The sequence below is a fragment of the Amborella trichopoda genome, chromosome 5, assembly GCF_054954075.1.
Source record: "Amborella trichopoda isolate Santa Cruz 75 chromosome 5, AtrichopodaSantaCruz75HAP2 v2.0, whole genome shotgun sequence".
In the NCBI taxonomy this organism is placed as follows: domain Eukaryota; kingdom Viridiplantae; phylum Streptophyta; class Magnoliopsida; order Amborellales; family Amborellaceae; genus Amborella; species Amborella trichopoda.
The window spans coordinates 45,007,535-45,079,623 of NC_142340.1; the positions used below are offsets into that span (position 1 = coordinate 45,007,535).

Below are 72,089 nucleotides of genomic sequence, written 5' to 3' on the forward strand. Positions count from 1 at the left end.
TGGGAACCACGAAGAAAAGGGGAAAGTATAGGGGGAGAAATGGAAGAAAGCTTTATACCTGAAAAGTGAGGTTCTTCCTGAGTAAAGCATCAGCTTGAGTGAAAAAAGTTGCAGGGCCATGAGAATCCCTGCTCCTTCCATTGCCCCCATTCATCTTCCAAACCAAAACCGTAAAAATCACAGGTCAAATCAAACCTCTCTGGTGACAGGCCAAAAACGGCCGGTGAATTTCAACGGTTCGCTTCCACTCCTGTCTAACATATATATATATATATATATATATATATACAGTTAAAAGATTATATGCTCACGCGGGTTTGTGCTTTCGCGGGCCTACACAGAAGTTATATATGCACTGATTTTTTAATAAAATATTAAAATTTTGAAATGGGGTTAGCTTGGGCAGCTATCATCCACCCCACTTTTTTTTATTATACCCCAATGTTTTAAGGAAAAGTGTATAGCAAGACTATTTACAATTAATTTTGATCATTGGATGTGAAATTAGGTAGCTATATTTATTTCATTGACCAAGCTCAAAATTCAAAAGAAATTTTTTTAAACTTTGTGACGCACCCAAGCTGTCAAATTTCATATTGGATGGTGGTAAATAATTGTGATTTTATTATACCAAAGGTAAATAGTCTTATTGTATATAATCTTACGTGTTAAACTCGACATTTTCTGATCCAAATCACTGATCTAGATGGAAATCAGTCAAAACCGAATCACTTTTGGGATGGTATGGATATGTACCTAGCTCTCCCATAAACTATCAATTATATATATATATATATATATATATATATATATATATATATATATATATATATATATATATATATATATATATTATTTTTTATTTTTTTTCCTTTTTTTTCTTTTTTTCAAGCTTATCGAATATTTTTTTAGATCCCTGAAATCATCACCCCTAGTCTAAGAAGGTGAGGACATTAAATTTTCCCTCAATTAGAAGTTAGAACCAAACCGTTTTTGAGATGGTATGGATTTGTACCTAGTTCCCTCATAAACTATCTATTTTATATTTGTTTCCCCTTTTTCTGAGCTTATCAAATATATTTTTAGGACCCTTAAATCCTCATGCCACGTCTAAGAAGGGTGAGGACATTCAATTTTCCCTTAGTCTATCCCAAGCTTGGGTAAAAGAAATAGGTTTTGTTAGGTAGGCAACTAGCGCAAACGTTTGATACATCTCATCATGAATTATAAAACTATGTAAAGCGACTTTTGGTCTTACAGAATGTATGACCCTTAATAAAATAGAATGGAATATCAAAATTCATATAGCCAACCCAAATAATTGAGATAAGGTTTGGATGATGATGATGAAATCTCCACCCCATAAATCCTGATTTTGATTTTAATTTTAATTTTATTTAATATTAACCGATTTGGACATGTTTAGACTTTGATAAGGATCACCGATTCAACAATCTGACACAGGTTTATGGCCGAAAAGTCCGCCCCACCAATCTGGATTTTAAAACATTGCTACCACCCAACACATGGGTGGAAACACTACTATAGAGTGATACTGAGTTGATCTTTTTTTTTCTTTTTTCTTTTTTTCTTTTAAACTAAGATGAGTGGATTATGTTGGGGTAAGCCAAATTGAACCCCTTTTTTTCAAAATAATAATAATATGAAAATACCCTTTTAATTTGAATTGTCAAAGGGCTAAATGACAATAATTTTCTTAATTCATCAAAAAGAAAAAATAATGCTCTTATTGAAGAAGTAACTAAGTTGACATTGACCTTATTCTTTTTAATTATTTTCTTACTTCTTTGAAAGAGTAGGTTAGCATATTGGGTATACAATTAGTTTTTTACTTAGTCTAGTCTAGTAAGCTCTTGCCTAAGCCTACTTAACTATGTGATTGTGTTGAATTTGTTAATCTATAAACCATGGATTTTTCTTTTAAAAAAATAAAGTGTTTATTTTTCTACTCAGTGTTAATGTGTTTCTTTCCCATTGATTTTCACAATTGATGTACATATTATGAGTCAATATCTTCTATACAGTAATGAAATTCTATTGACTAGCAAGAGGAGTTTGATTCTCCATCATTTTTTAGAAGTTTTTTTTTCTTTTTTCTTTGATATTATTTTAAAATTTATATTGTATTATTTTCTTAATGTTCATTTTTAAGGGTTTTTTAGTTTTTCTATTTTTTCTTGACTGGAACTATTTTAACATTACTATTCTATCTATCCTTAATTTTTTCCTCCTCCTTCTTAATTGTTTTTTTGAAGTGTGGCTCCCTTCTATCTTATTTGCACTTGTCTTAATTTATTTGATTTTCATTTTACCTAGTTTATGGCCAAAACTGAATTTTTGTCCAAAAAAAATATCAGTACACTAAGATTTCAAAACCACCAAAAAATAAAATAAAATTGAAGCTTTCATCAAATAGGGGCAAATAGATATACATCTTCACATGATGCAATCTACACTTGGTCATTGAATCTAATCAATGATTCACTCACAACAATCCGATTTGAAATTTGATTGACAAGAGTGATTGTGACATCCTTGTATTAAAAATAAATAGTTTTTTTGTATATTTTTTTTAATATAAACCCTTTTTATAAAGCTCATCGTAGATATTTTGGGTGACCAATGGAATGTTATCCACATATGCTTATTTAGTTTAAGGTGAAACTAATAATTTATCCATATAGCGTTCCTTGTAACATCTAGTTTCCTTGCATTGGAAGAAACTAGGGGAGACTAAAAAATTAATATTTTATTAATAATTGACTCACAATTTTTAGATAAATGTATGTAGAAAATTTTGTTGGTCAACATGGTTTTTCCTTGCTGTTTCCATGATTTGAATATGCATAGGATCCAAATATACAAATTCTTTTCAATCAGTTGGTTTCATAGAAGAATCTTCACAACAAGATGCAGCAAGCTTGGAAAAGTGTTAGAGCATTTTTCTCTTATCTAATTTGGAACACAAGGCAAGAAAGGAATCGGGAAAATAGAAATTCTAGTCAAACTGGGATATTTATGGAAAAGTTCTAAAACCACCGTAGGGCGAAAATGAATAGTATTTCGCTCTGCAATGGCTATTGTAAAGCCGTTGTGGTTTTGCCTGAAAAGTTACAATGACTCTCCTAGAGCCATTGTGGTTTCCCGTATTTTTCGTGTGAAAAATTGATCGTACCTAAGCGATCTATTTATCCATGCCGTCCAAAAAAAGTGGATAGTGCAGAGCCTCTGGCGAAAACATTGTTCATTTTCGCCCATAGGCTTTGTGTAGTGGTTTTTTTTATGTAAATATCCTCTATATTTTGTGGAATTTGAAAATTATTCTAAATATTTTATATTTTACGCCCATGTTCTGCTTCTTAGAGCATGTATCTTATTTTAATCTCATTTTTGTAAATCCATATGTGCTAAAATTTTTAAATTTCATACTTTTCACTATAATGCACTTCAAATAACTTAAATTTTAAGAGGAATGACGAAGATTTATGGATACATGGTTTGAGGTGGAGAAATTGGAAAGCAAATTGTTTGTGAAAATTCCACAATGGAGGCAAGTGTGAAGAAATCAAGAAATATCCATGGTTTGAGGTAGAGAAATATGAAGGCAAAATATTTGTGAAAATTCCACAATTGAGGCAAGTATGAAGAAATTAAAAAATCATTCAATGAAGGTTATTAAGGTAATTATAATGATTTTGCTATCAAGGTGGAAATTGTTGGGTTTGGTGATAGCTAAATCACCATATCCATATTTTTTTCTAAAGATTAAGGTATTATAGGAAATAGAATATAGATCTTCTTGATAAACAAGAAATTGACAATTTACAAGAGAGTGAAGAAGGACATAATACCCATCATTTGGGGTCACCCATTTGGGGGTTATAGGAATGGATCTTCAATATAGAGATGGGTCTCCAAGCGAGAGAGATATGGCCTCCGAAAGAGAGGCGGTATTCTCATGAGTTATGAGTTGGTTAACTTCGACTTTTAGAAAGAGAAAATCTCTATGTTGCTCTCGAGGTTATTTTTCTGGTAGCGGCATTGTGGTGGGAAATAGGTTGATCGATGGTATTTGTCAGTTGAGAGAGCGAGTTTAGAAAGAAAGATCGATGATGATTTTTTTACCGATGTTTAGATATATGTATTATCTCTTGTAACTCAAAACTGTAATTTTCATTGTGATAATGTATTTCTAGTTGCCAAGGCCGTGGATGTAGCCCTATGGGATGAACCATGTAAATCGTGTGTTATTGTGGTGTGTTTTTTATGTTTGTTTTATTTCTCACACTCGATTTATAGTTGTATTCATCTACTTCGCATTTGGCCAATTGAGTACACGATATGGGTGGGATCTCGGTATTTGAGATTCCTAGTTCCGCAAGTAAGGATTCACGAGAACCCCACAAAACTAACCAAAATATCCCTAAATTTTGTAAAGATATTTTGTCATTTTTTATTTATTTTAGTATTTTCAACCAAATTGTGATTCTAAAAGATTTAAATACACAAAATATAATTGCAGTGAGGACAGGAAAGAAAGGGTACTAAAAAGTTAACAGGAATGGGCAAGAAACAAATACTAAAACAGAGAGAAACTTACTATAAAGTTTATACATGAGAGAAGTCAAAGTAGATCTAAGAAAGGAATAAAAATAAAGTTTGCAGAACATGGAAGTGGAGTGGGGTTGGCTGCAAATTTCTCACAAGCAATGGTCATGTACAATTGTGTGCTAAGCTTAGAAAGAGAGATAAAATTGTAGAGAGGGGAGAGAAAAGTAGTAGTCATTGAGGTAATAGGCAGAGGATTTTGACCATTTTTTAAATGAATGGACAAATGACACCTTGCAATATGTAAAAATATAGAGAAATCAAGCAAATCCGCGTTACAATATTTGCATAACCAGTGAGAAAGTAAGTTCTTGGGTCATCGATTGATCTATATATGAAGGTCTGGAGGGGAAATTGTTGATTCGGATTGGATTTGGTCTAGATTGACCCAGTTCTTTGTTGGAACTAAAATTCGGTTTGGTTTTTATAGACTCATCCAATTTTGTTCGGGACTCGAGAGAGTCTATTATGGAACCGGGCAATTCGGATTGTCCGGATCACTTGGTTCCCATGCATTTATATTTTATTAATTTTTTATTTTTATGAACCGATTCTCATACTGGAGAATGTCGGATATGTCGATCTAAATCGACGATTCACCCATCTAAACTGAATTTCCAAAAGGTCGGTTCACTCGATATGGACCAAACTAAGAGAGAAATGTGTCAAAGGATATTTAGTTATAGCCCAGCCTTTGACAAAAGGAAAATGATAAACATTACATCAGCTGACCTATAGAACAGTATGAGCTTGATGGTTCAAATTGAGTGTTTTGTGAGGGTTTTTAAATTCCTATGCGTAGGATTGTGAATCACTGATTTGGATCGAATCCATAGTTGGAGATCCAGTTCCCTCTCCCTTGAATCTCCCGGTTTTATTTTGCATTATTCATGAACCAATTCTCCACTGGTTTGATCGATTCAGATTGTAAATGCGAATCAATACAGTGGGCGATCCGAACCTAATTCCGGGTTTTTGACACTATTTGTGCATATTCAACTTTTTTCTTCTAATTTTTATCTGAACGGGTCATTATGTGTTTCAAAATTTGAGGTATATTAGATCCTTAACTTTTTTTAAAAAAACAAGTTTCTAACTTGCAACAATAGCCATTTATTGATATTTCCTATCACTGTTTTAAAATCTAGATCATCGATCAGAATGAGAATCAGTCGGGACCAAATCCATTTCGGGATGGTATGGATCTTAGCCAGGTTTCCCCCTAAAATCTCCATATATATACTTTTTTTTTTTCTTGAAGCTTATCCAATATTTTTTTAGGTCGCTTCTAAATCTCCACCCCATAAACATGTATTCTAAATTTTATCTTATTTTATTTATTTTTAATATTTTCTCGATCATCGAATCATACTGATCCAAACCTAATCCAGACCAATGATCCAACGATCTGACACAGATTGTGGGTAAATGATCCCTTCCTCTAATCTGGGTTTTGAAACACTAGTTCCAAGCCATGGTATTCTATTGGCCAGTCGTACTCACCAGACTTTAATTATTTTCTCAAAGGAAAGATAATACTCAAACATGTGAGCCAAAACTTCTTAAGTTTCCTAGAAACTCATTTTGCGTGATCCTCAGCATCTCTAGAGTTGAATTCAATTCCAAAAGCAGGAACCAACAGAACTTCACTTCAAAATATTCAAACATTAAATTCTTTGCGTCGAGGTATAACTTCTACGAAAGAGAGAGAAATCACACAGTAGAATGATTCTCGGTAGAGAGAGAGATCACAATAGAAGGAGTCTAAGTTCTTTCTAAAAAAGTACAATGATTCTTAGTAGAGAGAGAGAGAGGGAAATTCACTGCGACATCGGTAATTCAAAAGAAAGATTCCTCTCAAAATAAGAATTGTTTTCGTATATTTTTTTATACTTTTTTGTCTGATAATCTTTTAGTATAAATTTAATAAAACAAACTAATTCTTTTTTAGAATTTTTTTTTTTTTAAATTGTTTTGTTTCATATTTCGCACTTAAGTTGAACTTATTGAGAATGTATAGTGTATTTTAGTTTTACTTTTTATATATATTGTATCTTTGGTACCGCACTCCACAACATCACATACCGATAAACAAAATGAAAAAATAATTTGATAACAAACAATACCAAAATAGCTTTTACAAAATTTAGGGGTATTTTAGTAATTTTGTTGACCTCAATTTATTTTATTTTATAAGCATAGGTGATGGTGAAGCTTTGTATAAAAAACTGAAAAGATTTGTTGCTCCTACTGGATCATACTATGCGGTTTACTCCCTCAAGGTAAAACTCAAGCTAGGGATTTTTCTTTGGACCCAAAGTTTTGGGGACGTTACGTCTAGAACCTAATAACCAACCTCATAGGCAAAAAAAGAAAAAAGAATATCTATGGGGCTCAAAAAAATTAACGTCCAAAGATTGAACAAAAATCATCCAATTTTTTAAGGCCAGATCTTGGTGTTCAAGAACTTAGAATCCAATTCTTTTCTATAAAATAATCATTTGATAATACTTAGATCCTAAAATATGGGATAAAAAAAAAAACCTCCCAAGCTATTACTCTGTGATAGGGAGTTGTTATACAGTATGTTCCTGCAGAAACATGCTATATGCCTTCAAAAAATAAAACAAAAATATATTATACACTTATTTAAACATAAAATTTAAAGCTATAACTATTTTTAAATTTCAAAAATAAAATAAAAATAGAGGACTTGACCCGTGTAAAAACAAGAAAAACACTCAAAAGTCTATGGGCCATAGGAGAGAGAGAAGGGGAGTGAGAAAGAGAGAGTAAAAGGACATTAAAATAATTAGTTAGAGAAGGAGGGGAAAGGACAGTCAAGAAATAAGTTAGAGAGAGAGAGAGAAATTAGTGCATTGAAAGGTCCAACTTTATTGCAATGCTTGCTTTCATATCAAGTAAACACTTTCGCTACCAGTTCGTTTTGTTTGAGTCATTGAGTTTTGAAACTCCTAGACTATATATTACATCTTCCGAGCACTTAACTTTAGTATTTGTAGTACAAGGTAGTCATAATTAATCTTGGTCATTAAATGTAAAATTGAGAAGTTGTATTTATTCCATTGATCAAATTCAAAATTCAGAAGAAATTTTTTAAAATTTTATAATACATCCCAACAATCAAATTTCACATCATATGGTTATAAGTAATCCGAGGTGATATTGGTTTAATGGATATTGTGCTCTAGAGTGAGCACCTTGTACACTTACACTTTTGGGCAAAAGAGCATCTCACAAGGATTTTTTTAGCTGAAAGTTTCAGTTCCACTGGACTAGTAATTTTGAGAAATGATGTTTAGATTTTAAGTTCTTGGACATTTTGATATGATAGTTTAAAAATCGGATAGTCTCAATTTAATATTTGAATGCGATTTTTCAATATATATATATATATATATATATATATATATATATATATATATATATATATAATATTTGAATATCATTTTAGATTTTTAAAATTTTAATTTTGTTTTATAGTGGGTTGAAGAGGTTACATATCTTACATATCCAAAACCAGGATCCTGGAGATACAAAATTGTATTTTAAGAGAATGTGAAAAAGTAGTTGCCAAAATGATTATCCAAGTGTATTTTATATGGGAATGCGGGTGGCATGTCCGGTGGGAGTATATTGTACAGCAACGCCCTCAGGAGTAACTTGGGAGGACTTTTTTTTATCTGAAAGTTTGGGATCCATCTAAGTATCAGGAGATGATCATTTCAAACAACAAAATTTCATAGTTTAAGTTCTTGGATCTATAGATCCTGCCCTCTGAAAATTGGATGGTTCTCTTTCAATGTTGGGATGTTAATATTAAGATTGGGCGGTTCTTTTTCAATGTTGGGATGTTAATATTTTTAAGGAACATAGGTTCTAGAGGCTACATCCTCAAAATATGGGGGTCCAAAAGATGTTTCTAACATGAGTTTAATTTGAGGTAGCAAATCCACAGTATACTCTCTCGAGAGTAACAAATCTTTCCGCTATTTAAAATGTTGTTGATACAGTTTGTTCGATCTGGATTGAAAATCGCTAAGTTTTGAAAGAATGTCCATCATGCGTCGTGCAAGGCGTGATTTGAAAGCATGAATTTGGCTTGACCTACAGAATAAAATGGATTTTGGAAATTTCTTTAAATACTTCCTTTGAAGTATTTAAAAAAGCAAAAAGTCCATACCAATTATTTAGAACCTGGCTATTTATGATTGAGAAAAGTTTATATAAGGCCTTGTGATTGAATACTTTTTTAATCTTTTTAGTAGACTTTGACCGAGGAATGATAGGATAACCATAGGTGGCTCAAATCTCAACTGCAAAATGTATTTTGGGTGATGGGAACTTTAAAAACGATCATATCAAGAGAGGATCCAGAAACTTGGATTTTATGTTTTAAAAAGAGTATACCTCTCGGAGAAATTTATGGAAAAATTATAAAAAAATCCCTTAAAATACACTATGGATGCAACGTACCCCATCCAAACTTGTTGTCTCACTTTTACCCTCCAAACTTGTTGTCTCACTTTTTCCGGAACGGATATTTTACATGCAAATACCCCCCATTAAAAAAGGTTTTTTTTTTTTGGACAGAAATTCCCTTCCCGTACAAAATGCCCCCTTTTTTGACGAAAATGCGCTCCGACAGTCTCAAAGGGCACTCTGGCAATACATGCCTGGAGCCACAATGCTCGACAGTTACATAGGGCGCTCCAGCATTGAAGACACAGCACTCCGACAGTACACATTCTGGAGACAATGCGCTCCGGCAGTCTCAAAGGGTACTCCGGCAATACATGCTTTGGAGCCATAGCGCAACGGTAGTTGCATAGGGCACTTCGGCATTCGAGAGATATCACTCTGGCACTCGAGACACATGCGCTCCAGTAGTACATGTTCTGGAGACGATAGTGCTCCAACATTTGTAAAACGTACTCCGACAGTGCTTGTTCTGGAGACGAGGCGCTCCGCGGTCTTGTTTTGGAGTCACAGCGCTCCGGCAGTATCCGAAGGCGCTCCGGCAGTATATGCTCTAGATAGTAGACTCCGGCAGTTGCATTGCGCTCCGGCAATGTGCTACTTGGGTCCAATAGTCAGCACCAATTGATTTTTTTGTATGGGAAGGGCATTTCCATAAAAAAAAAGAACTTTTTTTGTTGGGGGGTATTTGTATAGAAAGTATACTTTTGGGAAAAAAGTGAAAAAAAAGGTTTGGATGGGGTTTTTGTAACTTTCCCTAAATTTATGGGGGAATGATATATATATATATATATATATATATATATATATATATATATAGCCACTAGTTTATATGAACATATAAGCCCAAATGCCCAGATTAAATTTAGGCCGATCTGACGGTCACGACCTCATTTCGTATTTGAATTTTAATTTTTTTCTATAAATTCAAATAACATGAAATTTTAAGCATGTATTATTCAAAAATAGAAAAATCTAATAAAAATATAAAAAATAATAATTTGAAAAAAATAAATTGACCAAATTACCCTTGAGATTTTTTGGGTATATGTGTGTGTGATAGAGATATATATAGAGAGAGGGAAAATCTATATTAAAAGATAATATTAGTTTTGAGTTCTCCTAATATGATTAAGCCATCATCATTTGGATGGTGGGGGTAGCCATAGCTTTGAAGTGATCTTGTAAGAGGACTTGCATACGTCTTAACCCAAAGAGAAAGGAAACTCAAATTTACCTCTTTCGGGTTTCCTAGGCACTCAAAAGTGCCATCCAAGTCGATCACAAAGAACATCTGCCTCTTCCATAGAATGTGCTGCAGTCAAAAGATCAAGCTTTAGAGTGCTTGTGCGCGTGCGCCACAGAGAGAGAGAGAGAGAGAGAGCACTGAAAACCATTAAAAGTCAAGTAAGAAAAGCATGGAGTGAAAAGAGTTCAAATTTGTCTTCTTCAGATGGAACCAGATCGGTAAATTTCACTTCCTCCTCTAGAAAGATTGCTCGATATCGATCGAGATTTCTATGTGGTTAAAATATGGTATCATAAAGGGAACCAAAGCAATATTACTCGTAAGAATGATTGCCCGATCTTGCTTTGCGCTTTTAATGACGCTCCATAAGCTGTTTCTTGAAGTAGGGTCTAGTCCTGTGCTAGGTTCATCCAAATATACAACCTAGTAATCATAAACTTAAATTTCAGTTCTTATTGTTACAAAGAAAAAATAAGCTTGAATATTTTGCCAAATAAACAAAAGGCGCATGAACACACAAACACACAAAAACAAATGGGCTTGTAAAAGAAAGGAGAAAATTGTGGTGGAGACTACAGGAAAGATGGAAATATGAGATATGGAAATAATAAAAACAAGAGCTCAATTGGCCACATAAAAGTTTTACCCAAAAATTTCCCACATAAAATTCTTCTTTAGTACACCTTTAATGAAGATTCAAATATTTGTGTAAAAGTATTAGTAAGATTTAGGCCCAAATCTCTTCACCAAATTAAGTGGTATTTATACATGACATTGTATGACATGCCAGGGGCCATGTCATGGCATGTCATGTGACATGTCAGCCAAGGGGGAGACACATACCTGTGGATTTCCAATTAGAGAACTGGCATCGCTCAGCCTCCTCTTCATACCCGCACTGTAATTCCCAGCTCTTTTGTCCCCAAAACCTCCATTGTAGAGATTAAGGCTCTTCAAAGATTCGTCTACCGCCTGTAACATGAAAATCTCAGAATTATACGGCACATACATATCGATACATACATAGAATAACAAGCGCTCCCTACCAGTGAGTGTTTCCCATAGCAAGCTGGATTACACAGCACAGAAAATTCTCAACAGATATAGTACTCTGAACTGTTAAGCAACATGAAACACAAAGAAAAGACAACCCACCAAAAAAAGAAAAAAATTAAAGGATCTTGATTTGTCGCATAAGGATGAGCAGCGCTTACTCATGTTGTGGACACATGCCCATGCTAGTATATATTTTACGATATCTGTCCATATCTCCAACGCTTCAATGTATGCATGGCCCGAAGTGGGTGATATGAGCCCAATCATCTGCAGTGTAGCATTTACAAGATTACATAAAAAATAACTAAACAAATTAAGAAATTATCCTAGGCCTCATTTTAGGAACTATTTTTTTAAAAAAATTAATTATTAATTTGATCAAATAAAATAATAATGCAAAAACCATTCCTATTTTTTGTGGCACAAGGCGAGTGAAACAATGAGCACATGACATTCAATATATGAGAAAAACAGTGTAGTCTAGGAACTGTGGACAAAACAATGCAATAAAGTCCAAGGAAAGAACTATGCAATTGTTGTATTATCACTTTGTTTTCTAACATTGATATGGATTGGTGACCATTGTTAGAAAAACCGGGCGATCTAACCGATAACCCCTTGGTTAGATCGGAACTGGCCCCTTGCTGGTTCCAGCTTCGGACGGTTTTGGTGATCAGCCGGCATTTTAAAAATAAAAATTCAAAAAAAAATATATAAAATCCCAAAAATAAAAAATTTGATTTGTAATACATTTTTTAATATTTTTTACATTATCGTAAATATTAAAATTTGTTTTGGTCATTAATACTCACTTTTAAAATCCATTTTTTTCATTAATTTTCAAATTCATTTGAATATGTTTTATTTTAATCATTATTTATGTGCTTTTCATATTGTAGTAGATTTCTTTTTGCATATTTTTTATTTTTTTTAATAATTTTTTGGCCACCCGGGACTTGCCCGATTATAACGGTTGAATCGGCTAGTTTACTGGTTAGGCTGGTTAAACCGCTTCTGGCCCCATATACGGTTAACCATTCCAGTTCGATTTTGCGAACACTACTATAGACCATCATGTCATCTCTAACCATTGAAATCATGTATGGTGACTGAGAGATTGGGGACCTACCTGCCCACCAAAACAGCATGATCCCTGTTGTGGACATACTCTCTCTTCATTCCCATCTATAATTTCAATGGATAGTGATGGTACAACAGTCTCTGATCTCTTTATAGTACACAGGACTGTAATATACTTTCCCTCTTGATTATTGCTACAAATATTGCTATATAAATACCAATCTTATATTTCCCTGGATGAATTGATGCCCTGGTAGTGATTCTACTGATCATAGTTTAAACAAAGAGTCATCAAATTTAACCTTTAAGGTCTAACCTGTAGCAGTCTTGACTTCTGAAAATATGGTTGCCACTAAAAAGGCAAGCGAAATCTGTAAATTTACATAAATGAAATAAAACACAAATTGCACACTGTAGTTGTTCAATGTGAAGAACTTCAATCCTGTAACAGCAAAGTAGTCCACATGAAAATATTCCATTTATATAACTTCACGGAATGAAGGATCCAGGAGAGTATATTACCTATAACAGAGCCGAACATCACAAAACATAATACATATGCCAATGAAATGATAAGAAAATAAGAATAGGAAATAATCCAATAAGGGCCATCACCAAGGCCATGCATTTTCATCATGATCCGCAAGTTCTGTTGCTTCTCATAAACTAAATAGGTCAATATCACCTGTACGAACAGAAAATGAACAAAAAATTGTGTTAAAAAACAAAAAATAACCGCTAAAATATATGACATGTCAACAGACTGAAGCCTAGATTATCTTATGTCAAACTTGTCTCCAGCCAGGTAAACAGGTGAGGGTATTAAAATGTTTGAACCATATTTACACAAACGATTTAAGCAGAAAAATATTTCAAAGGTGTAATGCCTAATGGCAGTAATATTTTAGGTCCATGACAATTTGTGTTTATTGGTAATAGAATAAAGAATCTTACTGTTAGATTTCAATGTAGGTCTAAGAAGGGTGATGAACTTAAAGTTTCCCTTAACCTGTTCCATGCCTAGGTAAAGGGTTGCGTTGTGTTAGGTAGACAGTCAATGTAAAATTTTGCCAAAACTCATCATTAGCAGACCCCAATTAATTGAGAAAAAGTTATGATGATGATGACTGTTAGATTTCAATGTTCTCATGATGATGGCCTGAAGACACTTGGTGGGAAATGTGGTAATTTATTAGTACCTAGCACAAATTCGAACGACATTTTAAATTTTATAAAGTTCTTAAATTATTTAAGGGATGATACTAACAATAAGTTAAATGCTATCTAATTTAAATTAAACTTTTTAAAATCATCGTTTTAAGAATCCAAACATTTCACCATGAAAATGAATTTTAAGAGCCTACAAAGGTGTAAATGTATATTTAGAGAGTTATTGCCAGCAAAGGTCTAGGCCCCAAGGTGATTATATTCAGTAGGCATAATTGGAGTACTTCGGGTCATATAATAACATAAATAAATAAGAAGAAAAAAAATAAAATTATACAGTTAGTTATCAGCAATTATTTATCATATTTTTTAACACTTGTTCAAACAAAACCTTAGATATCTTGGTCATTTGGAAATGCAGGTTTGAGTATCATTATTGCAGAAAATTTTATAATTTGGTTCTTCTATCCATTCAGCTATATGTTATATGTGTATAGAGTAATTGAGTTCAGGAATTAAAAATGACAACGTACACCCATTATAAATGCCTATTTTTCCTTCATATACTTTATAGAAATACCCAGAGGATATGAATGGAAGTAATAAAAAAAGATATGGTGACTTATAGTTTGACTGAGGTTAAGACCCTTGATAGAGCAGAATGGTGGAAAATGATTCGTATAGCCAATCCCAAATAGTTGGGATAAGGCTCGGATGATGATGATGATACTTTATTGAAATAAAAGACATACAGTCTCTCAATCAATTAAGAGAATGCTGGACATCCAATTCACTTACTGGAAGAAGTAACACAACAATCCATGTGAAGAAAAGTGGACCAAGTACAGAAGAGAAATCCAGTGTAATTTTTGTTCCAGGTTTTGGCATTTCTTTAACAAAATCGATCAGCACTCTCACCCGTGCACCTATAAGAAACTGGAGGTATGCATTTGATGCCTACAAATGCAAGAAAATTTAGCAAATCATTAATTGGTTATGATAAGATATAGAAAACATTACGGAGATAACAAGGATGAGGAGTTAAAGAAACTCAAACAAAATATGTAGAAGTATCTCGAAGCCATGTAGCTAATCCCATGCTAGTTTGAAAAAAGGAACGTCCACTGGATATGGTCAGCCTTATTGTTTCTCAATGCAATATAATTCCAATAGAAAATGGAGGTGAAGAATCTGTTACTCCAAAAGAACTGCTCAAAGCCTCCAACTATTCTGAAAATGGGTATCATTACAGTACAGTTCAATATGGTTTTCTACAGTCAAATACTGATCAGTAAATCAATATAATTATGCAACACATTAATATATATTACGAACCCTCATTGGTCTAAAGTGAATATAAAGTGTTTTTATTCTAAAACTACGAAGAAGAGTTAATCCCTTGAAATATCTTTAGAAATTGTATCGCATATATCTGATTCCTAATAGTTATCATGCACCAAGTAATATGTTAGCTTACTTCTTGTGCCCATTTCAACATGTAAAATGTGAAGAAATTGGAAGTATTTACGTCAATGTTATAAATTGGCTGAAAATTCACAATGGCATCAATAAGATATGACAATGGAAAATTTTCTTTGCAAGTGATCCTGTACTCCAGAATGAGACCAATGCAAAAGAACAAACATATTTTGGATAAACATGCGGCATACCATCCCAGAAACAGGGCATAAGTAATAAAGTGTCTACATATAGAGTAGTTACCAAAGATGCCCACCATGTTTAATAAGTGTGGCAGACGTATCAAGGGAAGAGGACCCCTAAGACCATTAGACTTGGTAGCGTTGTACCATATATTTACATTGAACTTAATCTCATCGGAGTCCAAAAAATCATAGGCTGCATGAGAAATGTTATCGCCATCAACCTAAATGAAAAAATATGTACACAAATAGAGGATAACTGTAAGACATAAATGACAATATTGCAAGAAAAGAAAGCATATTTGACCACAAGGAATTTCATTTATCTGTTTTTCTGAATTCCCTTTCTTATATCCTTTGAACAACTCTTTGTTCACATCAGATGAGCTATTACGCCATAGATGTAAGATCTGCACAGATTGGACAACTGCACATAATTTCAAATAAAATAAACTAAAAGAGGATTAAGAAAACAAAGTGGTGACAAAAAAAGAGAGAGATTTATCCTTAGTGATAAGTTGGATTTCAGAAAGAAAAGCCCACTTACCTAGTTTATGTGTAATAGCAACTATCTTGATGGGAATTGAAAGGTTGAAGTTTGGGACACATTTGGGTTGAACAATATATATGGGATGGTCAGAGAGGAATGCAGGTTCGATAAAATTGGTGTACTTAGCCTTAGTATCTGTTGCCTAAAAAGGTTCGGAATCATAACTATTGTTAACTGAGGCACATTAACTTGAAATCTCAAGAATAATAAAACAAATCAGTGTCAATGCTCACAGGGAGGACTTCAGAAAGCATAGTCCACAGATCTAATTTCTTCACAGGAAAAGTATCCATGACCAAGTTCGCAGCCACTCCTGCCAAATATTCTCAAGTATTGAACCAAATGAAAAGAGAGATGCAAATTATAACCATAGAAAGTTAAACTAAGCCATGAACATCTTTACTTCCCCTAGCTATAAATATAGCATGATTACTAAGTGATAGGACTGCCAAAACATAACTTCTGGGTATAGTCCTGCATCTTTACATTACACCAACTACTTTCATCAATGAGCAACTTATGACCATTTCTTTTACAGTATAATTAAGTAACAAACAAGTTTTTTATGAATCCAAAAGACTTTGGTTTTGTTTTCCCATAGTGCATTGGACTTAGTGTACTTTCTAAACCAATTAGAGACCATATTCGTATCAAAAGACAAAAAAGAAAAGGATCATACTGGTTGCTAACAGCCTCTTCTCTCCTGTAAAAAGTATAGTCACAGGGCAAGTCCCTGTATCCTTGCACTTGCAATCAGGAAAATCGGAGAAGGAATTGAGATCAGTTCTTGAAGCTCGATAATTTGGATTTGGAACTTGTAAGAGAGCTGGCCATTTTTGTGGGGTGGCTATTGGACAAAACGGAACTTGTTTGAAGGTTGAATATCGCAATCCACATACATTTTCACATGACCCATCTCCTCTTATGTCAATACATTTGCAACCACATTTGTATATAGGCTTGTCCAGTTCATTGTTAACAATTGCTTGGAGTGTGATCATAATCAAGCAAAGAAAAGATGGAAAAGCAACGAGTCCGAAGTTTGTTTTCCTGTTTCGTTTCTGCAAACAGTTGAATACATAAGAGTAGCATTAGATGTATGGATGAGATATGACATTTACTCTAAGGGAACTGATATAAGAAAGCACATTTACATGATGAGATTTGTAAAAGTAAGCATACTCAGTGCATTCATTTTCGTGGCATTAGTTATGGAAATTGCCAAAAAATTTCATGTGACCAACTTCTTCCTACTCTATGAACCTAAAATCCCAAACAGTAGAAGAAAGTCACTCCTTCAAACTCATTCAATACTTGGAACTCAAGTACCATAGTAATTCCTGATTCCCCATTAACTCTCAACTATAACCCTAGAAAATATAAATCAAAACTGACAAAAACTTGCTTCATAGAGCCAATGGCACAGAAATTTCAAACCCTGGTTTGAAGCCACTAGTTTATTTCATCATTTTAACTATTCATTTTCCATTAGTAACCGACACAGTTCTTATTTGAAAATACATTTTGAAATTATAAACTATTACGAATTCTCAACATATTTCTTTCTGAATCTATCCATTCTTCATTGTGCCTCAACCTCATTATCTATCTTAATAAGCAAAATGGAATCCCCTGATTATAGAGTACCCATGAATATGCAAAGTAGAGACTAATCATGATATAAAACTGAGAGAAACCAGTTAGAATTTATCTGTTCAATACATGAAAAATAGAAAATGAAAAAAAGCAAAGAGAAAATCATGGAATTTTCTTATCCTTTTCAGGGAGAAACTTAAATTTAACTCAAAAAAATCATACTATGGGCTGATCTTTGAATAGGGTCAGAACTTGAATTTGATAGATTGCCTACTTCTGTAGGTGGTTCGGATCGCTTAATTTAATAAGGTAGGCCCTGCCCACCTTAAAGGCATAGGAAGAGCTACCACCCAACAGTGCTCCCTCAGATGGATCTCCAAAATTTTCTGATCCTTTTCAAGGAGAGACTTAAATTTATCTCAAAATAATCATACTATGTTTTTCCACTGTCAAATGAACGAAATCAAATGCATCGAGTTCGATTTTTTTTTATGAAATTTTGCCAATTTCTCTAACAGTCATGTACTTTTTTCTGGAACAAACAAATGGCTAAACTAAAGCTACTGGAACTGACGGCCACACAATGATTTCAATCTATTCAATAATAAATCCTTCAATTGAGGAAATGACTTTGATCCAATTAAATCTAAGCCAGCAAGAGAGCGAGAGAAAGAGGGGATGGGGGGGGTGGATTCAATATTAACTCTGATTCATAATGCAGAGAGAGAGGATTCCAAACTAAAAATCCCATCAATAAACTGTGAAGAGATAGAGAGCGAAAATGCTTTCCAAAATGAAAACGAACTGAAGCAAAAATGAAAAATGAAACTGAAAAAAATGAAAACGAATTAAAAAAGAAAACACAGATAAAAACGAATTTTACATCAAAATGCACAAAACTTTGAAAAAAATGAATTTAAAAAGAAAAAACACAAAATAACTGCAAAAACACGAATTGGATCACAAAATGAAAACGAATTTAGAAAGAAAACCACAAAGGAACTGGAAAACCACGAAGTTCATATTAAAATATGGAAAAACTTTGTAAACCTGAAACGTGATGTTCTTCCGGAGTAAAGCATCAGCCTGAGTAAAGAAAGTTGCAGGGCCATGAGATGACCCCTGCTCCTTCTTTCATGCATTCTATCCATCTTTCCAAATAAAAACAAAACCGTAAATTCACCCAATAAACAAAACCATGGCTCCTCAGGAGCTAATGTTCAAACCTCCAACCCTTGAAAGCGTATGGTTTTCTCCCGCCAAAATCGAAAGACCTTTTGCCTTTTTATAAACTATTCAACGGTCACTGAAAGCTTTAAAATGTTTTTAGTAACTCGCGCGGGAGCACGTACATATAAAGTCATGAGAAGACTATACTATAGGACTTTTTTTTTTTTTTTTTTTCTTTTTTATAATTTAACGGTGAGAATGGAGGGTACCTACCCAACCGAGCACTACTCGCATTCCCAACGTAACGACCACTGTGGGAATAGAGGGCGGGATGTCATGTTGACGTATCCAGTGCCCTAATCAACGGCAACCCACCCCCATTCCCAATCATAGTGGGAATGGAGGGTGAAATAAGACCGATTATTTTTGGCATAGGAGGATTATAAACTTAGTTGTCAAACCTAAAATTAGGTCGCAGGGGTGTGTCATTTCTTAGTGCACAGTTTGAGAAGAATTTTCTCATAGTTGAACCCAAAATCAGTTTATAAGGGTAGACCATTTCTTATTATATCACTCAAACTAACAAGAATTATTTTCGAGTTCAAGCCGAGTTAATGATATTACTCCAACAACCTAATTTCACATCTCATATAAGTAGCAATAATTGTGACCATTTTGTACAAAAAAAAAAAAAATACAGTCTCATCATACTTCCCCTTTATTATACATGAGATTGCATACAACAAAACCACTACCTTTTCTACATAAAGGTCACAAAATACCCCAAGTCATCCAATGTAAAATCTGATAGATGGGGCATTTCATGTCTCAAATTCAGAAAAAGAATTCAGATTTTTAGGACAGCAAATTGTGTATTTTCAAAATTTTAAATTTAATGGCTAGAGGCAATATCTATTTTTTTTTTTTTAAGCCAAAAGTAAACGGTCAATTGACACAACATGGCACTCCTAGCATACTGCCAAATTAAAATATTTATCACTTGCTCATTGGGTAAATAAAAAATAATAACTGCTTGACTTGGTTAGGCTAGTTGTTTATCCCACCATGCACATTGTATGATGCAAGAGAAGATGTGACCTTTTAATGTGACTTTGATTGCAAGCATGAGATATGCTTATTTGACTTTATTTTGTTGAACTTTATGTGGGTTCATGGCACCAAGGTCCAATAACCCATAAAAAATCACAGTTGAATCTGGGAGCTGCCATTATTGGAATGCTAAAAAGGGATGGGAAGGCAATATGGAATGTATGTTTTAAGTAAAAAAAACGTAAGGTTGCAACGCAAAAATGTAGAAAAAAAGAAGAAGAAGAAGGCATACTTCAAAAATCTATCAAAAAATGGTTTTTTTACGGTGAAAACCCTTCAATTGATCATCTCAACCTCGAGATATATGTATGTAGGAAAAAAAAGAGATTTTAATATACCATTTTTTTAATTTTAAATTTCATAATTAGATGTGAACTAGTTTTTCAGGCCATCATTGAAATTTCCGACACTAAAATTACATCTTTTGATGAGCTTTTGGTGGTGTACCTTAATTGGATTGTTTAAGGTTGAGACCTTATACAAACCATACCCGGTAAGTAAACAGGAAAAATATAAAAAAAGACCATTTATTTTTAGTTTAAGAATGACACAATCATTCTTGTCCAATAGATTTCAAATCAGGTGATTGTGAGTATGTTATTAATTAAAAACAAATTCCCAAAAAAAATCTAGAACTTCATGCCGCACCCCAAGCCGTCCAATTTGACATCTAATGGCTAGTATTAATTGTTACCTCATTGTATCAAAGATAAATGATCTCATAGTATACAATCCCAAGTAAATAATATGCAATTTCAAACGAAAAAGTATACAATGAGACCATTTACCCTGGGTACGATTTCTATAAGGTTGCAACCTTAAATAATCCAATTAAGGCACACCTCCAAAATTTTTCATAACATGTAATTTTGGTGTAAAAAAATCTTAGGATCTATCTCAAAATTTATTTTCATATCTAATTATAAAATTTTAAACTCCAAATATGGTCAAAATCAAGTAGATTTATAAAAATATGCAATCTTAAAAATGGACGGTCTAGATAATATGTTGCAAGATGCACTATTTTTGGGACTATATATATATATATATATATATATATATATAGGCAATGATTCCATGCAACGGTTGTACAGTATTATATTGCAACAGCCTTAAAAAACCATCTTATGGCCATTTGTTTGATCCTAACTTTGAAATATACACTTGTTTCATTCTAATGAACAATCACAAAAAAGAAAAATTTGAAAACACAACCTAGAAAGTATTTTTTTAGCCCAATTAACATAGACCTTTCATTTTGGTGAGATGCTTAGATCGAGGCCCTGAAGGGATTTTTTTTCATTTTCAAAATTTTTGGATGTCTTTATTATCATTAGATGAGCAATGTTAAAAAAGAAAAAAAATGATTTTGAGCTTATAAAGGCTAAGATCTTGAAATTCATGAAATGAATGGTCTAGATTCGTTTTTGGAAATGACTCATTTTGACCATATCTAGGGTTCAAATTGAACTTTGTTTTTTGGGGGATTGATTATTGAGATGAAGAGATTGTGTGTGTAAAATTTTGAGGTCATACAAATACCACAAGCATAGTTTTCTAGAAGTGTCGTTGGAGTATACTATGATACAACCATTGTATTGAATCATTGCTCATATATATATATATATATATATATATAGGGCAATGATTCCATGCAACCGTTGTATAGTAATATGATGCAAGAACCTTAAAAAACTATCTTATGGCCATTTGTTTGATCCAAAATTTGAAATATATACTCTTTTCATTTTAATGAACAATAAAAAAAATAAAAAATTACCTAGAAAGTATTGTTTTAGCCCAATTAACATAGGCCGTTCATTTTGGTAAGATGCTTAGTTCTAGGCCTCAGAAGGATTTTTTCATTTCCAATTTTCTTGGATGGCTTTATTATTATTAGATGAACAATGTTAAAAAAGAAAAAATTGATTTTGTGTTTATAAAGGCTAAGATCTTGAAATTTACAAAATGAATGGTCTAGTTTCATTTTTGGAGGGGATTCATTTTGACCATATCTAGGGTTCAAATTGAACTTTTTTTTTTGGGGCATTTGATTATTGAGATAAAGAGAGTGTGTGTGCAAAATTTGGAGTCATGGATTTCTAGAAGTGTCATTGCATTATACTATAGTACAACCGTTACATTGGATCATTGCTCATATATATATATATATATATATATATATATATATATATATATATATATATATATATATATATATATATATATATATATATATATATATATATATATATATATATATATATATATATATATATATATATATATATATATCCTGATGTCGAGATGATCAATTAGTGGTGCATCTTTAATTCTACATTTTTAATATGCAACCTTATATAAACTTTTTCTTTTACTTTTGATACAAGGTGGTCACAAGTAATATTAACCATTGAATGTGAAATTAGGTAGTTGCATTATATACAATCCTTTTCAAAATACAATGCTTGTTATATAACAAATGTCATGTATAAGGAGGTCGCAATCATTTATGGCTGTTAGATTTAAAATCGGATTGGTTTGATATTTGACAGCTAGGATTAGTCATGACCTCCTTATTCTAAAGACATATGGACTTACAATATGCAATCTTTATGATTGTATACCATAAGACCATTTGCTTTAAGTGTAACAATGGGCCTTAAATGCCAGCTTTAAAATTAGGCTCCTCGGGTTGTGTTGCAATGTTTAAGATAAATTTTATTGAATTTGAACTTAGAGCTTAGTCAATAGCATAATCCTAGGGGCCAAATACGAAATACTACATTTAACAACTAAAGGTGATTGTTACTTTGTTATATGGGCCGTATTGAAGACTTTCCATATTTTACTATATCAGTCACTTAATAATGATGGTTTTTGTGGCAAAAAATGGAAAAGCTTACGAAATTATTACCAATGTATTTTGAACTATTGGTTGATGCATTGCCATATATCTAAATGGTGCAGGGTTTTTTGGGCCAAGGCTTTTCGATATTTAGGAAACCTGCACTTTAAAATCTTGTTAAAATGCGCAGTTTTAGCACCACGTGCAAATTTATTTCGGGCAAGCTTTCTATGCTTCCCCTACAGCATAAAACTTATATGTTTCCTCTTATCCAGCTGTCCATTCTAAATGGAGGATTAAGATTGCCTCAATTACAATGTCACGTCTCTACACTATTTATTATTATTATTATTATTTATAAACATTTTAACACCAAATTCTGGACGTCCAATCCTCTATTAAACTCTCACTAGTAAAAAATATAAAAAAAAAAATTTCAATAAAATAAAATAACCAAAATACCCCTGAAAGATTCAAGGGGTATTTTGATCATTATATTTTATTGAAATAATAATTTTAGTAATTTTTATAGGTGCGCCCCAATGAGAAGATGACACGTACCAAATTTCATATTCATGCAATTTGTATAAAAAAACTAAAAATAAAATACTTTGAGACGTCCGATCTAAGATCAAACAATGAGTGGCTCTCTTGATCAAAATTGGATGGCTGGATGGTAGGGGAAGCATAGAACTTATATGCTGCAGGGGAAGTGTAGAAACCTCTCTCATTTATTTCTACCCTTGATTATAGAATTCATAACTTCAAAAATAATGCAGATTTGCTGGATTTTTATATATTTAAAATGAGTGGTTCCAAAGAAAAAAGTTTCAAAACTGATCATTTTTAGGGTCTGAAATTCATTTATTCGTTAAAGAAAAATGTTTATATAAGGAGTCCACCTTATAATATATAAGTAACATGTACCTAAAAACCCACTAGAGAAGGTTGTTCCTATGCTGGAAAATCCTCAAATCGATCATCTTGGCCTCAAGATTCATAGACACGAAAAAAAAGGGATTTTTAGTTCTAAAAATAGTTCATCTTTTAACATATTATCTGGACCATCCATTTTCAAGATTTTAAGTGTTTATAGATTTACTTGATCGTTATTATTTTTAGAACTTTAAATTTCATAATTGATGGTAACAATAAATTTTCATAGCATCGCAAAGCTTTGCAGCATCAAAACCGTATTATCAGTATAGTTTTGAGGTGCACCTTACTTCAATAGTATAGGGTTAACCCCTAACAAACTTCACCTTCTTTAAACCAATGATTGTTTTTCAACATCTTCCAACAGTTTATATTCCCCAGTATATATTCCCCCATATATTAAAGTGGGTCAACCAACTTGGTCATCATACGCCAAAATAAATTTTTAGTTGTCAAATATTTACCATGATCTAGACAAAACAATAATGAGTTGCCTATGGTCAAAGCAACATAAAGTTTAAAAACCGTATGGATGCAAGTGATAAAAGTTGATAAATCAACAAAGGAGATTTCAATTTGGAATCTGGACCTATGGTTTTGCCAAGAACTTGCATAGAATTATAATATCCATTATTTACAATTGGCAAAAGCCACAAACATTAATTTTTATTTTTCTTCTGTTTTTTTCCTTTTTTTTTTAACTTTTCACAAATATTAAGCTATCCATAATACAGTCAACTATTGCCGAGGAAGTTTGGCATCGGCGCAGCTTTGTAAAGCCGCACTTCAACTCTTGCCGAAAAATGCAGATCCAATTATGGAGAACATGTAAATCAATTATCTCAACTTTGAGAATTATAGATAAAAAAACTGCTTTAACTCAAAATAAATAAAAATGTATATAATGAGACCATTAGCTTTTGATACTTTGATACGAGAAGGTCACGATCATCGTTGACCGTAAGATTTGAAATTGGGTGGTTAAGGATGTGTCAGTAGTTAGACACAAAGTCTAAAATAAAATTTTTTAAATGATGTAACACATTTTCATCTATTAGATTTCACATCCAATTACTAAAAATGATTGTGACCTCCTTGTACCAAAATAAATGGTCTCATAATATACAATCCCTAATAATAATGTATCTTGGAACGATTTTTTTGGATTGCCTATTTAATTTTTTAATATATCTACTACATTTCACCATTTTTAAATTTTAACTTCCATGGATGAAAATAGAATGATAGAATTTTAAGACATCATCCTCTCCCCCCCAAAAAAAAAAAAAAAACAAAACAAAACAAAAAAAACTACCTTTTCCCATGGAGTTTTGAAGTACGGCTTTACCAAATACCGTGAAGCAAATCATGTGGGGACAGCTTAGTTGGGCGAGGGTCAAATAAGATCCAAAGGCCAGGTTTGATCCACGGTCACGACAAGTATTATTTTGAAAATGGGCTCAGGTCTAGGCGGTAGTATTGTTGAGTCTCTAACTCCATTCTCACTAAAGGGCAGGGCCCCCAATCCTTTCTAACATACCTTTTTTATTTACCCAAAAACATAAGAATACCGTGAAGCATTTATATCAATAAATGATAAGCTTGCTATTTGAATTTTTTTTTTTTTTTTTTGCTTGAGAACCTATTATGTGGGAAAAATTACCGGTATTTGCATGAAGATTATCTATAAAGAGACCATTTATCTTTTGTATATAAAAGTCAAAATCATTCTTGTCTCTTAAATTTCAAAATAGATGATTGTAAGAGTGTTTTTGAATAGACATAAAGCTCCAAACAAAATTTTTTGGACTTTATGACTCACTCCAAGTTATCCAATTTAACATGTAACAAATGATAATGATTTTGATTTTCATGTACAAAAGATAAATAGTCTTTTTGTAGACAATCCCATTTACATACGGGTATAACAAAAATATACCAATCAAATAGCAACCTCTATAAGGATATATTTGATAATTGACATGACGCTGCACATATTATATGAACACAAGTTTCCCTAATTTACATGAGTTTTTGTTAAGGTACTCCAATTGAATATATACTTAATGTACTCAATTTTTTTAGGCACTTGATGCCATTATCCTATAATGTTATAACTTTTTATCTAAGATTATTTTAAGTATCTGTGTGATTTATATGAGGCTGACGCTCTAAACAATCAAAGTAAAGCACCCATTCAAATAGTATCAAAAGATGTTTCAATACTAAAAATCTTTGTGATGACCTGGAAATTTATTTTCATCTCTAATTACAAAACTTAAAACTTCAATAGTATAGATTAGATTGAACAGATATATGAACACTAAAAAATCTTGAATATTGACGGTTTGAAAATTCATCATAAGATGCACTATTTCCAACACTTTAAATCTAATTTTCTCATTCTCATACATCTTAAGATCCAGATGATCAACATCAGGATTTTTGGGCTTCGAAACAATATCTTTTAATGAATTTTAATGTACGCCCTAAATTGATTGTTTATAGCCTCCACGGATATAAACATTTTCTTTTAAGTATTTAGTCAAAGGTAAAATATAAACTTTTAATAGAAACAAAAGTATTTATTTCCCACTGAATTGTCCAAAAAATATATATTTATTAACTATAATATACATACATCACCCACATGAAATATTACTTGTTTTTTAATTATTAATTGAATACCACTAGTTTTTTACATAAATATTCATTCTAACCCACGACAAAAAAAAAAAAAAAAATCTTCCTATTACATATGAAGGGTATCAAATATAAAAAAATATTGAGTACATTAAGATAGGAGTACCCTAACAAAAACCTTTTACACAAAAAAGTACTTCACCAAACGAAAATTCCTTAGACAACACTAGCATGCAGCCTAACCCACAGAGCCAAGGCAAGAGAGAGAGAGAGAGAGGGAGAGAGTTTCAGCCTTCAGAGACCTGAGTTAACGCACATTCTCATTAAAATATGAGACCTGTTTCTCAAAAGAAAGGAGATAACAGATATACAATATTGCCGAATAAGTTAAACTTTCAAATACCTCTTCAGCAGATACATACAAGAAAAGTCAGCACAACAATAACTAGCCAGTTCATCAGAGAAGGAAGGAAACAAAAGTACAACCAGTAGAGAGAGAGAGAAGTGGGGGGGTCAATGAATAAATAGTGGAGGCAGCAAATGTGGAATGTTAATCAAGGTGGCGTTTATGTAATGAATTCATATCAAAGGAGGCAGCAACTGTGTTTGTGTATGTGTGTGTGAGAGAGAGAGCGGCAGGCTAGAAGATGTTGAACTGGCTAGTGAGAGAATCCCTGAGGTTCGAGTACAGGCCATAGAGAGAATACTGCCTGAGCTTGTCAACCTCGTACCAGGAGTTGAGCACAACCTGGTGCTTGTCTGTGCCTGAGAAAGCTGTTTGGATGCCAAGGCTGCAGTCAACTGAGCCTCCATGGCCCATACAGCTAGATTGGTTAATTGCACAGTCCTGGGAATTCAAGCAAGTGAAGTTTGGGTTTCGCTTGCAAGAAGCACATCCATCTCTTTTCCAATACAAGTTTTGCAATGTTCCCTTCTCAAACTCCAGCACCTAATATTATTATACACGCAAACATGAGAATTATGTATAGAGATGACACTGCTGTCAAAGCCAAACCCATAATTTTCTCTTTGTGATGTTCTTGGTAGTTGCCCTTGAATTTCTCCTTTTCACAAGGGAAACCATAAAACAGCTGAGGGTAACAACAACAACATATGCAACAATAACAATGCTTACTTAAAGGTATTTTCTTACCAAGGTAAAGCTGGTTACTATGAAAGTTGAGTTTGCGACAAAGGTTGGAGTGGATCGAGCAGCATATCTTTGGCCTGCAAATGCAACCATGTACCCACCAAATGCCTCCTGGGAAAGGCAATACGAGTTACGGTCAATGTGATAATAAACAAAATGCTGCTAAATTGCTATGTTATGTTATTTTTATCAATATCTTATAATAGTGAAAAAGATGCTTTAAAGGGGTCCACACATCGCCATCAACATTTGGAGCCCCAGAAAATGAAGGGGACATTCAGAACATAAGGATCATTTAGGAATTGCGGGAGATAGGCACACAAGAAACCTCCCCACGTCCTTGTGTGCCATAATGAGCACACATGGGGAATAAACAGGTGAGGAACAAGCTCTGCCCCTCTGCCCCTAGAAGTGTGAACCAAGCCCACTAGAGAATAATGGAACATGATATCCAGTGTAAACTTCTTGGTTAGGCCATTTGGTGCAAAAAAAAGCTTTTATTGAGATCAAGCCTTCTCCCCTACTCCTCCCTTTGACATGGCCAGATGAAAAGGTTGCCCATGCCAAGAACCCACCTTGTTATTTTGTGCACGTGCGCCAAGAAATGTCAAGCTCAATCCTTATAAGAATAAGCCTGAAAAACTTTTAACCACTACACAGAATAAATAGGCAAATCAAAATCACTGGTTTCGTCAGTTCTCTTCAATAAAGAACAATGACAAGTGGTGAGTCAGCAGAACATCCACTTAAAATCCATGTGATATTTCAGAAGGTTTGATTAAGAACAGTGCTATACTACTGAGAGTCAGAATTGGCTTCATTGGTTACAGCATTGATATGTGCAACATTAACACCCCAAGTGTGAATCCTGTGCTGACCTCTACCCAGGAAACGAACATACCCACCCAAACCACAGGAGTGACAGCAGAGAGACTTGCTTCACAACCCATAGCCGAGGAGAAAAGAAATGCAAACTGTTAACACACCAAGGCAAAAGGGTGATACTTGCAGCTGAAGAAACAAAAACCAAATATGCAGAGGGATGAGACATGAAACAAGTAGGTCAACCAGGAAGATAGAGGTTCACGTCAAGTATCCAAGCTAAACACCACAAGAAACAAGTCAAAGAATAAACAGAGGGAATTACAATGCCCCACAAGAGCATGAACGAAAACTTGAAAGTTTTCCAAATAGGAGTCCATAAAATAGAAATATGTGAAAATGTGGTTTGACAAGCAGCAGATTGATAAATAACAGAAACAAAAAAGCTAAGCAGCAGGATTGGGAGACAATGAATTGGAGGGCTAAATCAAAATGTTTATGAGAACTGCTGAGGCATGTAGACAGTATTGAATTACATCACGGCAAGAAGTAGCAACTGCATGCTCCCTGAACCCCACTTTGGCCAATTATAGTGTCCAAAGATTGAAGAAAGTGGGGGGTGACATGATTTTTTCCAGAAGAAAGCATTGACATGCTATACATTTTGCAGGATATTCGACTCCTTAAAATAAACTTAAGATGTGATGCTTGAATGGATTGATAATCAAAAGGAAAGCAGTTTGGCAGAGTCTCAGGAGCTCGAATGTTTTGAGGATAAGACTAGTTTGTCAAAGAGAGATACATTACAGGAGTTGAGCTAAAAAAAGATCACTTTCAAGACATCATTAAGGGGTCGTTTGGTTCGCGTGAAATGGTTTAATAAGAAAATCTTTATAGGAAAAATATTAACACATGCAAACAATCTACAGGGTTACTAAAGCCTACTTTTTTCAATGTTTGATTAACACACTTGGAAACAAGGAGAGAGAGAGAGAGCGAGAGAGAGAGCATGGACAAAAAATAAGCATCTATAAAAAGATTGCAAGAATACTTAGAAATTGCCAGAGTATAATCAATAATCAGATTTGACCGAATTTATAAAAGAATTTGTTTGGGTTTTCTGTTTTCTTTTATTTTTGTTCATTAGATATATGTTTTGGCCTGAGGGTTTCTTGGTATAAAATTATGCATTATTTGAAGCTAAATAGCCACAAACAAGTATAATTCTATACCAAAAAAATTCCAAGCCAAAGCATTCACTCAATGAACAAAAATAAAGAAACCATGAAAACCCAAACAAGTATCCACCAAATAGCGTTACTGATACCAAAACTCAATCCCCCATTCTTCTGATTCATCGTCGTCATCAGAGCCTTTTCCCAACTAATTAGGTTGGCTACATGAATCCCGATACGCCATTATGCTCTATTAAGGTCATACCGTCAGTAGAGTCATAAGTCCCCATATCTTTTCTCATTACTTCCAACCAATGTTCAATAAGTCGGAGGAGGCGGCCACCTAGGTGGTGGGGGGTTGGGCCTCATAAGCAGGTGGCCAAACCCAAAACAGCTGGTGCTTTTTTTTTTTTTTTTTTAAGTTGGATCCTCCACATCTCTTTCATTTATTGTATATGTTATATAATAATACTTACGCATTAATACTATTTTTTTGATTTATCAATAAATTAATTAATGTTACATGTAAAAAAAAAATTTGTAGTTATTATTCTTGGGTTCCTAATAAATAAATTACTATCACATGCTAAAGGCATTTTCGATAAATTAGTAATTACAAATTAATACTATTTTTTTGGTTTCACAATAAATTAATAATTAATGTTACATGCAAAAAACATTGTCGTAGTTATTATTTTGGGTTCCCAATAAATTAATTACTATCACATCGCATTTTCAATAAATCAGTAATTATGAATTAATACTATTTGTTTTGTTTCTCAATAAACTAATGCAAAAATAATTTCCGTAATTATTATTTTTGGATTCCCAATAAATTAATTACTATCACAGCATTTCGATAAATTAGTGTAATTACGAATTAATACTATTTTTTGGTTTTCCAATAAATTAATAATTAATGTTACATGCAAAAGGCATTTTCGTAGCGATTATTTTTGGGTTCCCAATAAATTAATTACTATCAAATGCAAAAAGCATTTTCAATAAATTAGTAATTACGTATTAATACTATTTTTTTGATTTTTCAATAAATTAATAATTAATGTTACATGCAAAAAGCATTTTCATAGTTATGATTTTTAGGTTCCCAATAAATTAATTACTATCACATACAAAAAAAATTTTCGATAAATTAGTAATTACGAATTAATACTATTTTTTTATTTTTCAATAAATTAATAATTAATATTAAATGCAGAAAACATTTTGGTTATCATTTTTGAGTTTCCAATAAATTAATTACTATCACATGCAAAAAAAATATTCGATAAATTAAATTAATACTATTCTTTTGGTTTTTTAATAAATTAATAATTAATGTTACATACAAAAAAACATATTCGTAATTATTATTTTTGGGTTCCCAATAAATTAATTCCTATCACATGCAAAAGGCATTTTCGAGAAATCAGTAATTATGAATTAATATTATTTTTTTGAGGGGATAAAATGACTTTTTTTGCAAGCCCGAATTTTTTTTCCCGCCATACCCCTGCAGGACGCCTAGGCGAGGGTGCCTTTTACCGCCTAATCAACCGCCCGACCGCCAAGGTAGGCACCTAGTTCTGGCACCTTACAGTAACCACCTTAAGAACACATAGGCGTTTTTTCTAAAAAGCCGCTTAGGCGGTCGGGCGGTCGACTTTTTGAACATTGCTTCCAACCTTGTCTTTTTTGGATACCTTTTGCCTTTTAATTTTTAATCCTCCATTCTTCTTATTCTCAACAAAAATCTAGAAACCATGAAAACCCAAACAACATATCCACAAAATAGCTAGTCTAGCGGTAAATCTGATCCCCATTCCTCTCATTCTTGAGTAATCATAAATAAAAAATGGAAACAAAACATATATAAAGTATTTCTAGAGAAACCCAAATAATGGAAACCCTAGATACATGACAAAGAGAAGTTGGCTCAAAATAGGTAAAAAAGGGTAAAATTTGGCCAAAAAAGGACACCCTCAATTCATGGCAGGGAGAAAGCAGAGGAGCACAACACTTACCGGTGTAAAGGTCGTGGTGTTAATAGTGAGAAGAGAGATTTGGTCCACCTTGGGCCTGAATATTGCAAGCTGGGCGTTGCTTGTAGAGAGAGAAAGTCTTCGATCACAAGGAGAGAGTTGTGTGGTATCATTAACAAAGAATGAGGGCCTCAAAGAGAAGGCAATGCCAAATGTGAAGCCATCTGATTTCTGGATCTTTGCGTCTTCGCATGGCTGGAACACATTGTTATTGTCATCTGCCATGGCCACAATTGCCACCATTGCAATAATGACTACATTCTGTGCCCCAAACAAATACAGTTGTTTTCCCATCGCCAAATCGATTAGTTTTTTGAAAGCTTTATCTAAGGACTTTACCAGTCCAAAACTCTAATTATAGGCTAGGACACCTGTATACATAAGCAATAATGAACATTCAGAACTTTTTAATGGAAAACATGAAAAGGAGAAGAATTCCACCAAAAATTCGAAGCTGAAAAAGAGAGAGAGAGAGAGAGAGAGAGAGAGAGAGAGAGAGAAAGAGAGAGGGCATTCATTTAGAAATCTGTAAAAATTAAATGGGAATGGGATCTTGCAGTGAAATTGAAAGCAATTAGATTCTAGAGTTTGTAAGTCGAGTGCCTTTCATCTTGAATCACTGAGTATGAAATTGAAACCCTAGCGAGGCTTTTTAGCCTCGTCTTTGATCAAATTGGGGAGAAACATTTATTTATTTTATTTTATTCAATGTTTTTGAGTTCTCAGTGTTCCTTTTGGATAAAAACTGGATTTCTCTGAAATGTCCTTTAGGAAGAACAATCCTTGAAAATTGTCAGAGCTATTCCAAATGGAAAAATATCTGTATGACTTGGGGATTTTTATGGCCATAGAAATCCACCACTGTCTATCGTTTGATCTGGACAGTAATGGTTGAAAAGTGAGTCCTACCAAATATTTAGTACCTGCTTTGGTGTATCATATGTCTGTATATGGTGTTGTGAGAATGTGAAACTTTCTTTACCTCAGTTGCATATCAATTTTTTAATGGTTTTCTTTTGATGTCCATAAACATGATCTTTTTGAAAAATACAATTTCATGTCATCGTTCCTTCACTTTCCCTGTGAGAAGAAGAGCAAGTGAGCACTAGAATAAATGAAGACCAGACAAAAATTATAAAAACCGATATGTAAGCTATTAAGAAAAGCATTTGAAGATTACAGATTACTTTGGTATAACGAAGAAATGACTATCTCTCTCATAAGTATTCAAATTTTAAGCTTAATTATCATTTGCCCCTTAAGTTAGACCAAGAAATGTGCCTTCTTTTGATTGACATCCAAAAAATTTTACTGTGTTCACTACGAGTTAAAGACACGTGCAGCGCACGTTGACAATGGAGAATGTAGGCACCAATTTACATTAAAGAAAAGAAACCATGTTGATAAAAAACTTATCGAACACCCAACCAAGATATCTCAGCAATCCTAAGTTTATAGTTACACCTATCTCTGATGCATGCAAGAAAGTAAGGGCTGGATAGTTTGAGACAATGAAATCTGATTGCCAAAAAAAAAAAAAAAGGAGAGAGAAAAGAAAAGAAAAAGAGGAAGAATGTAACTTCAAAAAGTGTTCTCATAGGAAAGATTAGTCAGTGGAGTTTCAGCTTTCCCCCTCTAGAATTTACACTTCGCCAATTCTACAAACCAGTGGACTAATTGATAGCTAGCACTTCCTAGGTGTTTCAAAGGCAACACAACCAACCCTCTTACATGTTGAAAACAGCATAACCACCAGTTCTTGTATTTGATTGAACACAATGTTACTTAGTCCTATGAAACCCTTTGGGCCCCTGATACCCCTTTAGTTCTGATAGGGCTTCCCATATGCTATTCCATTAACTGAAGCCTATCAGGGTAACAAACAAGATCCATTTTCTATTAAAAAACCAAGACATTTTATGCACCATTGATGCTGAGAAATCAACACACAAAATTGAGAAAGATTGCTCTAAAAAACACAAAATGCATTTAGTTTTCACTTAGACTTACAAAACCAAACCAACTACTAAAAGAGAATAAGGACTAACCAGAAAAATAAGCTTCACGGTATGGCTTCCATCATATCTCCAATTCATAGTTTTCAACATTTCATACATATAATAAAATAAAGAAATAAAAATAAAAAACAAAACATTAATACACCTACTCGTATTTACAATGATAATGGCTAGTAAAATACTAACTAAATTCCCAAAAACATTAAAAAAATAGCTTTAAAAATGTAATATTTACACATTTACAAAAGAATACCAACAAAAATCGGGTAGGAAAAATGTTGCTGCTCATAAAATCAACAAGGTTCTATGTGAAAACTAAACCGCAATAAGCAAAAAAAATTACACGTTTCAATTTCAGTTATGAACCAAATATGCTGAAATTTTATTTTATTTTTAACGAGGTTAACTTTATATAAAATACGCTGAAAAATTAATAAGAAGAAAGTGAGAAATGATTTCCAAAAACAATTCATGAAATTGAGAAATGAATGACATACATCTCATAAATGAACGACACACCCAGTTCACCAGAAAGGGAGAAAAAAGGCCAGGAGAGAAACAATGGATAAAACCAATTTCTTAGAAATTTTTAAACACATGAATAGGGGCGCAGGTAAAATGGTACTGCTTTTGCCATAAGAAAAGCAACAAGCGCCCAATTTTTTTTCTTCTTTACAGAAAATGGTGGATTTCAAAACTGAAACCCAAATAACCCAAAAAGATTGGGTAATATGTTCCCAACCCAAATGCCCAAAAAACTTGGTGACCTCTTAAATTATATTGCTAACCCAAATACACGAAAAATTGTCATTCCATGCTAGAAATCTCTGAGGAAGACACCCCACAACCCTAAACTCAATATCTAAAGTTGGGGTTTTTAGTGAAGCCCATAGAATTGCGAAATTGAAATCGCAGAGACGGATTCTTACCTTAACCGTTTGAAAACAACCTTATTGGATCCTTTCTTATTCCTTGAAAAAGCCTCTGCACGCCCGAGATCTTCCTGTTTCCGGAGCGCCTTTGCTGTGACTGAGAAAAGAAAAAGAAAAATTAGGGTTTTCGCGCAGAATTGGGGAGAAGACTCTCGCTATTGGGCGTGGCGCCGTGGCGTAGAGAGCGAGAGGGAACCGGGGCCAGCAATAGAGAGAGAGAGAGAGAGAGGCGTTGACCGTTTTCATCTCCGGTGGGAGCACTTTGTGCGTTTGCTCCCTCGAGACCATAGCCTTTTTTTTAATTAACAGGGTCTTGGTGGGTCATTCTGCTATATCCTTAGTGAACATATAGGTCCTATAGTTTTTATCAATACTTTCAACAATATTTATTTGGGCCAATCCATTACTTGTTTTTAGCCTTCCACTAAAATTAAGTCGTACCTCTTACTTAATACCTAAGTCAACTCTCTCTCATATTGATGTTTATTGGTACAACACCTAAATTTTTCTAAAATCTTATTTCCTAACATAGTTTTAAAATCTATTGCCACAAAAGATTATGAAATTTGCAATTCAAAAAATGGTATAGATCTTATGAATATTTGAACACCTAAAAAATGGATAGTCTACATAATGTGTTATAATATATATTATTTTTAGGCTTTAAAATCCTCGTTTTTTTTCACAACTGGAATGATCAAGGTTGGGACAATTGATTTGATGGTTTTCCGATGTCGGAACTATAATTACCGATGAGTTTTGAGGTGAGGCTTTATTTTTTCCGATAAAACCTTGGCCTTATAGGAAAAAGTTTATCTGAAATTTTGAGATCTATTTAAAATGAAAAATGTTTACATAAGCTTGAAACCTAATACTATAAAAGCACCTCAAAAATCAAGTAGAAAAGAGTCTTTTTAAATTAAAAAACTTGTCAATTGATCATCTCAACATCCAAAGATATGGATATAAAACAAAATAAAATTTTCAAGTCCTCAAACCAATGCATCTTGTAACAAATTATCTAGACCGTCTATTTCCAATACTTCTAAATTTGCTCAATGAGCACCCTTTTTTTAATTTTAAATTTTTATAATTAATTGGTGTATACTAGAAGCTATATTAATGGAGAATAAAAGGTGAAAGTTTGGGATGCATTTAGGTTGAACAAAATACAAGGGACGATCAGAGAGGAGAGCAGGTTCAATAAAATTAGATTACTCTGTCACAGTATCTGTTCCCTGAAAATGTCTAAGGAGAACAATCAACAACATAAGTATGTAGAGAACTATATGCAGCAAACTAAAAACCTATAAAATAAAACAGTATGAAAGACCCACAGAGAGGACTTCGGAGAGCATAGCCAAAGAATCTGATGCATTTACAAGAATGGCATTTGTAATCAAATGCCTGGCCAAGCCTCCAAGATATACTGGCTATTAGTGAACTATGAAACTTTTTCTCTTAACACATTTAGCATTATTATACCTTTAAGTTTATTCGTTTTTTCTTTATTCTACTTTTAAGATATCAAGTACTCTAAGTTTCGCTGACAAGCTATAAAAACAGAGAAATGGAAGTACGTTCTTGGATTTTCAATACTAATTAATTTCCAAGAGCTGAATAAAATAGATGAGTGCAGCATGAAAGGAGAAACCATGGTAGGAACAATGATTGCGCATAGAAGATGAACCAAAATTATATTCTAAGACGTGAATTCAGTGCAAGCAAAGTTTAATATATCCCAATAGACTGGAATTGTCATATATTCCACTGGTTTCATCTTCTTCCAATGAAAGGAGGGACAGCAATGAAGATTTTAGTCTCTCCAGCCACAACTAGACAGGAATCCCATGAGCGCTCCCACTCTCTCACCCTCACCATCCATCATTTATTGGATGATGATCATGGTTTTTCCATTGTACATTAGAAAATGGTAAAATTTGAATAAACTAGATTGAGACATGATCTATGGAAAAGTTCAAATAGAATAGATGCATACTTGTTGCCACCGATCTGTTCCCTCCTGTGTAAAGTATAATTACAGGGAAAATCCCCATATCCTTTGCACTTCTCATCAGGCAAATCAGAGAAGGAATGAGAATCAGTCTTTGAAGCTCAAAATTTTGGACTTGGAACTTGTAATAGAGCTGGCCATTTTTGTGGATTGGGTATGGCAAAATATGAAACTTGATCTAATGTTGAATATTGTACTCCACATACATTTCCACATGACCCATCTTCTCTTGTGTCAACACATTGGCACCCACATTTATATTTAGGCTTGTCCAATTGATGGCTAACCACTGCTGGAGTGATGATGATAATAAAGCAAAGAAAAATTGGAAAAGCCATGAGACCCAAATTCGTTCTCATGTTTCGTTTCTGCAAGCAATTGAACAAAAGGGAAGAGCATTTGATGTATGTGTAATGTATCTAAACCTTCTATGTTTCAGCCTACAAGAATGAAAGTCAAATATGGAATACAATCAGGAACTTAGTTGCTTCTAGGATTTTTTTGCTGAATCACATACACTGATTTTCATCATGAAGGATTGCTCAATCTTTTTTGAGATAGCAATACAGTTTAAATATGGATATTACGGGCTGAGAAGCATTATTACTTGTAAGCATGATTGCCCGATCTTGTTTTGCGTGTTTAATTACACTCTATAAGTTGTTTCTTGAAACCGGATCCAGTCCTGTGCGTGGTTCATCCATGTATACAACCTAATGGCATTGAATTTAAGTTGTAATTCTTTGTCTTTTTTCTGACAAAAGAAAGAACATTTTTGTTCTGGCTTTATCATAGAAAGAAAGAAAAACAAGAAATGTTTGGAAACTATAACTATAAGAAACGCATAAAGATAAAAGTAAAATCCCAAATGCCTAACTACCCTTTAATGGCAATGCAAGTAATTTATCTCAAATATCAGTGTAATGTAGGCCTAAATCTCCTCCTTTCCAAATTAGGTGGAATTTTGAGCATGACACAGTGAGACTAGCAAGAGTTAGGTAATGGAATAACATGTTATTTTGGGGAGACATGGGATGCGACAAATTTTCAGATTTTGCACACCTGAGGATCTCCAATAAGTGAAATAGCAACACTTAGCCTCCTCTTTATACCCCCACTGTATTGAGCAGTAAGCTTGTCCCCAACACCTCCATTATAGAGATTAAGGCTCTTCAAAGATTTCTCCACTGCCTGCATAAAGAAAATTTTCAGCCATATGCTCATCGAAACAGGCATAGATGCATATATGTACATGCATATACATAAAGGAAAATATGAATAGAGAAAAATGAGTACTTACACTTGTTAACACATCACCTTTGAGGTTCTTAGTCTACCAAAGAGTAACAAGTGCTCCCTACCAGTTAGTGTCTCCCATAACATGCTGTACCATATTGGAAACATCAAAAGTCTAAGAAATAGAGAAGTAGTTTTCTGATGGACTAAACATCATGTTCCAAATCATACAGTAAAAGACAGTCCATGCAACATTATGGACGTCAAAAAGATTTTATAAGTGGTTTTATAACATTATTTTGTCAAAGAAAAGTGAGCGGCATGTACTCATGCTGTGGACACATGCCCATGCATGTATATATTCTGTCCATATCTGTTCGTAGGTCCAAACCCTCAATGTATGCATGGACAGAAGTTAGAGACATAAGTCCCATCATCTGTAGCCATGTAGCCTTCATAAGAAACCTCAGATGAAATATAACTTAACAAAAGGAAATTATTTTGTATAATTTATTTTATCACCTAGTGATATAAGTTATAACGAATTTTCTCTTTTTCAAAATTATTAATTTTATTAAAGAAGGTAAACATATGAAATTGTTTTTTGTGGCACAATGTGTAGCAATGAGATCAGTCCTAATTTAACCAACCAAGAAAGAGAAAGAGAAGAGAAAAAAAAATAGTATAGGGCTGTTATTCGCTGACCATATTGATGAAGGCAGTCTTCCCGGAACCATTGGGACCAAGCACCAAAGCATTCCCCTCGATTCAATGCAAGAGACAAGCCACGAACAGCATATTTTGCAGGATTTCCATCCTTTCCAGGATAGATCTTTTTGAGGCTATTGCATATGATAGCATGACTTGTATTGGAGTCCTTCAGTAATTGTTTGACCACTTCTCTCTACAATCAGAGGAAATAGATGAAATTTCATTTCGTAACATGCAATAGTAAGCAATGAGTGTGTCATTCCGAAGAGACCAATCAGAAATATCTCAATATATAAGCTTTAAAATTCAGAAAATATATGATAAGAATTTAAAAATATATGAAGGCGGATTTGTTCTATACTGTTAAGTATAGCTCATCGATTGAAGAGAAATTAAAAAAAAAAAAAAACATAGATATAAGTTGTTAACATAAAATGAGGTCTCACATATTCTGAATCAACTAAAAGGTGTGGCAATGAAATTACTTCTTCACATGTGAAGAAAAAGCAATTTACCTCTTTCGAAACATCAGGTTTCTCAACATCTACAAAAACTTTACTGCCTTCTCGTTCAAGACTTAATCGTCCAAAATATGGAGAGCATTTCTTCCTAAAGGGCTTCAAGAAAAATAAAGGATGCTTTCTGATTCCACTCCCACGAGAAGCAACTTGATCCAAGTACTAAGCAAGTAGAAGAATTCCAATCCATTCTATGAGCATTATGATTAGAACAGTCATGCCATTGTCTTTATCACTCAAATCTTTCCAACTCATACCATCCATTCCCATGTAATTTCCCGCGAAAGAATACTCTGCAAACTCATATAGTCCTCTAAACAGGGAAAAACCAGGAACAAGTTCCATCACGAAAACCCATTTTCCTGAAAACCATAATCCATATAAACAATGTTATGCGTCATGGAAATGTAGGCCTAGACACGGACTTTTCATGAAATGAGAACATAGTATATCATACAATGTCCCTTTAGGTAGTACATAGGTAAATGTAATGCAAAGAGAAGCCTGCGTCCAAAGAAAATCATGAGCCATTCACTTACTAAGAAAGGTTGTATCTTCAACAAAGAATTGAAAAAGATAGGCTCTTAATAGCCCCAAACCAAATACGTATATGCATCCAAAAACTGCGAGCACAAAAATTTCATGATAGTAAGCCTAGATACCACGCATACATTTGCACCCCATGAAGACGTCTAAGAGTTGATAACAAAAAAGTGATTTGATGGAATATTTTCCTTTCAGGTCAAACTTGTAGCAGTCTTCACTTTGGAAAAGACTGTTGCCATTAAAAATGCAAGTGAAATCTCAGATTGATATAAGTAAAATAGAACACAGACTGTATGCCATAATCGCTTAATATGAAGATCTTCAATCCTGTAAAAAAGAAGGAATTCGTATTAAGAATTTCATTTTTATAGTCAATGGCAAAGGGAAGGGACTCTTGGCTCTGAGGTTAGGGCAGTGAAACCGCAACGATGTTGAGAAGGTTCCAATCCCACCTGCTCAATGGCACCCCCAGCCCCACCACAAAAAAGAAAATCCATGGTCTAGCATGGTGTAGGAGAATATATTACCTATAATGGAGCCGAATATCACAAAACATAATATATAAACCAACAAAATGGAAAGGAAAAAAGCATAGGAAACAACCTAATAAGGGCTATCCCCAAGTCCATGCATTTCATCATGATCCGCAAGTTCGTTTGCTTCTTATAAACTAAGTATGCCAATATCACCTACATGAGCATGAATGAACACAAGGTGAATAAGGAAAATGCCATTCCAAAAAAGGTGACTTCTCAACATCTATTTATTGAAATCTACATATTTTATGCAAGGTTGTCTTAGCCAAAGTGTAAGAATCCAAGGATATTTAACAAAGAACACCTTTCAATATTTGAAAGGGTGCATGCCTGAGAGTCTAAGAGTATATATGGTAAAATATTTTTAGGTTCATGACACTTTCTGTTTATCATTAGCAACATTATTTTTGGGATTTTCATATTATCATGACAACGATCTGAAGATACATGGGAAGCACCACATGATTATTTTTGTATTTTATGGTATTTTTTATTTTCAGAAGCCCTGAAACAATTTGTTTAAGAGATGATAAGAGTGATACAGTTTGATATTCGAGTTTCAGTTATATTCAGATTCCTATGAAAATCAGTTTTGATGTTATAAAAGTAGTTACGATCTTGTTCAGCTAAGATAGGGAGGAATTATAACCCGTAGTCATCTAGGACTCAAGTAATAAGAGCACCTATATTCAATTATATGCTGTGGGCTGTATACGTAGAGTTATTTCTAACCATATTCAATTCTCAGCAGTTATGTGTAGTCTTTTCTTGACTTTGGCCAAATAAGAGCTTAGACATTTTCGCCATAAGGCAGATGCAGGTTCGGATATTATACATTGCAGCTAGAAACAATATCAGGATTGGTTCTTCCACCCATTCGACTATATACCGTATATATGTATTGATTTATTGGAACTTAATAATGAAGAAATGAAAATGCAAGCCCATCATAAACATTTATTTTGTTTTTATATGCTTTAGGAAAATCGAAAAAGCACATAGCTCCCCGCATCTACTTTTTGTTTTCAATTGAGAAATTCGGGTTTCTGGAAATTGAAGAAGGAAACCACACTTCTCGTTTAATATTTGACTATGATCAACGTCAATGCTCCATTAAGAATCTGGGTTCTAATGTGCAATGCTTCCCAAAAACATGTTTGATACAAGAACTTTGAAGCATAAATTTTTCATCTTACTGGAAGAAGTAACTCAACCACCCATGTGAAGAAAAGTGGAACGAGAATTGTAGAGAAGTCCAGCCTAATGTTTGTAGAGGTTTGGGCATTTTTTTGACAAAATCAATCAGTATTTTTACTCCTCCACCTTTAAGAAAGTAGAGGTATGCATTTGATACCTACACATATAAGAAACTTGAGTATATTATTCATCACCAATGATCAAGGAAACATAACAAAGAAAAATATAGAAGAGAAACAGAGACATTCTTTTGTGTGTGCGTGTAAGCATCTTAAGGAAAGCTACCTGACTTCCCATGCAGTTTGAATAATAGAAGCTATGCAATTCAAGTCAAACGTGAATTCATTGAATGGTATCAAATGAAATCCATAATCCTACATTGCAATATAGTCTAGTGCAGAAATGGTTGGTATAGAATCTATTGCTCCAAAATGTGTTTCTCCAACGAAATTATATTAATTTTTAATAACAAAAAATAAAATAGGTAAAAGAAAAGTATACAATAAGACAATTTACCTTTGGTATGAGGAGGTCACAATCAACATTAGCCATTAGATGTAAAATCAAGAGGGTGGGGTATCACATTAACTAGGACCAAAGTTGAAAAGAGAAATTTTTGAACTTTAAGACACACCCCAGGCTATCAGATTCTATATTTGATGGCCCTGAGTGATTGTGACTTTCTTGCACCAAAAGCACAAAGAAATAGAGAGAGAAATAAATTTCCTATACAAAATAAACACATTATTATTTTTTGTAATGGCTGTATTGCAGTATCTTACACCTAATTGTCGCTGTGCAACATGCATGGTTACACACTTCAACCCAGCCACTTCCACATTTGATGTGGGAATCTTGGAAACATTTCTTATTTGTGCTATAGTTGGGTTGGTGTAAACAATAACTAGATACCAAACAATCCAAAAAATTAATTTGCAGCTCTTTCTATACACCCAATATAGTTCATGTTTCTTTGTGAGTTTTCATTTTTAGGCAGCAAGCTGGGGTTGGGAAAGATTCCTGCCAATGCGCACTAATTTGCACAAATCAGTAAAGGACAGGAAATCACAGAGAATGGTGACCCTACATTCCAGAACCAATAAAAATGCAAAAGAATGAGCACACTCAGATAGCTATTTGACTTAACGCCCCATATCATGGCATAATTGATGAAGTGGGTTTTCAGGGAGTGGATCTGTTATGATACCTACCATGTTTAATGAGCGTGGAAGACGTGTCAAGCGGGGTGGAGCGCTCTTAACACCATTCATCTTAATTTTACTTTTCTTGTACCAGATGATCACATTAAGCTTAATTTCATTAGAGTCCAAAACATCATAGGCTGCATAAGAAAATGTCTTGCTGCACAATCAACCTTCCTGAAACAAGATAAAAATAAATAAATGATAATTGTAAAAATATGAAAAAAGGAGCATTAGGAAAGAAGATATAATGACCAGAAAGAAATTCATTAGTTTGCTTCCTTGAGTTTCCCTTCCTATATCCCCTGAACAGCTCCTCATTTACAGCAAATGAGCTACTTCGCCATAGGTGTAATGCCTGCACACATTTGGCCTTCGCACCAAATTAAATAGATATAAAAAAGATTATGTACACATGCATAGAGAGAGAGAGAGAGAGAGGTTTGTACTTATTTAGCAAGGTAAGGATTTATATCTCTTGGAATAGAGAGTGATGTACCTTGTTGATATATAATAGAAGCAATGGAAAATGAAAGGTTAATGTTTGGGATGCATTGAGGTTGAACAACAAACAAGGGACGACCAGAGAGGAAAGCAGGTTCAAAAAAATTAGTACATCTTATCATAAAATATGTTCCCTGAAAATGTCCAAAGAGAACAGTCAATAACATAGGTGTGTAGAGAATTAATATACAACAAACTAAGAAAAAACCCATAAAATAAAACGGTACGAAACACCCACAGAAAGGACTTCAGAGAGCATAGCCAAAGAATCAGATGCATTAGAAAAAATGGCACTTGTAACCAAATTCCCAGCCAAGGCTGCAAGATACTCTTAGTTATTAACCCAGATGAAAAAACGATGAAAATATTGAACATTATACCTAAGTGAACAATGAAACATTTTTCTACCACACTTAAGCAGGATTATACCTTTTGAGTCTATTCTTTTTCCCTTCTTCTACTTTTAAGATTTCAAGTACTGTATGTTTCGCTGACTAGCTATAAAGACAAAGAAACAGAAGTTTGTTCTTGGATCTTTTTTTTTGGGTAAGTATTTAATAGTGCTAGAACTAATTAATTTCCAAGAGCTGAATAAAATAAATGAGTGCAGCATGAAAAGAGAAAACAATGGTGGGAACAGTGATTGAAATATAGAAGATGAACCAAAATTATATTCTAAGACATGTGAATTCAGTGCGAGCAAAGTTTAATATATCGTAATAGACTATGGAATTGATATTCCACTGGGTTCATCTTCTTCCAATGAAAGGAGGGACAGCGATGAAGATTTTAGTGTCTCTCCAGCCACAACTGAACAGGAATCCCATGGGCGCTCCCACTCTCTTGCCCTTACTATCCATCATTTCTTGGATGGTGATAACGGTGCGTCCATAGTGCATTAGAAAATGATAAAATTTGCCTAAACTGGATCGAGACATGATTCTTGGAAAAGCTCATATAGAAAATATGCATATTTGTTGCCACCAATCTGTTCCCTCCTGTATACAATATAATTACAGGGCAAATCCCCACATCCTTGCACTTTTCATCAGTCAAATCAGAGAAGGTATGCGAATCAGTCTTTGAAGCTTGAAATTTTGGACTTGGAAGTTGTAATAGAGCTGGCCATATTTGTGGAGTGGGTATGGGCACAATATGGAACTTGATTTAATGTTGAATACTGTACTCCACATACATTTTTGCATGACCCATCTCCTCTTGTGTAAACATAACGGCACTCACATTTGTTTTCGGGCTGGTCCAAGTGATCATTAGCCACTAATTGAATGGTGACAATAATAACACAAAGAAAACTTGGAAAAGCAATGAGACCCAAATTCGTTGTAAATTTTCGTTTCTGCATACAATTGAACAAAAGGGAAGAGCATTAGATGTATGAGTAATGCATCTAGACCTTATATATTTCACATTAGGCATCTTATAAGAAGAAATCTTATGCATAGATGCGGAGATGAAAGTCTCTCTCTCTCTCTCTCTCTCTCTCTCTCTCTCTCTCTCTCTCTCTCTCTCTCTCTCTCTCTCTCTCAACTGCTTGAGTGCGAAAGTTGTGAGACAGCAATACACGGTCTCAAACTCAACAGATATCGTTTTCTTTTTTTTGTCCTATTTGTTGGCCAGCTTAATTAATTGAAATGGCCATAAAGTTTCAGTGGAACCAATTTCACTATATTCTTTGAATCCAAAATCTAAAAAACACAAATCGATTGAATTAATACATCTAGAAGTACCACATCAAATTCCCAATATGCAATTTACTCTTAAATGTGACATGAAAGGTACAATTCTGTAGCAAAGAAAAAAAGAAATTGAAAAAAGTAAAATGATAACTTGCATTATGTAGCCATTGCATAATTGAAATTGGACAACCCAAGTTTTGAAGCCACAAATCAACTTCACCATTATAGGTCCATCAGATAATTGAAATTGCACAAACCCAATTTTTGAAGCCACAAGTCAACTTCACCATTTTACAAGTTCGACTTACAAAGTAGTCACCATTACACAACGTACTAGACAATTCATAGAAAACTTCTTAATTCTTCATAGATCCTAATGCTCAATTTTCCTTTTTTTATATCTTAGAATCAAAGAGGGTCCCCCTTTCATATGATACCAAGGAAAATGAAACTTGGAACCAATATAGCATATAAAAAACTGAAAAAAAATAAAAAAGAAAAAAAGAAAAAAAAAAGAAAGAGAAAGATATTTTCTATGTTGCATACTGTCAAAAAAAGGAGGAGGAAACAATGTGTAATTATTTCTTTAATTTTCGAGTCTTTATTACTATAATCTTATAAAATCACCATCCCAAAATGTGAGCAAAAACTAGTTTTTATCCACAGTCGAGTCATCCAAAACGGATGCTTCCTACTCGATTTGCGTCTTGAAACTGGAGCAACATCACTATCATTCAATGCCTTTGTGGAACAAGAAAATCCCCAAACTAAACCTAAACGAAGTGAGGAATTAAAAAATGGTTCATCCTAATCACCAATAAAATCCTTCAATTCAGGAGATAAAAAATGGGGGAGAGAGAGAGAGAGTTATGATTAAAATTTCAATCCAATTCAAAACAATAAGAGAGAGATAGTTGAGTTTGAACTCAAATTCAAGGTTAAAAAAATCATACATAGGTAAGAGAGAAGGGGGAGCGTATAAACTTCAATTGAATTCTATGAACAAAAACTCAAAACCTATTAACATCAACAAAGCACAAAAAAGTACAGAGAAAACACAAATTTTACAGCAAAATCGTCCAAAAACTTGTTACCGGAAACGTGATGTGCTTCCTTAATAAAGCGTCAGCTTGAGTAAAGAAAGTTGCGGGGCCCTGAGAAGAACCCCTGCTCCTCCCATAGCTTCTATCCACCTCCCAACCCAAAACCCAAACCCAAAAAAGCCCTAAAAATACAGCCCTTCAATCCTCAAAAACCAAAGACAAAAAACCTCCGGTTTTTTTTCCCGCGAAAATCACAGACCACAAAATTCGATTTTCAACGGTCGGTAAAAGCTTATCTGTGTATGTAACATACATGGGAAAATACAGAATGAGACCATTTGACCTTTTCATCTCGTCCCAATAATCTTGATTGATGTAAAGTTGGGTGGTTGCAATTATTCCATTACCAACGTGAAATTTAAAAATAAATTTTTTTGAATTGAATTTTATGGCACATCAATCTATCAAATTTTATGTCAATTATAAATTATGATTGCCTTGTATTAAAGGTAAATGATATCATTGTATATAAAGGAGTGATTTGTATAGGGCCCAAGCTCTAAACAATCAAATTAGAGCCTACCTTGAACTAGTGTCGAAAAATGTGGTTTTAATATTGGAAATCTTTATGATAGCCTTAAAATATATTTTATATTTATTTATAAAGCTTAAAATTTCAAAAATAGTATAGATCGACATATTTATGAAAACTTGAAAATCTAAAAAATTGACAGTCCAAAAATGCATTATAAAATACACTATTTTCAAAACTTGAAATCCATTTTGTACTCATGTCCATACTTCTTGATATCGAGATGATCAATTTGAAGATATTTAAACATCAAAACAACTTCTTCTAGTGAAATTTTTGAGATAGACTCAAATTTAATTGTTTAGAGCCTCTGTATAAACTTTTCCCTCATATACAATCCCAATATTTGGAGCTCACAAAGTACCCGATAGGAAAATATATGAGAAAGTATGGGCAATCCACCGTTCGATCTAATCAACAGATGGTGATGATGGACCATTGTCCAGTTGTTAAGTCTTGACTTGGATTTTGGATGGTCAGTCAAAGCACCCAATATTGTCATGTCCATTGGATAGATTGGGATAAAAAGTCCTTTTATTATTTTAGGTTTTTGCCCAAAGATTTGATGCTCCTGTGGGATGATATATTATCTATTTACTTCCCCGGGTAAAACTCAATTTGGGGGTAATTTTTTTAGGACCCCAACACTTGGGTTGTGAACCCTTCAACCCATAGACTGATTTAAACAAAAAACAGCTTCTAAACCAACTCTCTATGCACTTGAAAACAGTAATGTATCAAGAGTTAACTAAGACTGTAAGTTTTTGAAGGTGAGATCTAAGTGCTATGAAGCTCAAAATTTAAAATTCTTTCATCTTATAATAATATCTATTGATTCTCATGCGTCTCTCAAAATTTCAAACTGCAAAATCGTCCCAAATATTCCTTCTCACTGAGGGAGTAAGTATACAGCTCTTTTTTTTTTTTTCTTTTTTGCTTTAGAATTTATTATTAGACACGGTTTCTATGAGTCTCTAGACTCACGTGTATATATGTGGGCTCCCATAATAATCCATTTTTTAAATGGATTTTGAGGAATATATAATCCCTAACATGAAGATTCTTAATGTGTAAAAAAATAAATTTTAAAAACTAAAAAGATATTTTGAAAGAAATATTTTAACCATTGATTTTTTTTTTCTTGGGAGGGACCATCATTTATAACCATCGGATGGATGCAGGGGATGCACATATAGGAATCCATCCCCCAACACATAAAACACATTTTCCTCTATTATTTGGTAAGTGATGTGAATCAAGGATGATCATTTGAGAACTTTAATACTGCATAACTAAATGTACAACTTTAGTCTTATGGACCATCATACACCCACCACGCACCATATTAGCAGGATTACAAAAGACAAGGCAGCCCTAGTTGCCCCTGTTTTGTAACATATGTTTATGTACAAGTATCACAAACTTATAAAAGTATTTGAATCGTCCACTATACTACATGTAGTACATTGTTGGTGCCCCAATGGATGTTTTTTGTTTTTTGTTTTTTGTTTGTGGGTAATTCAGTGTGGAAGATATGCCCCTACCCATTATTTCATAAAGATCAGAAAGTTAGTTTTTTCGAGAGTGTTATTGGGTGGTGTTAACAGGATTGGAAACCACAATGTGATAACTAAATGTGGGGTGCTACCACCACAACCCAACGGATGGTTGAGATGCAAGAGTTCCTTATTTGAGTGGGTGATGACAGGGTGGCATAGTGGTTCATCTCTACCCTCCATAGCTGAGTAAGACCAGTGTTTGAAAAATAGGGCCGATGGGTCAAACCGGGTACGCACATATTATGTGTCAAACTGGCCGAGTCGGCAAATTGGCTCAACCAACTCAGCCAAATTAAAGAAAATAAGTTTCTAAAAATGGTAAGAAAAATTTATAATCAGTCTAAAAACTATATTTTTACAATTAATAAACTTCTTTTCATTTCCAAATAAAATGAAGTTCTTTTAATATGATTTCTAGGTGTACTAGGCATGTCCCAAGTTGGTGAGAAAATTGGACCCTACAACTTTTCATTCCACTCGGACAGTTATGAGTCGATAAATCCTTTAAGCACTATCAAGGACCGTGAGTTTAACTTTTAGCATACCTACATATCAGCATACTGCATTTAGTATGATATATTTCCAATACAAAATGACTACTTGTTTGGGGTAGGGAGTTTTTTTATGTCATTGTGATCTATAACCACCAGCATTTCGTCAAGTATAGCTATGTCTATGTGGCTTGACTTCTTGGGGCAACTTAATGGTTCGCATGACTAAATATAAATATTCCAAATGACTAAATATATATATTCCAAATGAGTTTTAGATCTCATGCATCAAGTTGCTTTTTAACAACTGTATGATTGTTCACTTTTGGTGTAGGTTATATTCTTTCATAGCCATCAGATATGAAATTTGTGTTAAGAATCGTCGCAACTGTCATTATATTGGTTGATCGGTGAAGTATGTACTGAGTTAGGAATTTGACCTACCTCTTAGTTCAATATCTATGTTTTCCTGTGGTAAAACAAAATCTATTTATAACTTTATTAAAAATAACAATGAGGAATATAATTGAAAAAGTAAACTCTCCTTTTAGCGAATGAGTCTGGTTTGCATAAGGCCTAGGTCCTAAACGATCAAAGTAAGGAGCATATTCAACTAGTATCGAAAGATATTCTTTCAATACTGAAAATCTTTGTAATGGCCTAAAAATTTGTTTACATCTCAAATTATAAGATTTAAAGCTTCAAAAATAGTGACGATTGAGCATATCTATAAAAACTCAAGAAGTCTAGAAAATTAACTGTCTAAAAAATGCATTACAAGATGCACTATTTACAAGACTTAAAATCTATTTTTTCTCATGTCCGGTCATCTTGAGGCCGAGATGATCAATTTGAGGATTTTTGAGCATCAAACAACTTCTTGTAATGAATTTTTAAGGTGCGCCTTAATTTGATTGCTTAAGGCCCCACCCTTATACAAACTTTTTCCTTAACTAGTATATTCTCTCCTATTTTATAAGTTGTTTAACTCATTACCTAATTCCTCAAGGATTTTATATGTTAGAAATATTTCAGAAAAAATAGAGTTATAAAAAATATGCATGACAATGAAAAAGAGAGAGAGCTCAATCCTCATAGTGGCCTGTGATCCCTCCTTCCTCTTTTCTTCTCTTACACTCTTTCCCTTTTCTTTTTCTTTTTCCTTTTCTTTTTTTTTTTTTTTTTTTTTTTTTTTTTTTTGAGGTGTGTGTAGGGTCCCTAAACTAGGGGCGTGTGAGCTGGAGTTATGGAAACATATAAAATAAGTGATAGTGTACAAAAGATAACGCTAACAGACAACTAAGGAAGGACAGTCAGTTAAGTTAGGGCATCACATACCTAGTAACAAACACCAAAGTTGTCAACTATGGAATATAATCCAGAACTTGTTGACACAAACATTAATAAGCTGCCTATGGTCAAAGAAACAAAAATATGTTTGGGATAAAGTCAAAGATAATCCATAAATATAAATGTTTTAGGTTCATATGAGGTTCCCTCTTTATACTGTAAAAGTAGAGTGCACCTTTTAATTTTTCCTGGATATGCAATTTGGGTGTCAGAAATCTGACGATGGCGTAAAAATCTATTTTCATCCTTATTTATAAAACTAATTTTTTTGAAAATAATATAGATCAAACATATCTATAACTTGAAAGGTTTAAAAATAGACGGCTTTGATAATTTGTTACAAGATGTACCATATTTAGGACTTAATTTTCTTTTTTTTTTTTAATATACCTGTATCTCGAATCAAGAGTCAAGATATCAATTGAGTGGGTTTTAGGGCTGGATTGGATGGGGTCATTGTTCCTATTACTAAATGCCCACTTAGTGGTCCTTACTCCTAACTAGGGTGGCAATGGGCCAAGTGGCCCAGCCCGAGCCGCCTAAAAAACCGAGGGCCTAGGCCTAAAAATGTGGCCTGAGTGCTAAGCCACCATGGCCAGCCCTGGCTACCAAATCAAGTGCCAAATCCCAAGGATCAGGCAACTTAAACATAAAGTAATATTCCCCTTGTAACTACTTCCGTTTGTAATTAATAATAGTTATGGTGAATGTTAAAAAAAAATAAAATGTAATGTGATAAAGCGTGCCTCCATGTTGCTTCTATTTCTAATATTTAAAAATCATCAAAACAAGCATAGAGGTTAATGCTGAAATGACCAAGCAACCAAATCAAGTGCCAAATCCCAAGGATCAGGCAACTTAAACATAAAATAGTATGATAAAGCATGCCTCCATGTTGCTTCTATTTTTAATTTCTAAAATTCATCAAAAACAAGCACAAGAAGGGATCTTCAATTTTTTTACCATGGCCCAAAACCCAAGTCTACACTACTAAGTTAAACTTAATTGCACCTAAGTATTCGTATTTTTAGTTAAATAGATAATGTTTTCTAATACTAAAATTAAATGGAGAATATTCTCTCAATCCTCTAAATAGCAAGCATACACTACATGGGAACTTATAAATATGATTTGCAACAAAATAGAAAGATTTGTCCCTATCCAACCCTTCATTCAGTACTATTTTATTCTATTTTTCTACAAAGCATTATGATACCAAATCCTGGGTATCCACTCCTATATTAAACTTGCACGTATAAAAAATATAGAAAAAATATTATCAATAAAATAAAATGATCGAAATACCTCTAAAAGTATCATGGTACTTTGGTCATTGTATTTTATTGAAAATAATTTAATATTTATTTTCGGCGCGCTTCATTAAGATAATCGCACGTACCAAATTTCATATTCATATAATTTGTAGAAAAAATAAAAAAAATATATTCTAAAACATTAGATCTAGATTAAACGGTCATTGACTCACTTGATCTAAATTAGACAGCTGGATAGAGTAACGTATATATCTTTTGTATACAGTAGGAAAAGTATAGAAACCTTCCCTTTTTCTTTTAACTAAAAGAAAGAGTATTTATTCTTGCAAGTATGATTTTCGCTAGCTACACTTTCATTAAAGGTAGGAGACGCGATGCCCAATTAAGGTACTCCAAGAGGATCACACTGCAAGTGCTATTTAAGACGATTTTTTTTAAACAAAATTTTGGGATCCCCTTTCAAATAAGCACATAAATATTTTCGAGAAAATATTTGAGTTTTTAAATAGTTCGATCTGACTGTCTTTCTTTCATATTTTCTTGGGTTGGTCAGTTAGTCAAGAAAGTTACATCCCAAGTTTTAGGTCCTAAAATACACCTAGATGATGTTTTAGGTGAGGGAGTGAATGGATGTAGAGGTGGCAACGGATCGGATCCGGACATGGACTCGGACTCAAAAAATGATATGGGACCTGGACCCGACCGGATCCGATCGTACTTGGAACGGGATCCAAATAAAATATTTGGACTTGGACCCAACTTGCCCGGTCCAATTTTTAAACCCATACCCCGACCTCAGCCACCTGAAATGTGTGGTAGGCAGCAGGAGAGCACATGATCTCTTAACACAAAAGTTCTACTAAAGAATTACAAGTTTGGAGGAGTGGAGCGCAAAGAGTAGGACAAACAATATCCTTAATCACAACATTAAAGGGATTTTCGATTTCGAAAAGCAAGACCCTACATCTTTCTTATTCATATCCAAAGCTAGAGACTTGAGGTATTTTGTTTGAATTATAATTTGGAGATAATTTATTCCTTGTCATTATCATTATCATTCAAGTTTTATTTTAACTATTTGGAATCGGTTACATAAATTTTGTTCCGTCAATTGAATTAGAATTCATAATAGAGATGTAGCAAATGTTTTATGCTGATTGCCAACTTAACGCAACACTCCTCAGTTCTCATCCAGGACGATGGGGTTTTGGAGATAACTTACTATTCACTAGCCACAAAATGCATTTTCCTAAGAGGCAAATATCAGTTACAAAAACCCAAATATAACCTCTATTACAACATCATAACAAATCAAGTTCTCATTATCAAACTTTCTACCTTCCATGCCTCTTTTGGTTAATGAATATGCTTCCTCGTTTTTCTCTTTAACACTCGAAGTATATTTCACCACCCTTTCAAATATTCTATACTTCTCTCCATATATATTTTAGAATCTATAGAAGGGCCACTTCTTTACTCCACATTATTACATTCATCGAGTCACCTTCCTCCACAATCGCTTGTCCCATTTCTATATCAAACTTTAGACCTTGTCTCAAAGACTTAAACTCTAATTCATTAGCCATAATAAAACCAATGGACTATGATACTTGAACAATTTGTTTTTGGTTCTCAAAAGAACTCCCAGCAAAATTAAGCTTTATATATCCTTCAACAGGTGGGTTTCATTTACTCGATCTCTTCCTTTATTGTTCCACATATATTGTGAACTTCTTTTATCTTATACATAAAAAGTTTTTCTACCCACGCCTCAAAATTCTTTATGTACAGATGTCTAATCTGCTATAGTGCATCACACATAGGGGTGGCAACAGGTCCGGGTCTAACCTACACCAGAAAAAAATTATGGGACCCAACCGAACCCGATTGGACCCAACCCAAAAATAATATATATATATATATATATATATATATATATATATATATATATATATATATATATATATATATATATATATATATATATATATGTTATGTTAAATATACACATGTATTATTTAAATATTTTAACTAAACATATATTGTTATATTTATATAAATATTATTAAAATATTATATATTAAATATTACTCATGTTCACATGGAACTAGACCCGAATAGTGTTCGGGTCCAATATTTGGACCCGGACCCGACCTGCCAAGTCACCCATACCAGGACCCAGGTCAGGTCCGGGTCCATTGCAACCCCTAATCACACACTGCTAATTAATTTGCCTACCTCCTATGCTTTGTCCTCAGATACCCTTCTATTCCTTTTCTCCATATTTCCCACACCACAACATATTTTATTATGATCCACAATGATCTTGTTACTTGGTTGCACCCAAGGCCTCCCCTGAGTGAATATACATTCTGCTTTTCAAGGTAAAGCCTTTGAATATCCATTTCATGTAGCACCCACTCCCACAGTCTTCTCCCATATACACAGTTTAAAAAATATGTTCCTTAATTTCTCCATCCCATTGTCCTTGCACAGCAAAGTATACACAGATTTGATTGAGAACTTCCCATCAATTTTGGCCCTTTTTAATAGAAATTAAATCCAAAATACGAAATGTATATTACAAGAAGAATTCTTTACTTTTAATTGTATCGGAAGGTGTACTTATAGAGTCAAAATCACCCAATGGGATCAAATATGAAAAAATTACCTGCTATAAATGCATTTTTTCTTGAGTATGTTAATAAATGGAAATTGACACCACTATTATATCAATTATAACTGTATTTCTAAATAGAAAAATTTACCAAAATATCCATGAGATATGCACTACTCAATGTCTTACTCATTTGCAGCTAATAGCTCATCTATAGCGAGTATTTTGATAAATTTTCCTTTTAAATAACATACATCAATTAATATATTCTATTTTATTTTATTTTATTTTTGTTTCAATCATAGGCAGCTATCGCATCATATCGAATATGTCACATTGGTCCAAACCATTATGCCAGTATTTTGAACCTTGGTTGAAAGGAACAGATCCAAACCAAAGGAAATCGGTGGAAGACTGATCACATTCTTCATTGGAACTGAAAATCAGTCTGATTTAAAGGGACTGAAGAACCAGTCAATATCCATCAAATCGGGCTAGAGAATCCTTTACCCATATCGGTCCCAATTAATTGGCCGATTCACCCCACCAATCAGAGTTTTCAAATGCTGGCTGAGAGATCATCTCATGGTGATGAGTTCATACCAGTGTCATTATACTAAGCCAAAGTCAAATCAAACATGGATTAGTCAAATACTTAGAAGTACATGTGTACGCGTAAATGGCCTTTTTTTTTTTTTGTATGACAATGAATAAAATAAAAAAAAGCCCAAAGTCTAAACCAAATGAAAACGTAACCCCAAGAAAAATCTTTTGCATAAATAAATAAGCTAAATGATTTTGTGCTCCCATATGATCAAATTGTCAATTTGCTCTCTCAGGCAAACCAACCTAGGGGCATTTTAGGACCTGAAATTTTCGGGATGTATACTCCGCAACCAAAAGACCATCTCTAAAAAAGAAAGAATCAAATGCAAACTCCAAGGATCATATTTGGTACAAGAAGATCACAATCATTTTTAGCCATTGGATAGAAAATCTAGTAGATGAAAGTGTGTCACAACATTCAAGAAATTTTGTTCTTAGCTTTGTGTATAGACAATAACATATTCTCAACCACCCAATTTCAAATCTAAAGGCCAATGATGATTGTGACATCCATGTATCAAAAATAAACGGTCTCATTGTATATATTTCATCAACTTTATGGACAACAAAATCTAAGTGTTAAAGAGCCCAAAATCCCCCCTTTTTTTTTTTTTTTTAAGATAATCGTTTGATGAATTTTAGATGGATCCCAAAAATCAAATCCAAAAAATCTTGTCATGTACACTTTTTACATGAGGAGGCAAATGGACAGTTTGCTCCACAGGGAGCATAGAATAGGCACTCAATAATTTAAAGAGGCAAGTTACAAATAAATTTTATGAGAATTGTAAGATGCATCAACCACATACTCATTCAAATTGATTTTAATTTTAGGGACTCGTAGACTTAACATTGAAATGTCAAAGTTGATTAGAGGAAGAAATAGAAGATGAATATAAGAAGGAATGTAAACAACGAATATTATTTAAGCCGTTAGAGAGAGAGAAAAAAAGAAAAGGGTTTGAGAGAGAGAGAGAGAAAAAAAAATTGAAAAGGATTGGAGAGAGAGAAAAAAAAATTGAAAAGGATTGGAGAGAGAGAGGCAATAAAAAAGTATGGTAAAGGTCTGATGTCCTTGGATTTCTTTACGTGAAGCTCAAGGAACTTGTTTAGTTCGTTAGAGAGAGAAAGAAAAGGATTTTAGAGAGGGAAAAAGTTTATATAAGGATGCAAATCCACTTCAAAAATTCATCCGAATAAATAGTTTTAATGTTGAAAAACTTTTTGATTGATCATCTCGACATCGAGTTGTATGACTTTGAAAAATAAAAAGATTTTAAATCTCAAAAATAATGCATTTTACAACATATTATCCACACAATCCATTTTCAAGATTTTCATATGTTTTAACTATTTTTGAAATATAAATTTTTTTAATTAGATATAAAAATAGATTTGGAGATAATCTTAAAAACATTTTACATCGAAGTTATATGCCATGATTAAATTTGAAAGTGTACCTTACCTGTACAAATGCATTTGTATGCCCTTTAAAGAGAGAGGGGGTAATAAAAAAAAGAAAGATTGTTTCATTAGGGTTGAATAGCATTTCTATAATATGATGTCCAAAGGTATAACAAGTTTAAAATATAACTATTATTCTTAATTATCTATTTATTTTTTCATATTCATGAGCTCCATGTTAAATATTATATATTATCTGAAAATTATGATCAAATTATATTTAAAAAATATATTTATTGCCATACCTGCATTTTTGGCCGCATAAAAACCGTGTCCATAAAAAAGAATGGTAAAGGTACCGTGTCCTTGTACTTCTTTGTTTGAGGTTCAAGGAAACAATTTTGTTTTTTTTGGGTAATTCCGGAGAAGACATGCCCAACCCATTTTTCCAAAAGGTGCTGTTTGTATAAAGTGGAGGCTCTAAACAATCAAAGTAAAGTGCACTTTCAAATAGTGTTGAGAAATATAGTTTCAATATTGAAAAGTTTTGTTGAGAAATATGGTTTCAATATTGGAAAGCTTTGTGGTAGACTTAAAATATCTTTTTATTCGTAGTTATAAAATTGAAAGCTTAAAAAATAATGTAGATCAAGCAGATGTATGAAAATTTACGGTCCAAAAATGCATTACAAGATGGACTGTTTCTAAAATTTGAAATCCATTTGTTTCTCATATCCATGTATTTTGAAGTCGAGATGATTAATTTGAGGATATTTGAGCATCAAAACAATCTCTTCTAGTGAAAATTTTTAAGCGCCTTCTAATTTGATTGTTTAGAGCCTCACACTTACATAAACTTTTACATAAACTTTTTATTGTTTCAAATAGTTTTAAGTTTAACTTTTTTTTATAGTGTGGGTAGGGTGCTGTAAGTGGGAATGAAAACCACAACTCCCTTACAATTCTTACCCATCTAATATTATTGAATTGTAGAAGTTTAGGATAATAAGTAATATATCATTCCGTTTCCATAGTTAAACAAATAAGTGTGTGTACTCGCCCTGGAGCTAAATGTACACTTACTCTTTCGGCCCACAGACCTACTCAAGAAAATCTTTTAATCGAAAATTTGAGATCCACTTTAAAAACAGGGTGTGGTTTCTATAAGGTTGCAACCTTAAACAATCCAATTAAGGCGTATAATTTTGGTATAAAAAATTATTAAGATTATTTGAAAATCTATTTTCATATCCAATTATAAAATTTTAAACTAAAAAAATGGTTAAAGTCAAGTAGATAATGTGTTGCAAGATACATTATTTTTAGGACTCAAAGTCTTCTTCTTCTTTTTTCATATCCATACATCTCGATGTCGAGATTATCAGTTGGAATGTTTTTCAACCTTAAAATAACATTTTTCGATAGATTTTTGAAATGAATCTGTAACTCTACATTTTAAGGCTGCAGCCATATATAAACTTTTTCTTTAAAAAAATTATAGAAGTATTTTTGAAATAAAAAAGTAAAGAAATCGACATTGATTTCCTCAGGCATTTCAAAATAAAGGGAAGATATGAGAGTTCTAAACACCTACATCTGATTGTCCAAAAATCAATCATTCTCAATCTGATCTTAATATTTCTTTTTCCTTAAGGCAGATTAGGGTTGGCAAAGGGCCAGCCTAGGCCAGGCTACTTGGCCCTAGCCCAGCCCTAGTCCCCATCAAGCCAGCCCAGCCCGAGCCAGGCCAAGTGGAATCAAAGACAAATAAAGGAAAAAAATAAAATCAAGATAGAAGGGCCATTTGGGCCAAACCGGGCCAACCCTGTCATGTCCCCAACTCAAGACCAGCCTAGCCCAACCATGGGGCCATTACAGACCGGTTCTCAGGCTTTTTTGTGGTCCAGACCCTATTTGGGGTCAGTCCTGGCCACTTAGTCCAACTCTATTGGTAGCAAGATTGAGGAGGTCATATGCTGAAAATTTTTCGAAGTCCTAAAAACACTCCATTAAACATTTTACGGTATAGTATGCTCCCTAGGGAGCGTATAATCTCTTGGGCTTAAAGAAAGTAAAATGATCTCCATATCAAATAAAAATGACAAGGGGGCCGTGACATGAGACAATTGTATGCACTTAAAACCGGATTCAATAATCAATAATTATTCAAGGACACGGTTTCTATGAGTCCATGCACTCACACGTTGAAACGGGAGCCCCTTAATAATTTATTTTTAAAATGGAATTTGATCCTAATATTTAAGAAATATATAATGTTTAATATGGAGATTATTAATCTATAAAAATAAATAAAATTTAAAAACTAGAAATGGTATTTTTTTTAATAAAATATTTGAACTGTTATTTTATTTTATTTTTTCTTTGGAAGACTATTATTTACAAGACCCAGATTTGGTGGACGGTGCAGATCTTCAAGCCCTCATAGTAATAATAGGTGCGGGCTTGAACGCACCAAACAATTTTCTATTATCCAAAGCATGAAACTTGAAAGCTTAAACCGATGGAAATTTTAGTAAATTTTTTCACCATAGGGATTAGGTTTCCTCTTTGATAATTTATTCCATTGGTGTTTACAGTAGCTTCTCATGGTCTCATCTTTTTGTTGTTTGTGCGACTTGACCCACATGAAGTTTCTACGCACTCTATTTCTAATGATTTCTACTCACTAAACTATTCAACTTTGAAAAGCCAATGTCCCTTTCAGTTTTTTGTTAACATTTTTATGCTAAGAGTTGATTGCAATCTCCTTGAAAAGTCTTCCTTTCAATTTTTTACTTTGTCTAAACAGTAACCTCATGTTTACATGCTCCCGCGGGTACATATGTTGCCTAGAGCCTATTTAGGAGTATTTTAAATCCCTAAATTTTTGGGGCTGACCAACTTTGAAAAAAAATTTATACCAATAGTTCAAAACCCCGATTGGTGGAGTGGATTGCTCATCCATAGATCCATGTCATAATGTTGGATCGACGATTTTCTGAATTAGTCTGAAACGATAATCCAGAAAAATGTTAAAAAAGAGAATGAAATCGAATACAAATTTAATTAGGGGTTTATAGGGTGGGTCACATAGTGAACCTAAAAAAACATCACATAAGCTAAAATAAGGAAACAATATATATAAGAGGGGTTTTAGGGGAGAACCAGGTTGAGACCTATATAATCTTAGAACCAGTTCGGTCCTGATTGATTATCATCCGCATCGAAAATTGAAAAATTTTAAAACACTAATTCATATATATTTTATACGTGCTTGAAAAATATAATGTCATAAAAATGAAGAGAGATTGAACAAATTTTGGACAGCCAAATCTAAGTATTTAGAAACTTAGAATCTACTTTCTTTTATAATAATCCCATGTGCTTCTGAAATAGATTCTGCAATGTTAGATATATAAAATATTGCTAAGTTCTTTTAGCTTATGGACTAAGTGTGATCTCGCAAGAGCATGCTTAATTTATTTGAGTATACGATTTTTGAACTTAGCCTCTTGCATATTAGTAAGCTCATTCAAACCCTTTTATTATCCCTCTCTATTTTTCTAGTATCTCTCTTTTTTGGATTATTGTGTTCTCTTTACAAAAAAAAAAAAAAAAAGAAAAGAAAAGAAAAGGAAGCTCTTCAAACATGCTTTCCCCAAGTTAAGGATGGCAATGGGCCTGGTGGCCCAGCCCAACTCTAAAAATATAGGGTCAGGCCAAGGCCTTGGCCCAACTCTCATTTTTCTTTGTTTTTCTTTTTAGTTTTTTTTAAAAAAATTTTAGCCCAGTCCTGCCCTAATAAGCTAGGGATGGGCCAAAGCCAAGGCCTTTTTAGTGCAGCCCCTAGCTTGGCCCAACATAGGACCGGCCCATTGCCAACCCTACCCAAAATTGAAAATTGGAGGCGGTATTGAATGTAAGAAACCGTGACTTGTGATTTGTGAAAATCAAAATCCAAGGTAATAAAGAGTACTGATTTGTAGGAAAAGAACGTGCATATTAATGAATGGAAATTGTTTCATACAGGTTGGACTGCATTTTGGTCCCGAGGTATAAAGCATCATCTTAAAGATGGATACAAATATATAGTCCATCTAAAAACAATTGAAACTAACGATCCAAATGTTTTCTTCATAAAATCATTATTTTTATTTTTTAAATTTTTATTTATTTATTTGTATTCATGATCTCCATGTTAGAGATTACATGTCTTTAAAAATTGGATCCGAAAACCCATCTCAAAAATAAATTTTTAAGAGTGACACATTGCTACATGGACTCATAGAAAAAAAGTCCTTATTGAATAGAATAGATTTCAAAACTTGGTTCGGTTAGAGTTATAGTCTTAGAGGGAAAAGTTGGGTACTTGGGCTAAATCATCAGTGGTTTAGAGAGAGAGAGAAAGAGAGAGATTTCCATTGTTTTTTAGAGAGAGAGAGATGATTCATGGTAAATTCCCATATTTTCATTGATGAGAGAGAGATGTATTTTCTTCCATTTGTTATTTGAGGTTGTCTTGATCAATGGGAAGTTGCCATCGAGGTTTTTAAACTCGGCTCTGGCCTTGGACCCACCTTAGCCCAACAAGCCAAGTAACTCTGCCGAGTCTAAGTCGACTTGGATGAGTAGGACATAAAATAAAAAACTAAAAAATTTAAAATAATGAAGATCTCTTAAAAATAATTAAAAATCTGATAAATTAAAATAAGTAATAGAATTTATTAGAAGTCCACAAAAGTCTAACAATGTACATAAAAGAATGCCTATTAAAAAAATTTAATTTATATCTTAAAATATCCAAAAAATAAAAAATGGAGTATGCTGATAGAAAATATCCAATAAAAATCACATATATAATACAAAATGTATTCCTAGATCATTTAATTAGTTTTTTAATAAAAAATAGGTGTTTTTAACCATAAATAGGGCCGAGTTACTCATATGAGTCCCAATAAAAGAAAATGGTTGGAATTTCATTGTCGGTTTTGAAAATTGACTTTAGAGCCATTATGGTGATTTTCATTGCCGAAAGTGCTTTTCGAGAAGTTGAGGTGAGGCTTTATTTTGTTTTCATGAAACCTACGCCTTATAGAAACCTCATCCCCCAATAAATTAATAGCAAAAAAATTGAAATCTAAAATTACAAATTAATTCATATTGGATATGGGCCTTACTTTCTATCCTTGCCAAAATTTTCCAAACTAATTTTGCGAAATTTCGTATAGATCGCCTGACATCAACGGACGCGGAACGCACCACTCAAACCCCCTAGTTTTGAAAATTTCAGAGAGTTTCGGCTAAGTTTCGGTTTTGGGCCCTTCAGGAACAACGACATTGAATGGATTTTGTTCTCTTAAGATGTTTTATTGATGAGAAAAAATCAATAAAATGATTAAATCACGTAAAAATAAATTGATTTATGAACAAATTAATGGATGCATTTTATATAAGGCCTAGGCGTGATGAATAAAGTCTTATTTCAAAACTTAGTCGAAAAATGTAGTTTTGATGTAGAAATCCCTACAACAATTCAAAGATTTATTTTTTTAAATTTGAATTTCAAAAAATAATACAGATATTGTGGATATATTGACATTAAAAAATGGATGGTGTAGATAAGATATTAAAAAAATTATTTTTACAATTTAAAATTCTTGTTTTTTCTCACAAGCATGATAATCAATGTCGAGATGATTAATTTAGGGTTTTCTGACTCTAGAGCTGTAAGTTTTTGTGGAACTTAGGATACTACTTTTCCTTCTTTTTCATAAGGCCTAATCCTTATTTTAATATGTTCCTAAAGTAATTTGCCCTTAAGGCTTAGTAGAATTGATTAGATTTAGAGTACCAATAAATCATTTTTTGTACTTGGTGACACTTCTCAAGCCATCAATTTGGACATGCAATAGCAATGAATAATTGTGACTTTCTTGAGTGAAAGGTAAATGGTCCTCTAAGATACAAACTCTCAAAACATAATGAGGTCATCAAATAAATTATTTACCAAAATTTATTTATTTATACAAAAATAGTAAAAAGCAACTAGGGTGTTCAGATAAATTAATTTAAATATTACCTCACTTAAGTGGTGGAACTACTTTATTAGAATGCCTTTATTTTGGATTTTAGTTGTTATGAAAATTTTGAGTACTTCAAAATTTTCATAAAGAATCTCTTGTTCTTGAGGATTTTTAGTTCCAAATTTAGAATTCAGGATTGGGGTACAATGATATTCTAGTCTATCTTGTGTTATTCAAAATACTTAAACAATTGTATTTTGATATTTTTATCAAAAAAGATTGCATGTTATGAGACCATTTATCTGTGTGATAAAATAATTGTTATAGGCACTAGCATACCTTTCCTTATCAAAATAATTAAATAAGGTTATGAAATAAAAGTAGATTCATGTTAGCCGAGTATGCATAGCGCATACTTAATACAACACTTATTAGGATGAGCAAGTTAATTAAAATAAAAAGCTAAAAAAAAAAAGATATTGACCAAAAAAGACATGAAATAGCCACGAAAAATATAAAGACTTGTAGCTTCACTGAAGATATAGCTTTGATAGAGTAGAATGTCGGACAAAGATTTGTAGCGGATCCAAATAGTTTGAAAAAAAAAGCAATGATGTTGATTAAATTAATTTTATTCACTTAACTACTCTATAAAGAATTCATTTAACAAAAATTCATTTATTTGCCCATGTTTTAAAATTTTTTAATTTGGAGGTCGTTGGACAATATTTATCTATTTTATTGGCGCAATTCAACATAGGAATTTAAGCCGAAATTTCACACACCTGTCTGAACGTGATTTGTCAATTTCTGAATGTCCATTGCCCGCCATCTCCAGTGGCCACCATCTATAAATACTTCTCTCTCTCTCTCTCTCTCTTCAAATGAATTTCCCTCTCTTCTCAGAGAGAAATCTTTAGAGAGAGAGAGAGAGGGGAGAATTTGTTTCAGAGGAATTTCCATCTAGGGATTAAGACATTTTTAGAGAGAGAGAGATTGAATTTCTCCATTTTCATTGGAGATCAAGAAGCCGAGAGAGAGAGAGAGACTATCTGTTATCGAGCACTAAGTAAGAAGTCTGGAGCGAGAGAGAGAATTTGAATTTGTTTGATTCCTCATAGAGATTAATAAATCTAGAGAGAGACGAGAAGAATAGATACAAATTTGTAACTGAACTTCTCTTTCTTCTCAGGCAGTGAAATCTAGAGATAGAGAGAGTGGAGCAAGCAATCACAGATTTAACTTCTCTCTCTTCTGACGATCATTTTCAGAGGAGAGAGGAAAGAGAAGAAATAAGGGGAAATTTGTGACTGAAATTCTCTCCCTTCTCCGGAAATAAGATTTCAGATAGAGAGAGTCCAGCTCTCTCCCTGACCAATGGAGAGTCAAGAAACAGGAGAAAGCCTAATTAAAGGTATCCCCCTCTTTCTCCAGCAATTCAGAGCTCTTCTCAAGAAGAACTTCCTCCTTTCATGGCGCCACAAGCTCGCAACCTTTCTTCAACTCTCTTCCTCTCTCTACTTCCTCTTCCTCATCTTCTGTATACAAAAGGCCATTGAAGCTCGCTTCGCTCATACCACCTACTTCGAAAATGTTATGGATCCAAAACCCCTAACTGCACCTGCAATTCCTCCATGTGAGGATAAATTCTTCACAAAGACTCCATGCTTTGATTTTTTATGGAGCGGGAATTCGAGCACGAGAGTTCGTTCAATTGTTCAAAATATTATGGCTAACAATCCAGGAAGGCCAATTTCATCTGAAAAGGTAAGTTTTTTCATTGGTTTAGTTCTTGTATCTGTGAAGTTTCAGCTAAATTTGGTGGGTGCAACATTAAATAATTCTGAGAGGTTGATTTCATTTCCAAATGTGCATTTTTCCTTGTTTTTAAAATTTCAATTAATTTAATTTAAAAACATCAGTTATATTCGATGTGCATACAGGAAATGAGTTGTTTTGCTCTAATATCACCGATAAAGATGATGAACATTGGACCAAATTTTGGCAGTTTAAACGATTTTTGGCCTATTTTTGGAGGGATTTCTTGCAATTTCCATCAATTTCTGCAAACTTTGGAGCTAATTTGGTCAAAAAATCTTCAAACTTGGAATAATGTCATGTGGGATTTTCATCAACCTCTACTAACTTTAACACGAATTGAACCAAAAATTTATATAATTATTTATTTTCTTATATTTTTCTGTGAAATTCATGTTCAATTGGGAACCCAAAATTTGCATTTTCTTCATAATCTGAAATATCAAGTCTTAATATTTATTTCTTTCCATATGTTTATGCTCTTTTTCCCGCTTATTATTTATTATTGCATGCTTTTGTTGGTTGGAATTCTTTCTTGCTGGTGGATATTGGTAGATTAATGTTCTGATTCATGTTTTACTGGATATTTGATTATTGATGGAACTACTAATTTCTGAATTATGCTGGAATTGCAATATTCTTTTTATGTTTTTCTGTTAAGGGCAGAAACCTAAAATAATTGCCTGGCTTTTTAGAGGTTTCTTTTGGGGAAAACCAGAGAACATTGAGTACTAATATGCCCGGTCTCATAAATTTAATTTGGTGGAATCTCACATAAAACACAAGCAAAAATTGAACATAAAAAAACCATGGAGGCATATGTGTGTTCTCATAGATTCATAATTTCATCTCATGTAAAGTGGAGCAATATGGCAAAGTAGCTGATTTCAAAGGCATTGTTGGGTATATTACGGATCCCCAGAGTCTGATAGTCCGTGTTTTTTAGAAAAATATTAACTGTTAAATATACTAAACTGGTTTTACTGTTATATATATGCTGTGTATTTCCATTTTTTATTTTTTTTGCCATGTAACTCAATTGGCTTTCACTGTTATTTGTTTTTATATTTCAATTTTTATATTTTTTGTTTTGATCTCAAGGATGCTTTTTTGGGAGTTCCTTTTCTGTTTTTTTTCCCCATCTTTTTCTTGGACACACAAGCTAAATATTTATCTTTGATGTCTATGGAATTCTCAGGTAATGTCATTTGGAGTGCCAGCTGAAGTTGATTCTTGGCTTGAGAATAATCCGATGAGGTGCCCTGGAGCCTTACATTTTATTGAGAGAAATTCCACTGTCATAAGCTATGGACTCCAAACCAATTCAACTGCTGTATCTAAGAGAGGGAATTTTGAAGATCCCACTTTGAAGTTTCAAATCCCACTTCAGATTGCAGCTGAGCGTGAGATTGCTAGATCTCTTATTGGAGGTAATGCTTTGATTTTAATTTTGCATTGTATGAACTTGTATGAGAATGACATTATTTTGGAAATTTTAATTTTTCATAATTTAGATCTCTTAGACTTTTGATAACCTACACTTTCATCGCCTACTTTTGTTAGAAATAATGGGAAAAACCTAATGGTTGTCATCTATTTATTGTTTTTACAGCATTCAACAGATTTGAAAATCATTTGAACTTAAATACAATAAAATATAATAGTAAGTAGGATGGAATATAATTGAAATTCCAAAAACTTGGAAATTTCACTATCCTAGAAATCTGAAAAGAAAAAAGAACCCATGAAGTTTTTTGTGATCATGTAACATTAACTTGGCAATAGCTATCACCATATATTTTTCTTGATTTGTCTGCCTGGAAAAATGTCGCCATGCATTTTTGAAATTATATAAACCTATATTAACCTATATTATTTAGGGTGCTGTTTGTATAGAACCTAGACTCTAAACAATCAAATTAGAGCCTACCTTCAAATAGTGTCAAGAAATGTGGTTTCAATATTGGAAATCTTTGTGATAGCCTTAAAATTATAAAGTTTATTTATAAAGTTTAAAGCCTAAAAATAGTGTAGATCAACAGATCTATGAAAACTTGAAAATCTTAAAATTAACGGTCCAAAAATGCATTACCAAATACACTATTTTCAAAACTTGAAATCCATTTTTTTCTCATGTCCATGCATCTTGATGTCGAGATGATCAATTTGATGATATTTAGGCATCAAAACAACCTCTTCTAGTGAATTTTTTGAGATAGGCTCAAATTTGATTATTTAGAGCCTTGGCTCTTTATTATTTATTACCTGGGTTTGCTTGTGCATATATAGCAGTTGGGAGCATCTACGTTGCATGGTTAAAACCGTGAGTAATTTCATACCCCCATTATTTTGTGATATGATCCTATTTAATCTGCCCAAGCATCCATATGAATTGTGTCTAGGAGTAGCCTTTCTAGATTGGTGTTTCGAATCCGGTCAATATATCAAGGATGCCACTCATGTAAAAGCACATACATCATGCATAGATGCATCTTATACTGATAATGGGATTCTTGGGAAGCAACTTTTATTAATGATTGAGCTCAAGAAACATTTCATCACCCAACTAATCTTACGTGATGAGAACCATACTTGTGGATCTGTCTTTTTTTATCCACTGAGGATAGTCATAATATATTTCAAGTTTTTGGGGTAAAGTGTTTTACGGCGTTTTGGTCACTTTGGCCTTGTCTAGTTAGGACATGCCCATGTGTCCATTGTGTGGTTTGCAATGACAGTTTCTGGAAACATTAACTGACTTCTACATCAATAAGAAGTAACCATTTCCTGCTTACATAAATCCTCTTTCTCCACTTGTGCAGTTTCAAATTTCAACTGGATTGTTTCACTAAGGGAATTTGCGCACCCTGCCATAGAAACTTTCTCTGCTGTTGCATCTACTGGACCAGTATTTTTCCTTGCAGTTGCAATGTTTGGTTTCGTGTTTCAAGTCAGTTCTTTGGTTTCTGAAAAGGAGCTTAAGCTACGCCAGGTATCAATTACTTGGTTGTTTTTTTTTTTTGGGGTGGGGCGGGGCGGTGTGGGGTAGGGAAATGGTATCCTAGGTATTAATTCCTCAGCAGTTTCCTGTTTTTGTTTGACCTTTGTACATTGTATCTTTAGTGTAATGGTAGTATATTTTTAATCTGTTGCTTGTGTCATTTGAAAGATGTACACCTGGGAGCCTACTTAGTGACTTGTTGCATATTTGCAGGCAATGTCTATCATGGGTATCTATGAATCGGCCTATTGGTTATCTTGGCTCATTTGGGAGACTATTCTGACACTTATCTCAGCACTTTTCTCAGTGCTTTTTGGCATGATTTTTCAGTTTGACTTCTTCCTCCACAATGGTTTTATAGTAGTATTCCTCGTATTCCTACTGTTTCAGTTCAATATGGTAAGAATTTGTTTAGTTTTCTATGTTACTCCTTATATTTTTAGTACAATCATGTCTTACATAGAAGTCAATGCACTAGGATTATATATCAAACAATAGGATGATTTGGTTCTTGCTAATTGCTTATTTCCATCTTTCCATTGATTAAAATAACTAAATATTTTATTTTTTTAATGATCTATGCAGATTGGTTTTGCCTTCATGTTATCTACTTTTATCAGCAAGTCATCATCTGCTACAACTGTTGGTTTTTCAGTCTTCATTATTGGCTTCTTAACTCAGGTATGGGCTTGAGAATATAGTTACCTGAATTTAGAAACATTTTGATCCTATCCGACATTCAGTGGGTGCTTCACTGGTGCTAGAAGTTACGGCATTTGAGAAGTAACATTTGTTCATGCAGCTTGTCACACAATTTGGATTCCCTTATGGAGGTGATTACTCAGGAACATATCGGGTGATCTGGTCTCTATTTCCTCCCAATCTTCTAGCTCAAGCCCTTCAACTCCTTGGATCTGCAACTGCCACCTCTGAAGACCCGGGCATTAGCTTGGGGGATATCTCTAAGTGCCCAGAGGCTGATTCCAGTTGCGGGTTAACCATTGTATGTTTAGTAGTTTAAACTTCTACTCTTTCATGATTTATATTTCATTCTGCTTCTGATATTCCCTGAGGAGCAATAAGTGATATTCCAATAACCCATTTAAATGGAATAGCCAGTAACGAGATCTATGGAAATCATAACTGTGGGAGCTTGCCCTATTCTCAATGTTTAGTTCTAAACTGAGATTTGTCTGTTTGTTACAGGATGGCATATATAGGTGGCTTGTGTCGACTTTCTTCTTGTGGATGTTTCTGGCCATCTATTTTGACAATGTCATCCCAAATTCCTATGGTGTTAGAAAATCATGTTTTTACTTCCTGCACCCTTCATACTGGACTGGCAGAGGCGGGAGCAATGTTGAAGGTAACATGCTTAAAATCTACAAAGACATACTTACTGTTCAAAAATATGTGGAGACACTTGGAACACCACAAAGATCTTGCTGGTGGTCCAAGAATTTGAAAAATCAAGTTAATACTCGAACCTGTCAAATTTATGAAAGGGTGCCGTTTTATCCCATTTTGGTCTTTAAAACACTGGATGAATAAGCACGAAAAGGTAGAATAACTGATGTCTAATGATCATTTTAAAAAATTTGACAGGTCTAAGTATTTTCTTGATATTTCAAGTTTCTGGATGACCTTCATGACCTATGCACATCTTCCATCTACTGTGCTTATATTTTCCCCAATTTCTTATTGCTGCTTGGAATTTTGTAATCACTATGGTTGATTTTGCTTCTCTTTGCTTTTAGGTGGTGGCCCTTGTAGTTGCACAAGTTCAATTCCACCATTAACCGATGAAGGACCAGACGATGAAGATGTTCTTGCAGAAGAAAGCCTTGTTAAACAACAAGTTTTTGATGGTAATCTTGATCCAAATGCAGCTGTTCATATTCATGGTCTACTAAAATCGTATCCTGGTACAACAAAGTTGGTTGGGTGCTGCAAGTGCGAGAGGTCATCACCTTACCATGCTGTGAAGGTGTGTTTTCTCTAAACTTATTATTATGAATGTGAAATTATACTATAATCCTATAGACTGGAAAACTTGTATTTGTTATGGCAAACTTAGTGAAGAACTGAGAGGTATGCATTGCTGTATTGCATTATGTTGATTTCCACCTTTTCTTTTATATACTATCATCAGGGAATATGGTTGAACTTTGCCAAAGACCAACTATTTTGCCTTCTTGGACCCAATGGAGCAGGGAAAACCACCACTATCAACTGTTTGACGGGCATTACACCTGTGACTGGTGGCGATGGTAATAGAGTTCTTCTTCATAATTGTCTTGCATCAGAGAGCTTCAACTTTTTGCTCGTAACTTTGTATATAATGGCATGTTTTGTTAAAATCATATGTGTGTTTGGTTCTAGCCTATCATTGAAGGGTAGTTAAGTGCCATTTCCATGTTGAGCACTTTGAAAACATAAATAAAATCACAGGAAACTGGGGCCTTTATACTCTTCTAGGCATCATGGTTTTTTGTTGCATATTGGTATTTATGAATTAGGGAGAGTTGATGATGATTTAGAATCGAATGATATTGCTGATAACCATGTTATCTCCTAGAGATGCTCTATGTAATTCAGAATCACAATGGACTTTCTAGAGTAATTATGTCAAGTATTAACTTCTGCATGGGTTTTCAGTCACTGTCACCGGTTGTCTCAATACTTCCCTTAAAAGTTTCCTAATTTTTAGTCTTTTTCTAGCAGGGTACATTCTACGTGGTAGAACTAACATACAGGGGTAGAGTTACAAGCCCTTGAAAATGCCTAATATATTGTTATTTTAACAGCACTAATCTATGGATATTCCATCCGAAGCTTTGTCGGGATGTCTTGCATTCGGAGAATGATAGGAGTGTGTCCTCAGGTAAAATAATATGCAATCTTTTATTTCCCAATTTCTGGTTTTGACTCTACTAGTGAATGCCCTTTCACAAAATGAATGCCTTCGTATATTTTGTGCTTTATGCAGTTTGATATTCTATGGGACTCCTTATCAGCAAAGGAACACCTGCATCTCTTTGCTAGCATTAAAGGCTTACCTCCTGCTTCAATTAAAGAGGTATATTCTTGATGGTCTAAAACTGGTTCATTGTTTCTTTTTTCTTTCAACTTCTTAATGGTCGTGTTCTTGATAAAGCATACCAACTGGCAATGCAGGTTGCTCATAAGTTATTATCAGATGTAAAACTCATAGGTTCTGCCACAATGAGAGTTGGGAGCTATAGCGGGGGGATGAAACGCCGACTCAGTGTTGCGATAGCCCTTATAGGTGATCCAAAACTGGTCATCTTAGATGAACCGGTACGTAGTTGCTGTAATTCAAGCATTGCTCTTGTTCACTGATGATTTCATTTGGTTTTCTTTATGCTCTCAGTTATGGTCTTACTTTATTGCAAGTAATGTTCTAAGAACATGGACCATAGCTAATGACTTGATGTAAACTTCAAGACTTGTCAACCTTTTAACTTTCATTTAATACTTTGTTTTTTCAGTGTTATTATTTCTCAACTTCTGTCTGACATCTGATTTTCCAGCAACTCTAAGATTACAAGCACCAAGCAGTGAATTTATAACTTATCACTCCATTTTATTGCAGTTTGCTATGGAATACATCCCATTGTTTTGGTACGAGTGTTAAATAGGATATGTGTGTGTTGCTTGTGGCTTTTGTTATTTCTAAGTGTGATATTGATGACCTGAGAACCATGTGTGTGTGTATATAGAGAGTTGGAGATGCTAATATTCCTTTAGAATAATTTAATCTTATAGATTATGCAAGAATGGGTTTGTGATATCTATGAATGCTGCCTCAAGATTCCTACTCTTCTGTTGGGACTTTTGTCTTATTGATGAGCCCTAAACTGAAATGGGTTTTACAGTACATGGAAAGTTTGCTTGATTAGAAAATAACTACAAGTTAGATTTAGAGTTTATGAACAAACTAAAACATAGGTTTTAGAGTATTAATCAATTTTGGCAGAGATAGCAGTCATGATGGCTAAGATAAATGTGATCTATTAAACCTGTTTCACTAGAACTTTGCAAAACTTTGCAAAATTTGTATTTCATTGTGTATGACTTTGGTCCAATGATCATGAACTCCACTACTTCTCTAACTTGGTGAAGAATTCTTTCAGACCACAGGAATGGACCCAATCACCCGAAGGCATGTTTGGGACATCATTGAGGATGCCAAAAGAGGGAGAGCCATTGTGTTGACGACTCATTCAATGGAGGAAGCTGACATTTTAGGCGACCGTATAGCTATCATGGCAAGAGGCAAGCTTCGTTGCATTGGAACCTCAATCAGGCTGAAGTCACGCTTTGGAACAGGTTATATCGCTAGTGTGAGTTTCTACGAAGGAAGCCCAAGGCAAACTCCAAACAACAATGAGTCCGATATTTTAAACATGCGGCAGCGTGTGCTTGTAAAGGAGTTCTTCAAAGATGTAAGCTCTTACATGCATATATATGTATATTTTAGCATAAATGTACACTACCATTCATACATGCATGCATCTATGCACACAATCATATATATACATCTTGATATGTCTAATTTAATGCATGCCAATTAAAATTTTGTTGGTTTTTTTCCATCATTAATCATTCTCATGGATTTTTCACTCCTTGTGAAATTATGACACCATATGACCCTGTAATATATATAGGCCCCTTCGTATTTTATGTGGTTGGTATTCATTGGAGAATTTAAATCATTTGACTCCCATTAAAGAACTCATGTTATAGTTTTATTCACCGCTACTCATTTTCAGAGCTCTCATTTGTTTGTTCACATGGGCATATTTGATACTGTGTTTTGCATTCTCTTTGTTTGAGAGATGACCCATTGATGACTTTTAACTTGGGTTTGGAATTTGCAGCGCTTGGATGTGCTACCAAAAGAAGAGAACAAGTCATACTTGACATTTGTCATTCCTCATAAAAAAGAAGAGCTATTGACTGTAATTACTCTTTGCTCAAATGCTATGGTTTCAAGTTCCTTCACTTCCTTCGATTTTATCTCAATTAGCCAGTTATTGTATTACTGGTTTCTTTTTCTTTCTTTCTTTTTGATTGGGTTTTATTAACTTGTAGGGTTTCTTTGCTGAACTTCAAGATAGAGAGAGGGAGTTTGGGATTTCGGACATTCATCTGGGTCTCACAACCCTTGAGGAAGTGTTTTTGAACATTGCAAAGAAAGCAGAGTTGGAATATGCCACCAGTGAAAGGCACTTTGCAACGCTAACTTTACCCTCTAGACCTTCCATTCAGGTGAGAGCAATTTTCTGCAACTTAGCCCAAATGCTATATTTTGTCGATGGGGCAATAGGAAAACCAACATCTGATGGCCCCATCATTAGCGTTGGCAAAGTATACTTGGAAAAAAAAATAATACTACAGTCCTCATGACCATAGAATATCACCATAGGATATCTATGCTTATGAGGGTGATCACCATCCAATTAGTGGTTTGATGGTAATGAACAGAGGCATCCACAAGAGGTCTTGTGGGACCCAATCTATCTCCATCCACTGTCTGAAAACCGGACAGTGGTGACTGTAGATGCACATACAATGATGACCAAAGAATGATTTTCGACAGTCCTTTATGGGTTCATATAATACGACCCACGACCCATTTGCTCATAATTAACAACATGACCATGAGATTTTTCATCTTCCCATCAATGGTTTGGAGGGGTTGGAAGAGTGTAGGTCCCACCAAGCAGTTCAACAATTAGTTGAATTATATGTCACCACTGTTTCTCTCTCTCTTTATCACCGGCCAACTC

The 72,089-nt window shown here is 33.7% G+C and overlaps 4 protein-coding genes across 31 annotated transcripts in view; 1 reads left to right on the forward strand and 3 right to left on the reverse strand.

Moving 5' to 3' along the window:
• The window catches only part of LOC18431986 (ABC transporter A family member 7), a 12,907-nt gene extending 12,670 nt beyond the window's left edge, over positions 1–237 (reverse strand). For all 4 annotated transcript variants that reach the window (XR_016056443.1, XR_016056444.1, XM_088868261.1 and 1 more), the window contains exon 1: positions 59–237. Coding sequence is in view for 1 of the 4 variants with exons in the window: in XM_006842097.4 (XP_006842160.1) it covers positions 59–154 (96 nt within the window). In the remaining 3 variants the exon portion in view is untranslated. The remainder of the gene's footprint in view (positions 1–58) is intronic.
• A 7,901-nt stretch (positions 238–8,138) lies between these two features.
• Positions 8,139–18,746, reverse strand: LOC18431985 (ABC transporter A family member 8-like). Its single transcript, XM_088868284.1, has 11 exons — positions 18,539–18,746; positions 15,417–16,953; positions 14,480–14,638; positions 13,037–13,199; positions 12,831–12,956; positions 11,593–11,701; positions 11,425–11,494; positions 11,222–11,350; positions 10,696–10,801; positions 10,367–10,444; positions 8,139–9,729 (listed from the first exon to the last, which is right to left on the reverse strand). The coding sequence occupies exons 2-6, from the start codon at positions 15,417–15,419 to the stop codon at positions 11,658–11,660; spliced, it is 495 nt and encodes a 164-aa protein (XP_088724410.1). The 5' UTR covers positions 15,420–16,953; positions 18,539–18,746; the 3' UTR covers positions 8,139–9,729; positions 10,367–10,444; positions 10,696–10,801; positions 11,222–11,350; positions 11,425–11,494; positions 11,593–11,657.
• A 7,752-nt stretch (positions 18,747–26,498) lies between these two features.
• On the reverse strand, positions 26,499–45,711 carry LOC18431984 (uncharacterized). Of its 25 annotated transcripts, none has more exons than XM_088868264.1 (14): positions 45,590–45,711; positions 42,794–44,155; positions 42,550–42,652; positions 42,304–42,471; positions 39,963–40,048; positions 39,353–39,436; positions 38,811–39,175; positions 38,290–38,488; positions 37,649–37,732; positions 37,411–37,539; positions 34,332–34,431; positions 31,367–31,755; positions 27,349–27,456; positions 26,499–27,144 (listed from the first exon to the last, which is right to left on the reverse strand). In XM_088868264.1, the coding sequence occupies exons 12-14, from the start codon at positions 31,676–31,678 to the stop codon at positions 26,836–26,838; spliced, it is 729 nt and encodes a 242-aa protein (XP_088724390.1). In that variant the 5' UTR covers positions 31,679–31,755; positions 34,332–34,431; positions 37,411–37,539; positions 37,649–37,732; positions 38,290–38,488; positions 38,811–39,175; positions 39,353–39,436; positions 39,963–40,048; positions 42,304–42,471; positions 42,550–42,652; positions 42,794–44,155; positions 45,590–45,711; the 3' UTR covers positions 26,499–26,835. The 25 variants fall into 25 exon arrangements, with proteins under 25 accessions (XP_088724390.1, XP_088724408.1, XP_088724405.1 ...); XM_088868282.1 differs by adding an exon at positions 32,367–32,464 and having other exon boundaries at positions 37,411–37,535; positions 42,550–44,155; XM_088868279.1 differs by lacking the exon at positions 39,353–39,436 and having other exon boundaries at positions 37,411–37,535; positions 42,794–42,932.
• A 16,509-nt stretch (positions 45,712–62,220) lies between these two features.
• The window catches only part of LOC18431982 (ABC transporter A family member 2), a 10,931-nt gene continuing 1,062 nt past the window's right edge, over positions 62,221–72,089 (forward strand). Inside the window, exons 1-16 of the mRNA XM_006842093.4 lie at positions 62,221–62,523; positions 62,647–63,221; positions 64,471–64,702; positions 66,095–66,264; positions 66,487–66,672; positions 66,859–66,954; positions 67,076–67,276; positions 67,480–67,639; positions 68,031–68,260; positions 68,426–68,543; positions 69,081–69,157; positions 69,263–69,352; positions 69,451–69,594; positions 70,431–70,742; positions 71,178–71,258; positions 71,392–71,568. Coding sequence (XP_006842156.1) covers positions 62,832–63,221; positions 64,471–64,702; positions 66,095–66,264; positions 66,487–66,672; positions 66,859–66,954; positions 67,076–67,276; positions 67,480–67,639; positions 68,031–68,260; positions 68,426–68,543; positions 69,081–69,157; positions 69,263–69,352; positions 69,451–69,594; positions 70,431–70,742; positions 71,178–71,258; positions 71,392–71,568 — 2,664 coding nt within the window. The 5' untranslated portion in view covers positions 62,221–62,523; positions 62,647–62,831. The remainder of the gene's footprint in view (positions 62,524–62,646; positions 63,222–64,470; positions 64,703–66,094; positions 66,265–66,486; positions 66,673–66,858; positions 66,955–67,075; positions 67,277–67,479; positions 67,640–68,030; positions 68,261–68,425; positions 68,544–69,080; positions 69,158–69,262; positions 69,353–69,450; positions 69,595–70,430; positions 70,743–71,177; positions 71,259–71,391; positions 71,569–72,089) is intronic.

Coding starts and splice junctions, on each gene's coding strand:
- LOC18431984 (XM_088868275.1), bottom strand. CDS start 31,678: ATGGGAAAACAACTGTATTTGTTTGGGGCACAGAATGTAGTCATTATT. Junction 27,457..31,366: donor ACACCACGACCTTTACACCG/GTAAGTGTTGTG, acceptor TGCCTTTCCCAG/GAGGCATTTGGTGGGTACAT. Junction 27,145..27,348: donor TAGTAACCAGCTTTACCTTG/GTAAGAAAATAC, acceptor TAATAATATTAG/GTGCTGGAGTTTGAGAAGGG.
- LOC18431985 (XM_088868284.1), bottom strand. Junction 13,200..14,479: donor TTGTTGTGTTACTTCTTCCA/GTAAGTGAATTG, acceptor CTGTTCGTACAG/GTGATATTGACCTATTTAGT. Junction 11,702..12,830: donor AGAAGTCAAGACTGCTACAG/GTTAGACCTTAA, acceptor GCTACACTGCAG/ATGATTGGGCTCATATCACC.